Source organism: Chelonia mydas, chromosome 7 (assembly GCF_015237465.2).
Source record: "Chelonia mydas isolate rCheMyd1 chromosome 7, rCheMyd1.pri.v2, whole genome shotgun sequence".
NCBI classification, from domain to species: Eukaryota; Metazoa; Chordata; order Testudines; family Cheloniidae; genus Chelonia; species Chelonia mydas.
In genome coordinates, this window is record NC_057853.1 from 59302787 (window position 1) to 59374875 (window position 72089).

At 46.6% G+C, this 72089-nt stretch overlaps 1 long non-coding RNA gene across 1 annotated transcript; it reads right to left on the reverse strand.

The window, feature by feature from the left end:
* Positions 1-335: 335 nt before the first annotated feature.
* On the reverse strand, positions 336-29261 carry LOC122466604. Its single transcript, XR_006292247.1, has 3 exons — positions 28919-29261; positions 3260-3527; positions 336-1992 (listed from the first exon to the last, which is right to left on the reverse strand). It is a non-coding gene; the product is annotated as an uncharacterized LOC122466604 (long non-coding RNA).
* Positions 29262-72089: the final 42828 nt, after the last annotated feature.

The window sequence follows — 72089 nt, forward strand, 5'->3', positions numbered from 1 at the left end:
ATCTGTGATGACTGGTGTCCCTTTGCACACCCACGCCTGTATGTGGGCTGAACAAGGAGGAGGTGAGTTAAGCTAGCACCAAATGAATCATGTCATTTCACCAGCTTTTCACACTTTCTAGCAGAGCTGGTCAAAAATGGCAATTATTGTCCAGCAAAAATGCCAATGCCACTTTCATTTTATTTGACATTTTTCATGGATTTTTCATTTCAATAACGTTGTTTCTTTGGCTTAGTTACTAAATGAGAAGTGGCATTAGACTGGATTTGACTCATATTCAAATGTTTTCGGTTTTGGGCTTTATGTGGGGCTCTTCTCTGCTTTCTCTCTCCTTTGTCACTACCAAAAAAAGAACTTTTTTCTTTTTGAATCAAATCAAATTGCATAGAGAGTATTTTTAAAAAATGGAATGAAATTAGAATGAAAATTTTCCTTTTGACAAAAAAAATCAGAAAGTTTCAAATGCTCCTGATGTTTTTTTGGCAAACGTTGATATTGTTCGTCAAGCCGTTTTCTGTCAAAAGTCTTTTCAACCAAAACAATTTGACCAGCTGATGTAGGCTACACTTGAAAGCATTCAGTTGTGATTAAGTGCAGTGATTAGCACTGTGATTGTTATGACTATAAACACTAGACGGGGCTAGGTCAATATGTCACATTATTCTTATGTAGTGCTATTATGACCTCAAAGGTAACCTAACCAAACATAACCCTTCCATTCTGGCTAATTTGCAAGCTGCAATTCTATTGGTTGAAATGAGTTAATGGTGTGCAAGGGACTCTCTGCGTGACCACTCTCTGTTCCTTTTGGTGTATGACATGGCCCCAGCTGTCACTGCTCTCCGGGGTCCATGGCCGCATGCTGCTCCTGCAAACGGATGCTGCCCCATTGCTTTCTGTGTAATTTATCCAGGAGCTGCCGCTAGCCAGAGCGCTCCCTGAAAATCCACTGTGTGCAGTAGGCATTAATACACTTGAGAGCTTGTTTCACATCTGAGCACCTATTTTCAGTGTCTTAAATTACAGTGTCAGTGTCATTTCATTGTAGCCAGAAGGAACAAGTCAACATATGGTATTCCAGCCAGCTGACTTTCCAGGGACCTCACCACACCCCGTGAGCTAATGCTTGGTGTTTACTTTGTCTCTCTGTGTTGCTAAACAGAAGTGGCGGAATGCTGCTCTCCCCGTGAATGCCTGACCTATTCCCAAGCAAGGACGCTAGGCTAGCCTCACTTGTTAAACTCTTCTTCTGACAAATCGTTTTGGAGCTGGGCCTGACAAGCTGCCTGGGCTGTAAGTACTGCTGGATTGGTTCCCAAAGCCTTCTGGTGTAAATGGGAAACAGTGGCAGACATGCACACCAATCACTGCCTTTTACTTTATAAAGGATGGCTCCAGATCGTCTGCAGCTATCAGGGCTGACTTCCCAATATCAAAGCCATATGGGAATAGGAAACCGCTGGCAGCTGCTGTTTGCTCTCTGGCCTGCCACCTAGGGGACACAGGCTAACCTGCAGCAACAGCTCCTACCCGCAGGGTCTCTGGTTTCTCGGCTCTCGCTCCTCTTGGCCTAGGAATGTTTTTACCAACAGAGAATGGGAATGAATAATTCAAAGAGAGAAATGCAGCCAGCATGATACAAACAGTCTTGTAGGTTTGCTCTGCATTTGGAGAGCAGTGAACTCCAACCTCCAAGGGAATGATTCCCAACAGCTGTCCCCTTCCTCAGTGTCCAGGGGCTTGCATTTTACCAGGGTGGGGAGTATCTAGTGGCCAGTCTCTCGGACATGTCTTGCTGCTGGGGATCACCTCCCCACGTCCTCAGAGGAACCAGGCAGCTGGGGTGAGTTTGGCAGCTGTGTACATCCCTCATCTCAGACGTCACACTATGGCTGGCTGGGAATTTTTTGACAAAACTTCTATCAGTTGGAAATGACTGAGTCATTGAAACCAAAACTCTTTGCAGGAAACGGTCGCTATTGATACATGTCCCTGTCAAAAACAATTAGATAAAAAACAAGCTTTGAAATTGTTGAAATTTCCCAAACGGGTTCTGTTTTTTGTTTTGAAACAAATTTTCCCTTTGGAAACGTACGTTCTTAGTAAAAAAGAGAAGTAAAAATGAAGGTCAAAACTGAAACAAAATGTTTTTAAATGATCGAAATGAAACGTTTTAATTGACCTAATGTGATTTTTTATTTTTATTTATTTATTTTTGGATTGTCAGTTCATACTTTTCTCCCCATTTTGGGCAATTTGGGAACCACTTTCAAAATTTTAACAGTCTACATGGCCTGTGAAAAGAATTTCCCGCCCAACTTCTCATTACATGCAGGCTCTGGGTTGAGTGGGTCTGTGGTTTAATTCAAATGTTTTGCATAGCATCAGCTCTGATGGCAGCTGGGGAGCGAGCAGCAGAGTGCGTGAGACGCTGAGCAGCACAGACCCTGCAGGAAGCAAGCAGCCTGATGATGGTTAGTGACCAGTGCCGGCATTCAAACAAGCTGGATTCTCAGCCCAGCTCCCCCACTGATTCATGGTGTGATTGTCCCCTCTGTCTGCATCGCTTTCCCTTGTAAATGGGGATAAAACACTCATCTCCCTCACAGGGTTGCTATGAAGCTACGGTCATTACTGCTGAAAAAGCACGTTGGATGAATTAGTCTACGGAAGGGGGGGAATATTCTTGTTGTTGGAATGTCCCCAGCAATGAAATACAGAGAAGGACAAAAAGAATTTCTCGTTCAGAAAGGAATTATTTGGGGGGAGTTCTATGGCCTATATTATACTGGAGGTCAGACTAGATGACCACAGTGGGTCCTTTCTGGTCTTAACATCTATGAATCTACAAAAACTGAACCGCTGGGTCTGATTCAGAGACTCTTGATTCACGTGAGTCATCCATGGACCTTCAAAGGTATTTGGGCTCCTAATTTTCACTGAAATCGGATCCTTGAGGATCTGGGCCTGGACTACACCCATGTTTGGGCTCAGCCTGCAAACAGAGTATGTGCTGGGTTTTCCAGTGACAGGGTTTTAAACTTCAGACCTGAAAAAGAAAAAAAGCCAGCAGGAACGTTAAATGAGTCTGTTTTCTAGTGAGCGGAGTAAACAACCTTTTATGTCCAGCTCAGCCCTGTGGCAAACGGCCCCCCTTGTGTGCACCTTTGAACTTGGAGCTCAACAAGCGTGCAGCAATCCATGGACATATGGAATCTCCCCCCAAGGCCACGTTCCTGCCACTCTGCCAGACACTCACCACAACGTGTTGCAGCTTGGCCCATCGCCCTAGGTTGTATTGGGCATATGTGCACTTTCCACTAGAGGACCCCAAAGCAGCAGGACTTCCCTGGACAGCTTGGAGTTGCTCACCACGCATGGAAATGACCACTCAGGTGTACAGGGAAAGTGTGTTCCGGGCTGCCCCGAAGATCTGCACAAGAAGCATTGATGGAAGGGGCAGGGAAGGCCTGTCCCTCCACAGGCTGTCTCCAGTGTGCCCCAGCAGCTGAGTGATGGGTAGAGCTCTGTGAAAAGAAATTGTACTGATGGGAAAATATCCAGCATTTGCAGGTTGGCAGGGAGGGGGAAATGGACAGGCAGCTGGCTTTGAGCAAAGAGGAGCAGGCGCCGAGGGAGGGGTCTGACACCCTGGTCATGGAAAGTTGTGTTTGCAGCAACAAGGGAGATTTTCCCACCCGGAAAAACATCCAGCAAACTCCTTCACAGTGTCAGCACCAGGGCGGCATCTCCCCCCATTCCCCAAAGCTGTGTCTGCCTACGGGAGCTGCAGTGCCTTGGCCTGGCTAAAACAGATGAGGCTTTGTCACGTGAAAGGGATCCGTTTGCCTGGCTCTGCGCTGGGATTACTACAGGGTCTCCAGACCCAAATGTTCACAAGCTGCAAGTTGGACCCCAGAAAAATCATGGAGACGTTCTAAAATAATACTGTTTGAAAATGAGTGGTCTTCTGGATTTTGTGCCTTTGGGCTGCACTCAGGTTGTGATTTCAAGCTTTTCTATGAACGAGGACTCTTTCTTTCTAAAAAAATAAAGCCGCAACCCTCACGTAACAATATGACTCCAGGAGCTGGGGCTTTAAAACACCAAAGAGTGCAAGACCCACAATAAAATGGCAAGGGTTGGCAGCACGGGTACCAGCTTGGAGAGGGAAGCACTGGCCTCAGCATCCCAGGGCTGGTGCTAGACGGCGTCCCCTCAGCCAGCCCTGCACCTCCTCATAGCTGCCTTGGACTGGCAGGATAGGACACATCACCTCAGGAAAGTCCTCTCCTTAGAGAGCACTGCATGGCAGGCACTGGCCTAGGGCTGAACACTGGGAAAATTGAGAATCGTATTTGTGGTGGCTAGTGATTCAAGGCTGGAGGGCAGGCTTAGCCCCCCAGCAAAGTTCCAGCTGTGTCAGCCATTCCCTAGGTACTGTATCAGCGCCTGGTTGTCAATGGTGCTGTCCCAGTTCATCCCACCAGGGCAGCTGGCCCCACATGTGGTGTGTGCTTCCATCTGCTGCTGCCTAGGGACCCTGGTGGCATTGACCTACCAGTGTTTGGAGGTTCCAGTGGCTGTTATACCCCATACTGCCACATGGGGGTGCCCAGTGGCACTTAAAGCTGTTTGGAAACAATTGTTTTGTTTGTTCAAACTTTTGAGCTGGAAAATAATGGTTTTTTGTAGGAAATTTTCCCAGTGAAATGGGGCAAAGTTTCGGTTTCCTTTCAGTCCAAATAGAATTTTTTGTTTCGGAAATTTTGGAAATAAACATACATAAATAAACATTCAAATTTCAAACCCCCCGCCCCTTGCCCCTTCAGTTGATTTTTTGCCATGGGATGGACTAGAATGAACGGCTTCTAGGAGGGATTTCTTTCCTTTTTCTTGTTTCTCCTTTTGTTGCTCTGTGACTTTTCCAATGGGTGAGAAGTTACAAAGCATCAAAAGGAAAATGGAAACAAAGAAAAATCAAAAAATGGAAAATAAAAAAAACCTTTCCTTGTCCAGTCTGTCATGGTCAGGGAACAAAACGGAGACAGAGAGAAGGAGCATGCTGAGGGAGCCAATCAACTACGCCCAGTTCAGTCTAGCGCTTACCTCAGGCAGGGCCCTGTTTATTCTCCAACCCGCACAAAATGGAACGTGTAATCATAATAAAAAGCAACAGTTCAGTTTCCAGCCTAGATCGTGGGGTCCTGCGGCCTCTGTCAGGTTAATGATTAGGACCTTCCCAAGACCAGAGGAATCTGCGGAGTGGGTGGCTGCTGGGTAGGTAGATGTAGTCACAGGAGAGGGCACTCCCAGCCCTTTCCTGGTCCCAGGTCCCCTCAGAGCTGGGACCCTCCTTTATAACCCCCAGCTAGGACCCATCCAACCCAATCAGTAACTGCTGTCCCTCTGGGTCACATGATTCCCAGCTCCTGCCTGCCAGGCTCTTCCGCAGAAGGCCCACCTTGGCCTACCCAGGGCCCAGTGACAGATGGAAAAACTGCTGAAATTCTGACATTTCAAGCTTGGTTTTGGTTTTTGAAAACTGAAACTAAATTGTATTTTATGCTCTTTTTCCTTTGGTTTTGTTTCACTTCAACATTCTCCAAACTGCTTGGTGAAAGTGACATGTTTTCGAGGGAAATGTTTGAACATTTCTGACCAGCTGTCGTGGGGCTGTCCACAGCTGGCTCAAGTGCCTTGGCAGGAGTCATGGGCTGGGTGGTCTCCGCTGCTCTGGGTGACAGGGGAGGAGGGGGAGGTAGTTAAGGGCGGGGGAAGGGGGGAAAAAGACCCTGGCTAAATGCAAGGAGTTGCGACCTCCACTGAGACCCGAAAAAAGCATCGCTGAACTCAGAGTGGCTCGAAACACGGACAGAACGGTGCAAACAGAGGTTCCTAGGAAACGCTGCTCATGCCTCTGGGGGAAGTAATCCCATACACACATGCTCTGGGGGACGGAGGAGCCTGGGTAGTGGGCATAGCGAGAGACGAGGTGAGATGTGGGGCAGCAAGGGGGATGCGAGTTTGACGTGAAATCCAGCTGCACAAACGACCAGTGTGATTCCGGGCTGCGTGCTGTGACAGGCTCCCATATGGCCTGCTGGGCGCGGGTGGTCAACGGAGGAGGAGCTTTGCGGCCAGGTACAGGTAAGCGAGGTTCCAGGCAGAAAGCTGTGTTCTGAGGATGCAGAGTGTTGGTTCTATCCCTGTTGGTGGCAGTGTGGTCTGGTGTTTGCTGCACCCTGATTTGTCATGCTCAGGGGCAGGAGAATGGTGGAGCCCCCCTGGACTACGGCACAACATCCTGTCAACCTCCATGCCCTGGAGAAAGGTTAGAGCAGAGAAATGAGAAGTGGGGGCATCTGATCATAGGCAAGAGCAAGGGTTGGATTTCTGAAAGCACCTAGATGATTTAGGCACACAAGTACCACTGGAGGTCAGTGGGAACTGCAGGAAGTGGCATGGGGCCGCAGGGACCATTGACCAGGACCGGCAAACCGTGGCCACTGGGAGCTGCGGGCAGCCATGCCTGTAGACGGTCAATGTAAAGAAACTGTCTCACAGCCTGCCAGCAGATTACCCTGATGGGCCATGCGTGGCCCGCGGGCCGCAGGTTGCCCACCACTGCTCTACATAATGAAGGGCAGGCAAGAATCCCATGCATGGTGAGGAAGTGTTCAGGGCAGTGCCCAGGTCTAAAGCTTGGAGCCGTGATATCGAACTAAGCTTGGGCATTTGGGTCCAGTGTTGGGCAGCAGCTCCTGAGGGCTCAGGGTGTGAAACTGTGGGAGGCCTCTGCCCACAGGAGTGGGGCCACCCTCCCTAGCCTGCGGCATGTGCAACCAGACAGGACACAACCCTTGTGAGAGTGGAGGATGGAGCAATGCCCCCTGGCATGGGGGGGATACCCAGCCCAGCCACCCTCCCACCCCAGGCATGTGCTTTCTCCAACTTCTGGGGCACTGGGTGGCTTTTGTCACATGATGTCACTTCCTCCCTGGCTGACTTGTATCACACGATGTTGTGGTGGAGTTGGTTGGCTGCTGTCACATGACTTCACACTCTGGCAAGCCAAACACAGCCACAAAAGAAGCATCTGCTTCACCTAAACACCTAGCCCTTGACATCTGACTCTATGCCTGCATCTCTCATGGCCTATATGCACCTCTATGGCCTTTACTGAGATGACACACTCAACCCAGCCACGCAGGGAGACAGCATCCTACCCAGCACTCCCTCCAGCATTGGCCTGAGTTTGCTTTTGGACGAAAGCTGAGACGGTCTCTCCATGGAGCTGGGAACAGCCCCAGGCGGGTCTGAGGTAGAAATTGCTCAAACTACAGATCCAAACATTGCAACCACAAGGACCAGAAAAATAATGATGTGGGGACTCAATGTTTATAAAACAAGAAAATTACAGAGTAATGATCACCGAGCGGCTTAAATCGTGCGCAGACCTTCAAACTGCGTATTACAGCTGTTGTGCCAGTAACAGTGACGAGCATTCAGGCTGCTAAAACTTTCCATCATAACCACCAGTCAGCACATGCTCATCTCTTCTCAAACATTCCCAGCTGGGGTGAAATTCCCAAGCTTGGTCACTTCCCATAAGTAGCCTTTTTCTCCCTTAACTTTCAGCAAACTCCCACCAGCCACTTTTGAGCCACTAGAGGGAAAATACACATTTCCTAGCGGAAACAGCAGCTAAGCCCAGTTTTTAAAATCGAGACTACAGCAAAAATGTTCCCAGTGGAATAGCTAAGTCTTGAGAGGACACAGGCCACCCAGAGTAGCTGGGCCACTACTCCATTGGGGGAAAACAATGTATTTAGCTATGAGGATTTGAAAATAGCATCCTGTAAACACAGGTACGGACTGGAGAAGAGCTGGGCTGTACACGGGAGCCCAACTGAGCAGTGCCAAAGGGAGCGTCATCACCCCCTGTTCTGGCGCTGGCTCCAGGAACTGCCAGGAGGTACGGTCCTCCTGCCCAGATCTCACTGAGTCCTCACTGCTCTTGTAATGACCTTGCTCATAGTATTTCTGCACAGCCTGAAATTAAACAGGGTCTATATATGTGCAAGGGGCACTTTGTTAAATTCCTGCTCAGCTACACAGTTCCTCTCCGTGCCAAATATAAAACAACTAATTCCCCCAAGTGCCAGTCTCACAACCCCCGATCAGATTATGCATGTATTATGCACACCGCGCACTCCGTCACAACCCTCGCCTGCCACAAGAGCATGTCACCTGCCCGCCTGTTCCCATGCAGAACTTGTAACCTACGCCACCACACTCCTTCCTGGGGTGCACCCAGCATTTCAAAAGGCTGCTCTTTATTTCGTGGGCCATGAACATGGCAAGGATATAAACAAAGAGGACAGAGTGAGCCAGGCCATGGTGCAGGGCTCTCTCACCTCTTTTATTTGGGCCTTGGAAAAATCTTGTCTCCCTCTCCCTTTCCTCACTGAGCTACAATCTTTTTTAGGCTGCTCAGAACTTTTCTTGACTCATTTCCCAGTCTAACAAGCCAGGCACAAGCAGCCAAGTGACCCCATGGCTTGGGAACAGTGCCGGAGGCCAGCAGCTGCAGGAAGCCAGGCCAGCCGAGAGGAGTCAGGCTGGGCCTGCAGCAGGAGTTCAGGCCTCAGAAGATCCTGAGGAGGGGGCTCAGAGAGACCCCACCAACCTCGCAGCCTTTCAGAAGAGAGCTGGGAGCAAAACGGATTTTCCATTTCTCAAACCATTGTGAGATTTTGAATGTTTATTTATCCCAAATCGGGAGGAAAACAACAAAATTTGGAATTTTTTCAGAAAACAAAATTCCATTTTTCCCCATATGGGATCAATGGAAGTGTTGCATTTCCATTTTGACCATTTACATTGTTAAAATAGAAAATAAAGTAAATTTCAAAGTGAAAAATTGAAACTTTCCATTCTGAAAATGCCCATCTGCGTCATGCGGACATTTCTGAAACGCTGCGTGTGGAAGTCATGTCCCCTGGCCTTCCTCCCTGACTCTTGCAGGCCATGTTCTTTTCTTAAACTACACTGCCGGCTTGCTGGGGCAGGGATTGCTTCTCGGGGGTGTTTAAGCAGTGCCCAGCTCAATGGGGCGTGATCCTGATTGGGTGATCTGGGCACTGCCACAATAACAGTAATGAATCATCGGATCTGACTTTCCATGATGCTTCCAGGGCAAATACATTAAAACCAAACCACACACCCACAAACCTGAGACCTCACCTTGCCATCACCAGAATGCATCTCCTGCCCAGCTGGAGAGCGACTGAAACTTTCTTAGCATGTTCCGGAGGGGCTGGAGCCAGCTCCAGAGTCCAGGCTGACCCATATTGATTTGGTCCCCCACCCCACCCTCTGCAGTTATCACTTTCATGAAGGAGCTGTAGTTTTCAGTAGTTGTGGGATTGAATTTCCCCCAAAGAGTTCAGAGCTGCAGGGGTAGAAGCAATTGCTTTGCACTTACTCTGTGGTTTTCATGATGCCCAGTTCCTCATCTCTGAGGGTAGGTTTACGCCAGATCATGTAGTGGGTTGTGAGTGGATGAACCCCTGTGGGGTGTCACTGACTTCCAGGGATGCTTCCTGCATGCAGCAAAACTGCTGACTTTTGGAAATTCCTACATGTGCATTTGAATGCGCTGGGCCAGATCCCAGCCCCTGCCCCAGCTCTGACCCTTTGGTACCACTCTGCACAGGGCATGTGGAGTGACCTACAGCAGCTTAGGATTCCCCCTGATGCTCAGAACTGAAAAAAAATGTAATTTTTTCCAAAATTCTGAACGCCACCAACTCCAGAATTCTGCAGTCACAAATGGCAGCAGAGCATCCCAAGGCACTTCCGCAGGGCATTTCAGATTTCTTTACCAAGCCAGTGTTTTTGCAGCCGTGCCCTACATATCATAAATACATTGCTTTTGTGGGGGAAATGGTCCATTTTGGGAGTATAGGCCTTACAAAGAACGCAGAGCCTGCACTTCTGAAAACCATTTAGCAGTTCCTCTGCGCGCTCCTGTTCACCCTGGAATGATGGAGACCAGTAGCTCCTCCTGCAAAACACGGCAAAGCCAATGTCCGCTTCGTAACAGACTATTCCTCTGTGACCATTCAATTTTTCCCCCCCAATTTTTTTTTGTTCATATATGCCCTTTTCTAAGACAATTTTTAATAAAATTTTGTTGACAACGTATAGGAAAATATTATCCTGATCTTTATCCCCCTTCCAGTCTGATAATCTCCATGTTGATAACGACTGCAATAAAGCTTTTGATAAAAAAATATTAACAAAAGTCTTGATCAATTTTGAAAAAAAAGGAGCAATGAGTCTATTCTGACCTTTGTGTGATGGAAACAACTTGGAAACTTCCCACACGTCTCACCCAGCTTTTGACTGGTTATTTCAATAATTGCAGCAAGAGCTGGTCCATGCACTGAACCTTCAGACAGACATTGACCCCTGCCGGGAGAATAGACTCATGTCTGTGAATGGAATCTCCTTGGGGTAACAAGTCTATTCACACCTCTGCCATACTCCTCCCTGCACAGAAGCGCATACTCACTAGCATAGCGATTCCCGCTCCAACAGGTTTCTCTGAGATCTCCCAGGTGCTTCAGGGATGTGACACATACAAACCTGGAACATTTCAATCCAGCTGTGCCCCATCCTCCCACATGGGTCTGGATTCGGGCAAGTGCTGGGCCACAGTGAGACCAACGGGGCCAGTATCAGACACTGCATCTGATAACGTTGTACCAGACAGGCTCCGTGGCACAGTTCCACTAACACAACGTGGATTTGTCCCAGTCTTGATTGTCACAGCCACATCTTCCCATGAGCTTCAGGCCAGCTCCATATAGGCTGAGATCTGTGAGTGGAGCAAAGCCCTGGGTCACCCTCGGGCAGGTCTGTGAATGCGGCAGAGCCCTGGGGAGCCCTGCTGCAAAGGAGCGTCTGCTGCAAACGCTCTTCCATGCAGCTTTCTCGTTTGCTCTGTGGGACCATCCGGGACAGTCAGCTGTTAGCAGAAGTGCATACAAGATAGGCGTGAGCATGGCCAGTGCCTCAGACAGACAGTGCTTCCAGCATCCTGGCACGGTCCGTAAGTCACCGGGAACATGAAGATGCCGAATGCCTATTACCTGTGATCACAATGGTAACAGCCACCCTTCCAGAGTTGTTCCGTTCTGAGCGAGGCTCCCATGCCCAGCAGAATTCCCCAGGCTACAGTTCAGGAATAGCACAGGAAACAGGAGCACCCAGTCTAATGACCAGGTTATTCTGCTCCCTCACTCTCTGGACTGGCCAAGCCCTGATCTGAAAGCAGCATTTTGCCCTTTGTTCTTCTCATGAACACACTTCTCCCTCATGCAGATCAATAGCCAGAAATAGTTCACATTCAAACTTCCACGGGGAACCCCCCCCAACCCCCACCCCACCCTCCCAAGGGCTGGTATGGTTCCTTCTCTCTTTACAGCCTGCATTGAGGAGATTCCTGAAACGCTTTTTATTACCACAGCACAGACATAAGTAACGAGATGAAAGAGCTCCCCCTACAAAAGTCATCTGCTTGTTTCGCTTTGATTTCTATTGACCAGACTGCCTGTCTCCTGCCACAAACGGACTCACATTCCCCATCAGCTGGGGACCTTCTTTAATATCAATGAAAACAGACGCTTTCCTGAGACCTGACAGCACTGACACCCGCCCAGAACTTTACTGCCCTTTGTTCCCCCAGCCTGCACTGGCTGTGGTTTCTGCAGCTCAGCAAATTCTTTCACATGAAACTGATCCCATTAAATACTTGGAGAAGCATCCTCCTTGTCCCTTGGTCTGGCTTACTTTGCTATGACTCTTTCACTGGGCTCGGTCTGTGCTCCAGCCTCAGGCAGGACTCCCAGTCTGGATGCATTACATAAACTGCTTCCTTGGTTTCAATTCCCCTCTGTTAGAACACAGAGACATAAGAACGGCCATAATGGGTCAGACCAACGGTCCATCAAGCCCAGCATCCTGTCTTCCAAAAGTGGCCAATGCCAGGTGCTTCCAAGGGAATGAATAGAACAGGGCAATTATCAAGTGATCCATCCCATCGGCCACTCCCAGTGTTTCATAGTCAGAGGCCTAGGGACATGCAGAGCATAGGGTTGCATCCCTAACCATGTTGGCTAATAGCCATTGAGGGACTGATCCTCCATGAACTTATCAAATTCTTTTTTGAACCCAGTTATAGTTTTGGCCTTCACAACTTCCCCTGGCAATGAGTTCCACAGGTTGATTGTGCGTTGTGTGAAGAAGTACTTCCTTGTGTTTCTTTTAAACCTGCTCCCTATTAATTTCATTGGGTGACCCCCTGGTTCCTGTGTTATGTGTAGGGGTAAATAACACTTCTTTATTCTCTTTCTCCACACCAGTCATGATTTCATATCCTCCCCTTAGTCATCTCTTTTCCAAGCTGAACAGTCCCACTCCTTTTAATGTCACCTCATATGGAACCTGTTCCATACCCCTCATCATGGCTGTTGCCCTTCCCTGCACCTTTTCCATTTCTAATGTATCTTGGAGCAACCAGAGCTGCACGCAATATTCCAGGGCTCTTCAATCCAGGACAGAAAGGCAGATCAAGAACCAATGGCTGAAGCTGAAGCCAGACACATGCAAATTAGAAAGAAGCTCAAATGTTTACTAGTGAGGGTGATTAACCACTGGAATGAACGCCCTTGTAACTAGTGGATTCTCCATCTCTTGATGGCTTCAGATCCAGACTGGAGTCTTTCTGGAAGATGCTTTAGCCAAACACAAGTTATTGGGCTCAATACAGGGGGAACTGGGTGAAATCCTCTGACTTGTGTTATACCAGTGATCTAATGATACGGGGAGAGGGATAGCTCAGTGGTTTGAGCATCGGCCTGCTATAAACCCAGGGTTGTGAGTTCAATCCTTGAGGGGGCCATTTAGGGATCAGGGCAAAAATTGGGGATTGGCCCTGCTGTGAGCAGGGGGTTGGACTAGATGATCTCCTGAGGTCCCTTCCAACCGTGATTTCTATGATTCTACCCTCTGGCCTTATAGATTCAAAGAGTTAACTCCCTAGCTGTCTGGTTATAGACAGGTACCCTTGAGTCTGCCCCTCAATGAACTCTTGTTGGCCTAAAGTTCTGGAATGATCAGGAAGATGGGGCACCACTCCAGTGTCTCTTTCTTGAACCCTCATTCTGCCCTCACACCCTGATGTAAATCGGTCTAGTTAAAGTAGTGGGAACCCCCTCCCCACACAGAATGGACATAGTTGTAAGAGTGCTCTACACCGGGATAGCTATTACTGTACGGGAAGAGGGAAAGCTAAGCAATTTAAGGCACCTTTATCCCAGTATAATTGCATCCACACTAGGGGTTGTAAAAAGAACAGGAGTACTTGTGGCACCTTAGAGACTAACAAATTTATTAGAGCATAAGTTTTCGTGGGCTACAGCCCACTTAATCGGATGCATAGAATGGAACATATAGTAAGATATATATATATATATATATATATATATATATATATATATACACACACACACACACACACACACACACACACACACACACACACTCTATCTACACACACACACACACACAGATAAGTTGGAAGTTACCATACAAACTGTGAGAGGCTAATTAGTTAAGATGAGCGATTATCAGCTGGAGAAAAAAAAAAACTTTTGTAGTGATAATCAAGATGGCCCATTTAGACAGTTGACAAGAAGGTCTGAGGATACTTAACATGGGGAAATAGATTCAATATGTGTAATGACCCAGCCACTCCCAGTCTCTATTCAAACCCAAGTTAATGGTATCTAGTTTGCATATTAATTCAAGCTCAGCAGTTTCTCGCTGGAGTCTGTTTTTGAAGCTTTTCTGTTGCAAAATTGCCACCCTTAAATCTTTTACTGAGTGGCCAGAGAGGTTGAAGTGTTCTACTACCGGTTTTTGAATGTTATGATTCCTGATGTCAGATTTGTGTCCATTTATTCTTTTGCATAGAGACTATCCAGTTTGACCAATGTACATGGCAGAGGGGCATTGCTGGCACATGATGGCGTACATCCCATTGGTAGATGTGCAGGTGAACGAGCCCCTGATCGTGTGGCTAATGTGATTAGGTCCTATGATGGTGTCACTTGAATAAATATGTGGACAGAGTTGGCATCGGGCTTTGTTGCAAGGATAGGTTCCTGGGTTAGTGTTTTTGTTGTGTGGTTGCTAGTGAGTATTTGCTTCAGGTTGGGGGGCTGTCTGTAAGCGAGGACTGGTCTGTCTCCCAAGCTCTGTGGGAGTGAGGGATCATTTTTCAGGATAGGTTGTAAATCTTTGATGATGCGCTGGAGAGGTTTTAGTTGGGGGCTGAAGGTGATGGCTAGTGGCGTTCTGTTATTTTCTTTGTTGGGCCTGTCCTGTAGTAGGTGACTTCTGGGTATTCTGGGTACTTCTGGGGTTGTACTGGGTGTAACTACATAAAGCACAATATCACCCCCAGCATTGACTAGTTACCAAGCCTGTGCTTAGACCAGTTTTTTTAACCTTTCCTCATAGGTCAGGTTTTCTAAACCTTTCATCATTTTTGTTGCTCTCCTCTGGACTCTCTCCAATTTGTCCCATCTTTCTTAAAGTGTGGCACCCAGAATTGGACACAGTACTCCAGCTGAGTCCTCACAAAAGTACAACTGGACAATTACATATCATGACTTACATATCACATTCCTGCTCATACACCCCAGAATGATATTAGCCCTTTCTGCAACTGAATCACTCTTGACAGATATTCAGTCTGTGATGCACTATAGCCACCAGATCCTTTTCAGCAGTGCTACCACCTAGCCCATTATTCCCCATTTTGTAGCCGTGCATTTGATTTTTCTTTCCTACGTGAAATACTTTGCATTTGTCTTTACTGAATTTCATCTTGTTGATTTCAGACCAATTCTCCAATTTGTCAAGGTCGTTTTGAATTCTAATCCTGTCCTCCAAAATGCTTCAACCCCTCCCAGCTTGGTGTCATCTGCACATTTTATACATATACTCTCCACTCCATTATCCAAATTATTAGTGAAAATATTGAATAGTAGAGGACCCAGGACTGAACCCTGTGGGACCCCACTCAATACACCCTCCCAGTGTGACAGCGAACCACTGCTAACTACTCTGTGAGTATGGTCTTTCAGCCAGTTGCACCCCCACCTTATAGTAATTCCATTTAGACCACATTTCCTTAGTTTGCTTCCTCCTCCCAAGTAAGAGTCTAACTGTCAACCTGGAAACAACAGGAGCTGCAACAGCACCTTTCACAACCTGCATCTTTCATTTTTTTTCCCCACTTTTTGGTTTCCTGGCCAAGCACCCTACTCCAGGAGCTGCTGTATATTCTTATCACAACAGGCCCAAAATTATTTGCAGTTGAATATGAATGATCCCCCAGGAAAAGGCTGGCCTCAACACTCAAATCCTCCTTTGTCAGAGACAAGACAACTTTCTCAGCATAAGACTTAATAATTATTCTCCAGGAGCCATGCTGTTGGGCCCGGAGCCTGTAGGATAAGTCATTCACTGTAACTGTCTCCTATTTAAACTCTGTAACTCGTAGCCATTGTGTTCCACAGAATTGCTATGGCCCATCTGTCATTTTGAATTGCTGACATGGCAGAACCTGTCTGGGTCACAGAGTCACCAGGCACCAGAGGTAATAACTGGTTTTGTATGAAGCTGCGGCTGCGTATTATTGAAAGTAATGGAGCTGAAATACATACGGAATGATGACAGCTCAATCCGCCGGTGACAATTGAGCATGATTTGTACAGACCTTAGTGTGAGAGCAGAGGTGGGTAATTAAGAAACTGGTAAAGACACCGGAGACGCTTGATGACAGGCATCAGGTGAGCAGAACCCAGGCTGGGCAATGCTTCCACTTCTCTCCTGGGGAGTGGGAAGCTGGCCAGAGACGAGAAGAGGGTTTCCAGGGGATTCCAGCCTCCTACTGTTGGAAACCAAGGGAGATGAAATCAGGGCAGATGAGAAAGGTGCTTGCAAATTCTCTGTCCAGTTCCCAGGCAATGGGTTGATATCACCAGGTTTGCTCCAGTCACTCCTAGTGACTTTTGGCCCCATGCTGGGCTCCTGTCTCAGACTGCAGGGTTATTTTCAGAACAGCAGCAATTTCCCTGTTTCTCATGATCTGATGACATCAGGCTGCCCTAATGCTGGATGGTCTTCTTTCTTTCTGTTGGAATTATGCTTTCAGTTAGTTATCGTCCTTCTTCAGAAGCAAAGTGAAGAAACATTCTGATCTGCTTATCCCCCTTACGGGCCTCCGCTTGTGCTCAGGGGTGCAGCACTCGCGGGCAGCAGGGTGGGTACCAGGACGCCTGTTTAGAAAGCTGGCATCAAAGGCATGCAGCGACACAGGGAATGTTGTGTGTGCATCCTGTGGTCAATGCAACCAGGAGTCAGTGTCCTCCAGTAGATCTTGGATAGGCTGAAACCAAGTATGTTATGTATAACCAACTACATGTCACACTAAGCGCTCTTGGGATGATCAGAGCAGTGCAAAGAGGAGACAGCCCCTGCCTCCAGTAGCTTTCAGTCTGAATTACAGACACAGGGTCCCCAACTCTGCTCTCTGTCACACTGGTGTATGTCCAGAGCAACCCCTCTGACTTCAGTAGAGCTCCTGTGGCTTTACACCAGGAAAACAGAAAAATATTAGATTTGTGTAAAAAGACTAATGAATTGAAAAAAAAATGAAAACTGAAAAAGTTTGTCCAAAAACTGCCAAAACGTGAATATTTCTGGCCCCCGATGAAACATTTTCAGCCAAACATTCCCATTAAACCCCAAAAATGTTAGTTTTGCCTTCTCTGATGAAAAGTCAAAAGGAGAGACTTTAAACAATAAGTTTGGGGAATCAAAAACCCAGTTTTACATTTAAAAAAAAAGTTTTGAGAGAAGATTTTCGAGCATCCCTAATGCCCTCTATTCCGTCCTTCAGGCTTTACCTTTCAGTCTGCCCCTGCCCATCAGCTAGTGACTGATGCATATACTGAAGCATGGGAGTTAAGGGCAGCATGGGCAGTTTGCAAGCAGCTGGACAGGATAAAAGGAAATAAGGGAGAGAGTTCTGGCAGGGCTAGAGCTGAGCAGAGACATCTGGAACGGACGCAGATGAGTCCCCGGGGCACTCAAAGCATGATGTGTTCCTTGCAGGGGCCCAGGTGATGAGCCACAGGTCAATGGCATGATGATACGGGCAGCGGCATCAGTGCCTTGTATTCAGCACCCAAACCCAGATGACTTTTCCAAGGGTAGACCTGCTTTACCGGAGATTGTTACTGTATCATGATCAGTTTTGTTGCCACCGAGCATTTGGGCCCCAAGCCTGCACATACTCATCCTCATGTTGAATTTTTCCCACTGCACAGCCCCATTGGCTCCCTGTGTATAGTGCAGCATGTGGGGAAGTATTTGCGGGGTCAGAACCCAGCTCCACAACATCATTAACTTCACTGGTAGTTTGTAAAGAACAGATTCCTAGATCCCAAAGCCAGAAGGGATGACTGTGATCATCTAGTCTGACCTCCTGTGTAACACAGCCCAGAGACCTGCCCCACAAGAATTCCTAGAGCAGATATTTTAGGGAAAACATACACTCTTGATTTAAAATTTGCTAGTAATGGATAATCCACCACGACCTTTGGTCAGTTGTTCCAATGGTTAACGACCCTCGGTGTTAAAAGATGAGGTTCTTCACTTTGAAGGAGGTGCCAACCCACGTGCTGTGACTGGCCTCCACAGAACAAGAATAATCTTGACAGAGCTGAGCCCCCAGATCCCTGCTGACAGAGGTGAGAAAGGGACAGAGAAGGCATTGCGAGAATCTATAGCAGAATCATGACAGACTCTGGCACCAGCCAGGGTACCAAATCCACTATCAGCCTGGAGTGAGAGGTGCCTTAGAAAACTAGCCAAATACACATATGACTTGAATAAGCTAGGCCTGGCTGAGTGACTGTGGAAAGTGTTAGCCACCCACGTTATGCTATTGCCAAGTCAAAACTGTCTCCCTACAAAAATTAAAGTAGCTTAAAAGGTGGGGATGCAAAGAGAGCAATCAAGTGACTGCAAATGAGATGGTGTCATGCCTGTATGGAGATGATGTAATGTCACACTGACTTCAGTGGACTTAACCTGTGTTTACAGTTAGGAATGTGGTTAGGTGCTTTGCTGAACTGGGGGCTAAGCTGTCAAGTAACAAAACCAAAACAAGAAACAGGCAGAGTGGGGCGTTTTTATTTCTGATTTCTTGGTTTTCTCTCAGTGGAACCTGTGATTCATCAGGAGGATACTGGATCAAAGCAATGCCAAACAAGATGTCAGCAGCATCCACCCGTATCAAAAAAACCCTTAAGTCGCTGACGCTGGGACACTGGGATGGAATTGTAAAACCATATTATAATGTTCAGCCACTAGGTGGTGCCGTGAGTCACACACCTTGCCTGAGAGGGTAACAGCCATACCTGGCAGTGCATTGAAGTATCTTATAGAGCAGAGGTTCTCAAATTGTGGTCCGTGGACCAGCAGTGGTCCACGAGCTCCATTCAGGAGGTCTGCAGATAGTTTCCTCTAAGGGGCACACCTGGACGGCCGCACACGAGAGAATGAAGGGCCACCCACCTAATTAGCAGAGCTGCGCAGGCCTGGCTCCACTAATTAGGTGCCTGGACCCTGGAGAAGATGTACATGTAAGGTGAGGTGGTGGCCTTGGGGGGGAATAGGAGGTAGGGGGAAGTGGGGTGAGAAGAGAGGGTGGGGGGGAATTTGGGACATGCAGGGCTGCAGTGGCCAGAGAAAGAAAGAGGCGACTTTCCCCAGCTCCAGGGCTCTGGCTGCTGGGGAGAGACAGCCATTCTTCCCAGCCTCAGCTCTGGCTGCTGTGGCAGGAGAGAGATTCCCCACTTCCCAGTCCCAGCTCGGGGGCTGCTGCAGCGGGGGAGAGAGGGCACATCCATCGCATTAGAAAGGTAAGGCTACTGACATTAAAATATGAGTTGTGTGCTTTTATTTGTAGAACAAAAAAAGTTTATTATTACCACTTTTTTTTAATATAGCGCTTTTATCCAAAGCGCTTTACAATAGTTAGCTAACAGTACAAACAACATTTGGAAAGATCATTAAGTGGTCCGCCAAGACGCTCAGCAATTATCAAGTCATCCACGAAAAAAAGTTTGAGAACCACTGTTAGAGAGAGAGAGAGAGAGAGATCTCTCTCTCTCTCTCTCTCTCTCTGGTGGAAAATCTATAGCCAGTCCAAAGCTGGTACAAAAGCCTGACCTGCTAGTAGCAGCCCTGTGATGTACCATGTACAAGGAATATGTGACACGGTGTCAGAAGCAAAGGTAGCCTAACTGGTGCCAGAGGAGAGCAGAAACAGAAGGAAAACAGCAACACAAGTTGCAGGAGTGATCTCATCACCACCCCACTCTTCAATGCCCCAGGGAACTTCAGCTTTGACAGATCCTCAGAATCAGACTGGAAGCAGTACTTTGGTAGCAATGCAGAATCTTGCAAACTCCACCGGGAAGAGGAAGACATCCAGGTCTCAGATGTGATTGATACTCTGGGGAAGCAGGCAGAATGCATCTTTTAAATCCTTTGCCTTTACTGATGACAGTCACAATGATGACTACGAAAGGGTTCTGGCAATGTTTGATTTGTACTTTATATCTCAGAGAAATGTGGTTGGTGAAAACATGGCGTTTCATAAAAGAATTCAAGAACTAAGGGAATCTGTTGGATCTTTTATAAGAGCTTTTAATGCCTTAGCTGAAAACTGTGATTTTGGGGTCTCCAGTACAAGAAAAGATGAGAGACAGACAGGTTATTGGGTTAACAGACAAAAGCCTCTTACAGCAACTACAGTTAATGAGAGATTTAACGCTATAATACAGCTATCCAGAAAGCAAAGCAAACTGAACTAATGAAGTAGCAAAACAAAAGGTAGGAGCAACATGAAAAATCAGAAACTAGTATAGAAGCTGTCAAGAAATACACATGACTGCTAAAAGTAGTTATCATTTGATCCCTGAGGCAAAGAGGCACTAATCCTGGGCTAACTACAAAACCTTTCACACCAAATGCACAAAATTTGGAAAATTTCATAACCCAAAGATGTGTGTCCAGCCAAAGGTGTAAGATGTAGTAAGTGCACAAAATATGGACATTCTACAGCTGTTTGCCTCACAAAGAGGGTCAGGAAACTGATTACTACACAGTCAAGAGCCATTGTTTCTGGAATCTATCATGAGTGATGACTAAAAGCCTTTCTGGAGAGTGAAACTGAACATTCATGACAAGACTATTAACTTTAACATTGATTCAGAAGCAGATTGATAGTCATATCAGAAGGGACATATAATCACCTTCAACCCCTCCAGAGTTGAAAGTACCTGACGTAGCCCTAAAGGTACTCTGAACTGCATGGGCCATTCAGAGTATATGTGATCAAACAACAACCTTCTCAACTGCAGCAAAGAAGCTGTGATGGGCCTAGTGAGAAAGGTGGAAGAACTTGACAGAGTATTTGATGATACTGGAACTTTGATCTAGTACAAATAACTTTAAGAGATGATGCTGAACCATATAGTGTACAAACACCTCATAGGATTTCCATCCTGTTACTTCATGAAGTGGAAACTGAGTTAAAGGGAATGGAAGAGATTGGCATAATAGAGAAAATCTCTGAGCCAACAGCAGGGTGTACCCCAATGGTACTGGTTATAAAGAAAAATGGAAATATACAAATGTCTGGCTCTTAAAAGACTTAATGAAGCAGATGTGAGAAAAATATATACTCCCAACACTCGATGACCTCCTCCCAAAGTGAAAAAAGAAAAGGAGGACTTGTGGCACCTTAGAGTCTAACAAATTTATTTGAGCATAAGCTTTCATGAGCCATAGCTCACTTCATCGGATGCATTCAGTGGAAAATACAGTGTGGAGATTTATATACACAGAGAACATGAAACAATGGGTGTTGTTCCACCTTGGTTATCACTACAAAAGGTTCCCCGCCCCCCCTCTCCTGCTAGTAATAGCTCACCTTACCTGATCACTCTTGTTACAGTGTGTATGGTAACACCCATTGTTTCATGTTCTCTGTGTATATAAATCTCCCCACTGTATTTTCCACTGAATGCATCCAATGAAGTGAGCTGTAGTTCACGAAAGCTTATGCTCAAATAAATGTGTTAGTCTCTAAGGTGCCACAAGTCCTCCTTTTCTTTTTTTGTGGATACAGACTAACACGGCTGCTACTCTGAAACCTCCCAGAGTGAAAGGGGCTACATTATTCTTCAAGCTGGATGCCTCAAATGGATTCTGGCAAATTTCTTTAGCCAAAGAGAGTGCTAAACTGACTACATTTATCACATCATTTGAGAGTTTTGCATTTGATGATTACCTTTTGGGATTACCCGTGCACTTGAAATTTTCCAACGAAAGGTGGCAGAACTGTTAACCAACACAAATGGAGTTGTAGTTTTCATGGACAATATTTTCATACATGAGTCATTGATGGAAGAACACAACAAAATCCTCCATGAGGTTGTAAGCTTAATCAGTCAGTGTGGACTGAAGCTAAACAAGGAAAAATTAGGTTTTTGCCTACAAAAAATTGAGGTTTTGGGATAGACAATAAACAAAGATGGAATCAGTCCTAGCCCTGAAAAAAGTAAAAGCAATTTCATAATTGAATGCATATATATAGAAATAATGCCCTTGAAAGACATAACATATCAGAAGGTTATTGAGAAACATGAAGTGTACTTTTGCTACTTTCAGTATTCCAGACAACTAGTGACAGACAACAGACCACAATTTACTGCAGTGGAAGTTAAATCATTCTAAGCGAAATATGATTTTGATCATATAACTAGCAGCCCACATTACCCACAGGTGAATGGAGAGGCTGACAAAGGTGTGCAGACAACCGAGAAAATCCAACAGCAGGAAAATCCATTCCTTGCTCTTCTGAGCTACAGATCAACACTGATAGCAACTACTGGATATAGTCCAGCACAACTCCTGATTGAAAGACAACTCAGAAATAATCTCCAAAGTGGCCAGACATGAAGAAAGTAGCCAAATCAGATAAAAAGGCAAAAAGAAATTATGAACACTTTTACAATAGATTTCAGAGTAACAGCCGTGTTAGTCTGTATTCGCAAAAAGAAAAGGAGTACTTGTGGCACCTTAGAGACTAACCAATTTATTTGAGCATAAGCTCCTTTTCTTTTTACAATAGATGTCACTCAGATAAATGCTGGGTCTAGAACCTGGTGACTATGTTTGTGTCAAAATGGACAGAGAAAAAAAGATGGATGATTCCAGCAGTCATAAAGAAAAAGTATTCAGCACCCAGATGGTACGTGAACAAGACTGACAGTGGAGCATTCAACAGAAACTGTCAACATCTTCAGTTTGTTCCTCAGATGGAACACTCAGACCAAAATCAACCAACGGTGGACACAGAACAGAAAGAAGACTCAAAGATCCCAAACTGACCACAGCCAGTTGTTGCAATCAATGGGCAGCCAGATGACCAAGCTGCTACATGTTTGGGTTGTGTTATTAGAAAAGCACTACGATTCAGAGACACTTAACAGACTGATCCACACTGAACCTCAAAGACTGTGATAGTGTAAATGTTGTTAATGGTAGGAATGTAAAACTAAAAGGGGGGAGGTGATGGAATGCTAAAACTGTATTCTAATATTCAGCCATCTGGTGGCTTTTGAAGCCAGGTATGTGTGAAACACACCTTGTCTGAGCTGATAACAGCTATAGAGGGCAGTGTGTTAAAGTATCATAAAAAGAACTCATCTCTTGTATCTCTCCATGTTGGAAGCACTGTAGCCAGTCCAAATCTGCAACCTGCTGTGTGCAAGGCGTACATGACAGACAGCACCAGGAAAAACAGAGATATGAACAGAGACCCTGGAGTCAAATTACTGAGCCCTGTCTGATAGGTCACATTGTCTTGAGCCTGGAGAATGGGGAAGCACAGCCTGCCAGGAATGGTAACAAGCTAGAGTCCTTCTGGGGAGAAGGGAGGTGGTTTGAATCTCTTTTCTGGAAACTCTTCTCCTGTCAGTGTTGAAACTAAATGGAGCTGAGAGGTCAATACACTGTGTATTGAAAACTCCTGCCCCATCCCCTGAGGAATTCCAGTCTGAGAGCACCACGCTGCCTGCCCAGGAGAGGGCTGGGGAGCAGAACCTCCAGGCTGTGTACATTCTAAAGAGCACGTAGCGAATGTCCTGCATGCATCCTTTCACACACCTGTGCATGGGACACTGACAACCAGAGCCAGGCCCTTTAATGTTTGGAGGGATGGTGCAGTACCTCTCACTTCCACACAAGCCCCAAGCTTATTCTCACTGGTTTACTGGCAAATCTAGTTCACACTGAGCATGCTCAGATGCTTAGCACAGTCACTCCCATACTAGCAGGATGCAGAGTAACAGCCGTGTTAGTCTGTATTCGCAAAAAGAAAAGGAGGACTTGTGGCACCTTAGAGACTAACCAATTTATTTGAGCATGAGCTTTCGTGAGCTACAGCTCACTTCATCGGATGCATACTGTGGAAATTGCAGAAGACATTATATACACAGACACCATGAAACAATACCTCCTCCCACCCCACTCTCCTGCTGGTAATAGCTTATCTAAAGTGATCATCAAGTTGGGCCATTTCCAGCACAAATCCAGGTTTTCTCACCCTCCGCCCCCCCACAGACAAACTCACTCTCTTGCTGGTAATAGCCCATCCAAAGTGACCACTGTCTTCACAATGTGTATGATAATCAAGGTGGGCCATTTCCTGCAGAAATCCAGGTTCTCTCACCCCCTCACCCCCCTCCAAAAACCACACACACAAACTCACTCTCCTGCTGGTAATAGCCTATCCAAAGTGACCACTCTCCCCACACTGTGCATGACAATCAAGGTGGGCCACTTCCAGCATAAATCCAAGTTTAACCAGAACGTCCTGGGGGCGGGGGGGGGAAACAAGGGGAAATAGCCACTCCCAGTCTCTATTTAAGCCTAAATTAATAGTATCCAATTTGCAAATGAATTCCAATTCAGCAGTTTCTCGCTGGACTCTGGATTTGAAGTTTTTTTGTTGTAAGATAGCGACCTTCATGTCTCTGATTGCGTGACCAGAGAGATTGAAGTGTTCTCCGACTGATTTATGAATGTTATAATTCTTGACATCTGATTTGTGTCCATTTATTGTTTTACGTAGAGACTGTCCAGTTTGACCAATGTACACGGCAGAGGGGCATTGCTGGCACATGATGGCATATATCACATTGGTGGATGTGCAGGTGAACGAGCCTCTGATAGCATGGCTGATGTTATTAGGCCCTGTGATGGTGTCCCCTGAATAGATATGTGGGCACAGTTGGCAACGGGCTTTGTTGCAAGGATAGGTTCCTGGGTTAGTGGTTCTGTTGTGTGGTATGTGGTTGTTGGTGAGTATTCGCTTCAGGTTGGGGGGTTGTCTGTAGGCAAGGACTGGCCTGTCTCCCAAGATTTGTGAGAGTGTTGGGTCATCCTTCAGGATAGGTTGTAGATCCTTAATAATGCGTTGGAGGGGTTTTAGTTGGGGGCTGAAGGTGACGGCTAGTGGCGTTCTGTTATTTTCTTTGTTAGGCCTGTCCTGTAGTAGGTGACTTCTGGGAACTCTTCTGGCTCTATCAATCTGTTTCTTCACTTCCGCAGGTGGGTATTGTAGTTGTAAGAATGCTTGATAGAGATCTTGTAGGTGTTTGTCTCTGTCTGAGGGATTGGAGCAAATGCGGTTGTATCGCAGAGCTTGGCTGTAGACGATGGATCGTGTGGTGTGGTCAGGGTGAAAGCTGGAGGCATGTAGGTAGGAATAGCGGTCAGTAGGTTTCCGGTATAGGGTGGTGTTTATGTGACCATTGTTTATTAGCACCGTAGTGTCCAGGAAGTGGATCTCTTGTGTGGACTGGACCAGGCTGAGGTTGATGGTGGGATGGAAATTGTTGAAATCGTGGTGGAATTCCTCAAGGGCTTCTTTTCCATGGGTCCAGATGATGAAGATGTCATCAATATAGCGCAAGTAGAGTAGGGGCGTTAGGGGACGAGAGCTGAGGAAGCGTTGTTCTAAATCAGCCATAAAAATGTTGGCATACTGTGGGGCCATGCGGGTACCCATAGCAGTGCCGCTGATCTGAAGGTATACATTGTCCCCAAATGTAAAATAGTTATGGGTAAGGACAAAGTCACAAAGTTCAGCCACCAGGTTAGCCGTGACATTATCGGGGATAGTGTTCTTGACGGCTTGTAGTCCATGTTTGTGTGGACTGTTGGTGTAGAGGGCTTCTACATCCATTGTGGCCAGGATGGTGTTATCAGGAAGATCACCGATGGATTGTAGTTTCCTCAGGAAGTCAGTGGTATCTCGAAGGTAGCTGGGAGTGCTGGTAGCGTAGGGCCTGAGGAGGGAGTCTCCATAGCCAGACAATCCTGCTGTCAGGGTGCCAATGCCTGAGATGATGGGGCGCCCAGGATTTCCAGGTTTATGGATCTTGGGTAGTAGATAGAATATCCCAGGTCGGGGTTCCAGGGGTGTGTCTGTGCGGATTTGATCTTATGCTTTTTCAGGAAGTTTCTTGAGCAAATGCTGTAGTTGCTTTTGGTAACTCTCAGTGGGATCATAGGGTAATGGCTTGTAGAAAGTGGTGTTGGAGAGCTGCCGAGCAGCCTCTTGTTCATATTCCGACCTATTCATGATGACAACAGCACCTCCTTTGTCAGCCTTTTTGATTATGATGTCAGAGTTGTTTCTGAGGCTGTGGATGGCATTGTGTTCCGCACGGCTGAGGTTATGGGGCAAGTGATGCTGCTTTTCCACAATTTCAGCCCGTGCACGTCGGCGGAAGCACTCTACGTAGAAGTCCAGTCTGCTGTTTCGACCTTCAGGAGGAGTCCACCTAGAATCCTTCTTTTTGTAATGTTGGTCGGGAGGCCTCTGTGGATTAGTATGTTGTTCAGAGGTATTTTGGAAATATTCCTTGAGTCGGAGACGTCGAAAATAGGATTCTAGGTCACCACAGAACTGTATCATGTTCGTGGGGGTGGAGGGGCAGAAGGAGAGGCCCCGAGATAGGACAGCTGCTTCTGCTGGGCTGAGAGTATAGTTGGATAGGTTAACAATATTGCTGGGTGGGTTGAGGGAACCATTGCTGTGGCCCCTTGTAGCATGTAGTAGTTTAGAAAGTTTAGTGTCCTTTTTCTTTTGTAGAGAAGCAAAGTGTGTGTTGTAAATGGCTTGTCTAGTTTTAGTAAAATCCAGCCACGAGGAAGTTTGTGTGGAAGGTTGGTTTTTTATGAGAGTATCCAGTTTTGAGAGCTCATTCTTAATCTTTCCCTGTTTGCTGTTCCTTGGTATAACAATAGCTGTTGCCCTTCCAGGCATGCTGCAAAGCTCCCCCACCCCCTCTGGCTAGGCACTGTCACAGGGCTGAGGTGGCTGTGGGAGCATTTCTCTGGTGGGACAGTGTGCTAGGTTGGAAGCTGTGCTGGCCCATGACTGGTGATTGGAAGGTAGGCAGTAGTGGGGAGGGAGGAACTGCCACTGCTGTTTGGGTAAAGTTTTACCTTCTAACTCCCAATCTCTCATGTTTTTAAATTTCTGCCCAGGATGCTCAGAGCTTTGCCTGGAAGCCCTTAGGGGGAGTTTGTACAAGGCCAAAATTTAAATAAATAAAAGAGCCATCCCCACATACTAGCATCCCATCAACTCACTAGCACAGTCACACCCACAAAATAGCCATTCACCTTTTCATGAGCATAGTCACACACCCATAAAAGCATCACATCATCATTGTTAGCATAGTCATGCCCATGCTAGTAACAGATACCCTCTGGTCCTTGGGAAGGGGTTTGGGCCAGGACTCACTCCTCATCTCATCCAGTGACTTCAGATATTGAGGTATTGAGTCCACAGGACCATGTTAAGAGTCTGATCTTCTCACATTTCTGTCTCAGTGGGTCCAGCATTTTGTCCCATTGGATGAAGAAGTCACTCAACGTGTCATGAGAGCAGAATGGGCTATACCCCAACTGCAGGGTCATCAGCAAATCATCCAGCAGGAGAGAAAGGGGAATGTGCTCTGACAGCCAGAGGAGGAAGAATGCGCTAGCCTGCCAGAATCCACAGCATCAGGAAGCTGTGTGGCCCTGGGGCCCGCATGTCACGCTCCCCAAGTGAGTCCACAGCAGCCGCCTGCACACATGGGGATATCTGTCCTAAATAGTTCTGTGATTAGGGGTGTATGAATTCCAACCCACAACAACTGGATGCTTGTGCAGTCCCAGAGAGAGTCACAAAGAGTCGAGATTTCCTGTGAACATTTGTTTTGCAAATAGCTGGTGTAACCTTGCAGCGCAGCTCCAGAGAAATGAGCCTTTTCCATAGAATGTGAGGGTTGGTTTCTGTGCAGTCATTTCACAGAAGCCTTTGACCAGCCAGTAAGTGGTAGTAACAATAGCTGCACGGCTTGACTTGATGGTCTTGGTGCAGGCCCATCACCAGTAACAACTTTTCATCATGTCTAACCTGGGCTGTGTTTGAACCAGTGATCTAATGGGAACCTGCTTGCCCTGGAGTGGTTTGGGATCCAGCCCAGCTCAAAAAGTAACTGTCTCACTATGCAAAGCATTCAATTCCAGAGCTCCAGAATGGAGGCGGTAAGAGGTCCGACCCCTGGCTTGTCTATACAAGTTTGCACCAACTCTACCCGCGCTAGCCTGCCACGCACTACCCGTCCATATGGACTCTTCTGCCTCATGCTATATGTTCCCTGTTGCACTTTGAAAAGGGAGTACCTTAAAGCATGCTGGGGAACTTTTACTGTGCAGCACAGAGTCCACATGGACATGAAGGGTGTGTCTACACTTCAAGCTGGGGCTATGATTCCCAGCTCGAGGGGACATATTCATGCTAGCTCTGGTGGAGCAAGCCCGCCGAACGGAGAGTATGGATGTTGTGGTGTGAGTGGCGGGAAGGGCTAGCCACCTTGAACGCATGCTCATCTGAGATGCTGGGCGGCTTTTTGAGCAACTACTCCCCCACAACTGCTCACACCACAGGCTAGTGCAGGGTCGATTTACACCCCAGCTTGCTGCAAACTAAGTGCTAAGTCCTCACAGACACAGAGAGGAACTTTAAAAAAGCAGTTGCCTAGTGATGCACATAAAGAGCATTGGCAAAGGGGTTTGCATAGCCATCTCCGTAGGAGCTATTTGGAACACTTGGTCCCAGGGGGACCTGCATAGAATCATAGGGTCAGAAGGGACAACAAGGGTCATCTCATCTAACCCCCTGCCAAGATGCAGGATTTCTTGTGTCTCAACCATCCAAGACAGATGGCTCTCATGTAGCATATAGTGCTACAAATCTCAGATATAAGTTAATTATCCTATCTTACCTCCCCCATTTCTAAGAAAAAGCCCCAAATCAAAACAACAACCAGCTCAGTGTGAGTGGCTATGTGAGGGGTTTTCCTGGGTAAATTATGTTAGCGGGTTAGAGAATTGTACTTTGAATTCACAGCCCTTTCCCAGGGCACATAATGCACAGTGCAATCTAGCAGTACTTTTCTCAAGTCCAAGTGGACAAGCACAAAGCTGACGACCATGAAGGAAAAAGAAAGATGTTTATGGGCAGAAAAAGACACACAAAAAGAAACATCAAAGAAAAGGAAATGGGAAACTTAGACAGCTGTGCAAACATATTGGAATTCATCTGTTGGGAGGCCAAGGAGGGTCTTACCTGTTCAGTTCATGTCCACCTGCTCCATGTACTTCCCTATGAAAGAAACATGCACCCACCTATCCAGTCCCTTCAATCAAAATGTGTGCAAGGAACAAAAATGACACTTAAATGTCACAAACAAAAATTATCAGTGTAACTGTGGCGGGGTGGTCCCCCCACCATGCCTTGAAGGGCTTAAAACAGCCCTGGGAGAGGGAAAAAGCTGGGCTGTGTGGGAAAACAGCCACAGCTGTAGCCGATGTAATTAGGGTGCAGCTGGCCCTTATAAGAGGGCAGTGGGCCAGAAGGAGAGAGATATTCTCTCTAGCTACATGGAGAGAGGAGGACCTGGCTGCCGGGGAAGCTGAGGCGGGTACCAAGGGCAGGGGGAGCTCCAGCCTAGCAGAGCCCCAGGCCGAGGTAAAGGCCCACAAAAGGGTACTAAGGCTGCAGAGGAGCAGCCCAGACCTAGACAGAGGCAGCTGGTCCGACCCCCCCTTGCCAATGATGAGTAGTACAGACAACAGTCTGCCCCAGGGAGTGGGGGCTAGATGATGACTGACAGTAGCTACTGGGGCTAGGGGGTTCCCCTGGGGAGGGGAGACCTAGACTGAGGGGGTACTGCCAGGGGGCAGAACCCTAAGCTAGAAGGGCACCGGGGTCCAGGAAGGGCATGGGGCCAGAGGCAGGTGAGACACTGACTGGCAGAGGGTGCTCCTGGCTGAAAAGAGCTAATTCCCTGGACAACCAGCAGGCAGCAGTGAGTCGTTGCCCCACAACAGTAACGTTTCTAGGAAATGCCACCGTTAAGCATGGAAATGCTTGAGGCTATTGTAGCTGAAGATCAATGGCAACGTGGACACACAAGCATGCCCGCATGCACGCTAACACACATGGAGATGCACACACATCCTTTCACACATTAATAGGTTCACAGAGTTTAAGGCTGGAAGGGATACCTAGACCATCTAGTCTGACTTCCTGCATAGAACAGGCCAGAGAATTTTACCCAGTTACTCTTTTATGGAACCCAATAACTTGAGTTTGACTGAAGCATCTTCCAGGAGGGCATCCAGCCTGGATTTGAAAACATCCAGAGATGGAGAATCCACCACACCCATTGGGAGTTTGTTCCAGGGGTTAATCACCCTCACTGTTTAAAAAAAAAAAAAAAATGTGTCTTGTTTCTAATTTGAATGCGTCTGGCGTTGGCTTCAGCCATTGGCTCTAGTTCCGCCTTTCTCTGCTAGATTAAAGAGTTCTTTAGTTTACGCAGTATCTTTGTTCTCCCTGTAATGGTAGTTATGCCCAGATCCACAAAGGTATTTAGGCTCCTAATGTCCACTGAAATCAATCCACCTTTGTGGATCTGTGCCCCATACACCATAATCACAAGAACGAGGAGTCACCCAATGAAATTAATAGGGAGCAGGTTTAAAACAAACAAAAGGTAGTACTTCACCCAGCACACAGTCAGACTGGGGATGGTTTAAAGGCCAAAAGTATAACTGGGTTAAAAAAAGAATTAGATACATTCATGGAGGATAGGTCCATCAATGGCTATTAGCCAAGATGGTCAGGGGTATAATCCCATGCTCTGGTGTCCCTAAACCTCCAACTGCCAGAAACTGGAGACAGGTCCCTTGAAATTGTCCTGTTCTGTTCACTCTCTCTGAAGCCTCTAGCACTGACCACTGTCAGAGACAGGATACTGAGCTAGATAGACCAGTGCTCTGATCCATTCTTATATTCTTAATCAAGTCACCTCTCAATTTGCTTTTTGATATGCTAAACAGGTTGAGCTCTTTCAGTCTCTTGCTGTAAGGTATTTCCTCCAGCTGTTGAATTAGTTTCGTGGCTGTTCTGAGCTCCCTCTTCAATTATTCAACATCCTGTTTCCAGTATTGGTCTCACCATTGCCATGTGCAGAGGGAACATCACCTCCTTACTGTTTCAGAGTCACTGCTTTCCAGGTGACAATAACCATTCTGTGGTGACTGCGTTCCTTGCCCCTTGCATTTGGCTGTATTAAAACGCGTTTTGTTGGGGTGGCCCCAGCTCCCCAAGTGATCCAGATCGCTGTGTGGGATTGCCCTGTCCTCACGTGTATTTTCCACATTATTTTCTGCCAATCTTTGTGTCATCTACAAATGTTATCTGTAATGATTTTATATTTACTTCCAATGAAAGTGTTGAATAGCCACAGGTCTCGTATGGATCCCTGTGGAGCCCCTCTAGAAACACCCCCATTCAATAATGAGTCCCCACTGATGAGTACTTTTTGAGCTCTGTCATTCAGCCAGTTCTTAATCCATTTAACATGTGCTCTACTGATGTTAGTATCGCGTAACATTCTGATTGCAAAATTAGTGCTATATAAATCAAACACCTTATAGAAGTCTAAGTACATTACATCTGTGCAGTTACCTTTATCAACCAAACCTGTAATCTCATCAAAGAATGAATCAAATGAGTGTGACAAGACCTATTTTCCATGAAGCCATGCTGACTGGCATTAATTATATTCCCGTCTTTTAATTCTCGGTCAATTAAATCCCATATCAGGTTTATGTTCACTTGTTTCGCACAGGATTGATGTCAGGCTAACCGGCTTATACCTACCTGGGGCACCCAGCTTGCCCTTTTTAACTATTGTCACATGAGCAATTTCTCAGCCTTTTTTGAATTTCCCTGGTATTCCAAGATTTATTAGCAGTCAACAGCAGCAGGCCAGAGATCTCCTCCGCCAGTTCATTTAGCTCTCTTGGGTGCCAGTTATCTGAGCCGGCTGATTTAAAAATGTTTCGTCCCAGTAGATGTTGTCCAACATCCTCCTCAGTTAATAATGGATTGGAAAGTACTTCCTCATGCTCATGTGGTATGAATATAGCATCCTGCTTCTTTCCAAATTCAGGCCATATTTACTGAACACTTCTGCCTTTTCTGCATCATTGTTAACAATTTTACCATATCCATGTAGAAACTGCCCCATACATTGCTAAGATTTCTTTTGCTGCTCCCAGCCATGGCTATTCCCCTGATAGCTTTCTTATCTATTTTCTACGCTTCATCACTTTTCATTTACATTGATTGCTATCTACTTCCCCTTTTTGTCATGTATTCTATATTGGCCTTTTTTTTTTTTTTTGTCTAATTGCGGCCTTCATGTCCCCACTGAACTAGGAAGGGGTTTTCCCCAAAGTTGTCCACTTTTTTGGATAGAGGAACTGTGTCTTTTTGGCTTTCTAATAAACTAGTCTTAAACAACTCCCAATTTTCATTCAAAATTTTCTGCCAAATTTTCCTCCCCATCAATTTCACTCAATTTTTTTCAGCCTTGGGAAATTAGCCCTTTTGAAGAGCCAAATTTATGTAATTACAGATTAGGACAGTTCTTTAATTGCCCAGAATGAGTGTAATCATGCCAAAATCACTGTAACCACCACTGTCCAGCCCAATGATCAGTTCATTTTTATCCGGCACAATGAAGTCCAGTATAGGTTACCTCTGGGTGGGTGTAATACCGACAGTGTCAGAAAGTTACCTATAATATTTAGAAACTCTAATGATCTTTTACTTGCTCTCTGCAGCAGACCTCTGGCACACCTGCCAGAGCAACACGATTGTTCTTCCCACCAATCACAGACATTAATGTCCACCCTATACATGGACTCACACATACACACGTGAATTTACACATGCACCCTTACACATTGACACACACACACACGGACTTATTTAACCTTTGCAATACTATTCGCAAAAATTAAAGGTAGTTCTCAGGATGCACATACACACTGCCATTTCCTGGAGAGGTTTAGCTTGGAATGGCCCTTAGATAACACAAACTCTTAGCAGTTGGGCATTTTTGCAGCCTGGATTATATTTCTGGTCTTGCTGTTAAAAAAAATCCCCCTGCAAAGTTCTGATGACAGCTGTGCAGAGCTGGTTCACCCTGTACCGCGACCCAGCCCGCAGCTGTGCAGAGCTGGTGGGCCCCACACCGCGACCCAGCCTGCAGCTGTGCAGAGCTGGTGTGCCCTGTACTGTGAACCAACCCACAGCTGTGCAGAGCTAGTGTGCCCCACACAGCAAACCAGCCCACAGCTGTACAGAGCTGGTGTGCCCCACACAGCAAACCAGCCCACAGCTGGGCAGAGCTGGTGTGCCCCATACCAAGAACCAGCCAGCAGCTGTACAGAGAATACCCTGACACTGAACTTGAGGGGGAGGTTGTGTGATGGGGATGTATAAACCCGACGCTCATACTGAAGGGGTTAAAGAGCTCTCCTTCTAGCCCCCCTCTGCAGTAAGAAGGAATGGACCCTCCCCCCCTGCAACCACCAGGCCACACTTCCAACACATACCAACCTTCACAGGCAGGTTTCCCTCTCCCGCTGCCCCCTGGGAGTGGACAGCTGCCTGGCCACATGCTGCCCCTTTGCCCAGAGGGACTGTTCTGGGGAGAAGTCTGATTGGCCTCTTTCCAGGCAGGCAGTGGCTGTCACATGCAGCCAGCCCTGCCCGGCAAGTCCATGGCTGATCTGAGCTCCAAGGGCTGCGTGAGGTCTGGGAATTCCTGTGCACACGACCGCCCATGTCCATTGGCTATGCTCATGTTGCTCGGCACAGAATAAGGCTGCTCTTGGAAGGAGGCTTTGTTCAGGGAGCCCAGTAAATCTGCAAGCCAGCTCCAGCTCCCACAGGGGCTCACCCACACCCGGGCACCATCTACTGGCAGGGGGCTGTGAGCAGGCCGGGGGGCAGTTGATGTAAACCCTGCCTGAGCTATGGGACTGAGATGGCCAGGTCTGTCTGTGGCTTCGCGTATGGCTGCTCCATCACGCAGCTGAGAAAATGCAGCCCTTCACCAGAGAATGTTGTGCCTGGACCGCTCTCTCCCTGCATCTTGCTAGTCTTCAGACTCCCAGCTTTGGATTCTGGCTGTGGATTGGTGGGTGAGGAAATGGGATCTGACAGAGGACAGATCCCTCATGCAGGCCCCAGCCTGTCCCTGGGCTCTCAGGGAAGTCCTGATGTGTCTGGGGTCAGAGGCTGAATGTACAAGGCCGACACTATGGCACCAGGGTCTCTTGGAGAGAACAAACCCTACACAACAGTAACACAATGCCCAGTGTGGCCTGAGACATGGCGACCATTGCTTTAATGACTTGAGTGATGTCGGTTTAGCCCTCCCTCAATTCTCTGTGAGCAGCCAAAGAAATCCCTTGATTAGGTAACACTGAGCAGAGAGCAGCCAGCGCCGTGTTTGCGTCCTGTGGCTGTGCTAAGAAGCTGGGTTTCTTCCATTGATGGGAAGCTACCTTGTTCTTTGGCAGAACCAGGCACCAGCAGCCTATGAGTTGAATTTGATCTGACATTTTGAGGTTGAGCCTTGGTTTTATTGCTGGTTTTAATACCATTGGGTGGCCAGAGCAAATGAGCCTGGCCAGCACATATGGCTGGGCTGTGCCTGCTCCGAGCCCTGGAGTCAAAACATGCGAGCATTTGCTGAAGGTTTTGATGGGAGACTCCAGAGCCGTAACCGCAGCCGTGTTTGCTCACTTAGCAATGGATTGCCTTTGGAACTGCTCCACGGACTTGAGTAAATTTGACTGATGCTATTGTCCAGGTTTCCATTTGTGCAGTTTTCTGCACTGATTTATCTCTGATAACGTTGTGCTTTCATTGTGGGAAGCTGTTTCTAAGCAGCCAAAACATACCTAGCTGAGAATAGTAATTATACAGGAGCCTGCTCCTCAGCCGCGGAGAGCCAGGCATCTGGGCACAGCAGGGCGCTGCTTTGGGAGCCAGACTCTGGTAGTCTGCTTCCCAAATGCGACATCGGTGTGTGTCACCGCACCAGCAACCGGCTCTTGTGTGCAAACTGGACAGGAGAGCTTTGAATGGCTCTCTCTGAGGAATGCCAAATACAGTTTCGGGGAGAACTTCTAACTGGTGGATCCTTTACAGCCTGAAACTGACATTTATTTATGACCACATGCTGAAAGTGCTTGTCCTAGGGACTCTAGGTGCTTGTACAGAATGTATTAAAACTTACGACCTCAGGGAAATTCTCCAGTGCTTTTATAGATAAATCATTCTCTTACCCCAGAACAGACAGCTCCAGTGTATCACCATTTGCACACTAAACTACCAGCCCAAAGACAACAGGCTAAATCCACCCTATGCTGCAGCTCCAGGCAGAGCGTTCCTGGCAGGGGACGTTTGCCAGGGAGGAGACTGTAGCAGTAGGAAACAGCCAACAGCTCTGAATCGGTCTCTGGACAAGAAGGATCACCCCAGACATGTCCCCTGCATTTTGCCCCACCCCAGTCATATGCCCCACAGTGTGCACTGCCCCAGCCACATGCCTTGTGTTGTGCACTGCCTCAGCCATGTGCCCTGCATTGTGCACTGTCACAGCCACATCCCTTACATTTCACACTGCCTCTGCCACGTGGTTCTTCCAAGGTGAAGAGAAATGGAGAGTGTTCTTGCAATGGCCCCTTGAGCCTGTACTTGATCTTCTCTGAGCATGGCAGGTGCAGTGAAATTTCACTGGCACCAGATGCACCGCCGGGGTGAAGCAGTGGAATTCCTGGAACACCTCCACAGGGCAACTCTGCGAGCAGCACAAGTCCATCCAGAATTTCTGCCTGCAGGACTCCATGCCACCCCAGAGAGACAGCAGCCTGTGCTATACACCATGGACTGGCCCCTGGTGACCGTGGGGGTCTCTGCTGCCCCTGCTAATACAGAACCTTCCTGGCGTGGCAGCTCAGGAGGGAGGGGTGCCAGACATTGTATTTGTGTCTGCCTGGCACAGGCTACCCCCCTGCAGTGTTTATGCACTGTGGCCCCAGCAAGTGCCCTTCCATCAACCTGGCATTGTCTATGCCAGAGGTGAGGTTGGCATAGCTCCATCTCTCCGTGGTATGGATTTTTCACCCCCGTGAGAGATGTAGCTATGCAGATGTAAGTTCCCAGCGTAGACCAGCCCTCACTCTGATTCAAGGCCTTGATTCAAATAGCAAACCTCAACTGCCATAAAAATGAGCCATTGGTGAAGCTTTGTTTGGTGCTTTAATGACTGCTTTGTTCATATAATCCCTCCCATGAATGCCCAGTAGCACAGTCTGGCTTTTTATAGTCAGCCCAAAACAAGAGTTAAAAGGTTAGCTTGCAAAAGGAAGCAGATATAAAGGATGGTTTATATCAATTTGTAAACTTTCCTAAGTGTTATTCTAGTTAATAAAGTGCTAGATACTGCCAGAATATTTGCAGGGGCCCAGAAATTCCAGGGAACAGTGCTGCATTATGAACTTCAGTGTTCCGCAATAGCTTCTTAGAAGCTGCTTAGGAAAGATGATTTGACTCTATGATTTAAAACACCGCAACTGCTTTTGCATTCTCAAGCCATTGCACATTCCCGAGCCGCCACTGACACCAGAAGTGTACTCTGTGGAGCACCAAAGATCAATGAAAAGATGAAGGTTCCCTGCATGACATCAGTGCTATCAGATTCAAATTGCATGATTTTTATTTTCTAAATTAATGTCGTATCCTAGCAGTTGTCCTGGGTAAACACCAAATTTCGTTCACTTCAGCTGGATAATTTATGGGAGATAAAGTGAGAATGAGGCATACTTTCTCAAGCTCTTACCTCCCTTAAATAATGTTGGAAATTCCCTAGCTGTTTTAAGCACACAAACGTTTTATTCTCATGCCCACATATGGCTTTTATAACTCACAGCAACATACCACCACTTGTGGTTAGCAAAGAGTTTATACTATGGGATAGTCGCAACCCATCCATCTACTTTTTAAGGGACCCATCATCATTTACCCTTTTCCTCTGCTTGTCTTCAAAACAGAGTTCAGGTTAATAATTGGAAGTACCTGGGCTCATCTCAGCCTGGGCTGGGGAAGCTGCATTTCCTCACCAGTCTCTGATACTGGGTCATTTATGAATCGCACTAGAGGAATCAGAATCACAATGGATGTGATACCCTAGAACAGGTTAATTTGGAGCTTGTAGGGGCTGCCAAAAATCATCGTCTGGCAGTACAATCCGCCAAGGGGAGTGTGTCCTGCACGTGTAACGGGCCCCAGCTTGAGTGTCATCTCCAACTGGGCAGTGGTACGGGATCTCCGAGAATATTTTTCCCTAATGGGCCATTCATCTTTGTTTAAAGTCAGTTGTTTTTTGTATGACTCACTTCTAGACTCAGAGGGACACTGTAAACACGACATTTTCCTACTGAACAGGTTTCTTCTCTGAGGCATCTGCTTTCTTTTCTGAGGGCTGGTCTACACTTAAAAAGGTACAGTGGCACAGCTATAGCACTTCAGTGTAGATACTACTTATGCCAATGGGAGGGGTTCTTCTGTCGGCCTAGGTAATCCACCTCCCCATGAGGCAGTAGCTAGGTTGCCAGAATAATTCTTCTATCAACCTAGTACTGCCTACAAGAGCATTTAGGGCGGCTTAACTACATTGCTCAGGGGTGTGGCTTTTTCACACCTCTGACCCATATAGTTAAACTGACCTAAATTTCTAGTGTAGACCAGGCCTCAGAAAAATCTGTCTGCAGACTGCCAAGGTAATGCAGCTGTCAGAGAGGGAGAGGAGTTCTACTGTGGTAGATGCCCCAGCAGTGGAATCGAGACCTAAGGGCCAGTTGCAAAACCTTTTATGATAGGTGAAAATACCTAAGCCAGAAAGGACCCAGCTTGATTCTCAGAGCCCAGGGGCAGTTTACGGGACAGGAGGTAGAACAAACAGCTTGTCTTGTAACATGACCACCTTTGCTCTGGTCTCAGAGACATACTAACCACAGATCTCCCTGGACCATTTCCACAGACCCTATTCAAAGCAGAATGGCTCGTGGACTGAACCTCTGCAAGTCCTGAGGGCCCCTTTACTGTGTCCTGTCAGATTCATTTCTTCTCAGCCTGAGTTTAGACCCTTCTCTTTGCTCATTCACAGGTGATAGCCATTTAATGAGCAGAGTGATCTGCAATAGGAGATGCCTATCAAACTGAAAAGTAAGCTCCAGAAGACAGTAATTAGGCCAGCCCTTTTGCATAGCTCCAAATGCTAGACACTGAGGAAGAGACAGGAGCAGAACTTGAATACAGTGGAAAAGAAAATGTTAAGATGGGTACCTGGAGTTACAGGGAGGGCCCATGTTCGGAACAAATGAAGTAGGGGAATTGTGAAGGTGGCACCAATTATAAATAAGCGGAGGGAATCCAAGGTTAGATGGTTTGGGCACGTAAAAAGAAGATTGGAAGAATATACAGGAAACAGGATGTTAAACTTAGAAGTGGAGGGTGAGAGAAGGGTTGCAAGACCCAAAACTAGATGGATGGATGTCATACAAAACAGTTTAATTAGCTGTGGAGTTTCTGAGGAACGGCTTCAAGACAGGTTGGAATGGAGAAGAAGGTCTCCAAGAGCTGACCTCATATAGAAGAAGATGACAACGACGATGACAACAATAGCCTTTAGTATATTCCAGCACAGCATAAGCTCTGTAAGCACTCCATTTCCAGCCCTAGAGACCAAGGCCGGATACAGTCCCTAGAATGATGTACCTGCATATACACCAGTTCGAGCTCTGCACTTATTGTCTTTGTATCTTAAAGCAAGATGGAGAAACTGTGGCACCAAGCAGTGAAGTGACTAGCCAAAGGCACACAGCAAGTCAGGAGCAGAGCTGGAGCGAGAATCTGGGGAAGACATTCTGACCTCATTTAAGTCAATGGGAGTTTTACCACTGGAATTCACCCAGATCTCCCATTGGACCTTACTGCCCCTATGGCATGTCAGCACCACTTGGCTAGCTTCACCCTGCTCTCCTGCTCACCCCAGCGTAGCGTGCGTGACTGCAAGCTACTGCCCTGACACCAAGAGAATGGGAATGTCACGTGCAGGGAGCGATATCAGGCCGCTGCTGCACTACAGACAGAACCCTCTGAAACATGGCTGGGCTCTGACAGCCTCACCGGACATGGGTACAGGGTCAGCGTGTCCACACAGCAATTTTCCCAACCGAATTTTGTCAGCCACGATGGCTTGTCTACATTTATTGTGCTGCACAGTCATGTTTGTACTAGTGCATTGTGGGAAACCTGGCAGCTATCCCATGCTGCCTAAGCCACTGGTGGAGAATTGTGGATGTTTCTCCCATAGTGCAATGGATTGTGGGAATCCTGCACAGACACCTGGGCACTAGGACAGACTAAGCTGACATGCATAGAGGGGTCCCATCTAAGGAGAACCTGGATGGAACTTGGTTACAGCCTGACACTGAATAGATGGCACCCACCATGGGCAGATCCTCAGCTAGTGTACATTGGCATAGCACCATGGAGGCTGAGAGGAAGATTCTCTTTGCGTGGTGTAATACGGCCTCAGCACAGGCTTGGAGGGATTCGGTATGTTTAGGCTTGGCAGAATTCCATTTTGATGGATAATATCAAGGTTTATTTTTAACCATTTCTCAATTGTAATTGATTTACATTTTCACAGTGGTAGGAAATCACAGGCAGCCCAACAATAATTCTTTAAAGAGAGTAGACACTTGAGATTCAAAAAGTTATAAAGCTTTGCTGTCGCTAAAACACAAATTGTTACCATCAGATTCAAAATCTACTATGCAAATATCCTGGCATCCAACTGCAATAAGTTCTCAAGCTGGAGTTTCCATACTTTGCCTCTCTGTACATTTTGATTATTATCAATAGAAATTGTTTGTGTGTGTTCAGGGACACCAGCACTTACCAATACAAATCAAATCCTTCCAAGCCTAGGTGTATTTCATCCTGTCTGTATCAGCCTTGTTTTTCCCCATCCAGACTCGAGTTTCCACCCGCCCCTCTTCATCCAGTGCAGAGTGACAGGAAACCAGAAAGATCTGTGTGTGTGATGGGAGGAAGTGACTTTTTGGGAGCTAGTCGGTCTATCCTTCAGGCTATGGTGATGATTTGCCAGCTCCTTCACTCCTTATCCCCTGCAGGGGAGAGATGCTGTCCGTTAGCTTTGGAATTGGATGGGGACCATGAGTCTTCATGGTCGAATCAGGGTCCAGGATCTTGTTGTCTGGGAGCTGGGAAGGCTCTGACCTCTGGCTTAGTGAGACGATGCTCTGACCAGGACAGTGGCTGGGTTGTGATGTGCCTGATATTGACAGCTACTCTGAAGACAAGGTCCAGGATGTGACTAGCTGTGTAGTTTGGGCAAGAGATGACCTGGGAGAGTCCCAAAAAGCCAAGCAAGGAGATGCATCTGGGGCTCTTGTTTGTTAACATGAATGCTGATGAGAGGATTACAGGTCCGGAGCATTTCACCACCACAGCTGACAAGGAATCAGCAAGCTCCTTTATGAATCTATCTCCCCTTCACAGGAAAATCATTTATTCAGCTGTTCTTGAGGAAAATATTTTAAATTCATCTTCAAATAATTGACATTCCCTAGGCTCTGGAAGGGTAAATTTTTCCAGGAAAGGATTCTAGTATCATGTCAGAATGGCCTGTTTTATTATTCTTGTCTTCTTCACAATAATGAGTGGATTAAGTATGACTCAAACCTTCTGCTAACTATGCATAAGTGCCAGAATAGTGACCTCAAATCTGAAGCAGGGACTAAGATGAATATGCATTAATAATTCTGAAGCTGGTATTTTCACAACATCACCCAGAAGACAAGGAATAAATTACTGTAGTTGATAATGTGGTTATTTAGGAACACACAGAACAGTAGGACGAAAAGGGGTGTTGCTTGAATAGATCACTGATCTTGGAGCAGCTCTATTGCCAAGGAGGGAAGGATCTGTTGCCTGTCTATTGCATTTGTCAGGAGCCTATCACTGCGCTCTACAGACACCGAGAACTAGGGCTAGCACCTGAACTCCTCTTCCATTTGCAGGTTTCAGAGTAGCAGCCGTGTTAGTCTGTATCCGCAAAAAGAAAAGGAGTACTTGTGGCACCTTAGAGACTAACAAATTTATTTGAGCATAAGCTTTCGTGAGCTACAGCTCACTTCATTGGCTGCATGCAGTGGAAAATACAGTAGGGGGATTTTATATACACAGAGAACATGAAACAATGGGTGTTACCATACACATTGTGAGCTATGAAGTGAGCTGTAGCTCACGAAAGCTTATACTCAAATAAATTTGTTAGTCTCTAAGGTGCCACAAGTACTCCTTTTCTTCTTCCATTTGCGTGTATCACTGCACAGGGGATGGCCATTATCTGCTTAGCCACTATTTAGCAGTGGCCTAAGGCCGATTCTTCTCTGCCTCTTTGGGACAAATGTCCAGGAATCTCCACTTGACTTTCAGACAGGTCCGTCAAGAGGGTTCTGGATGTGCTTGAGGAATTTTGGGTGTGACCTATGAGTTGGACCCATGTCCATCTTGGCCAATAGAGTCCAGTGCGGTGCTGTGGGTTCCACTACTTGTGGGGGTGATCCATCTCTCCCTTCAGGAGAGCTGGATTCCAGCATCATCTGGGGATGGATCCAAAGCTGCTTGAATCTTCAACGTTGGCTTTGGTGACCTTTGGAGCAGGCTCCTAAAGAAGTGACTGCTAGTTCCCTGCTCCAGAGAATCTCTCCATTTTGACTATCTCTGCTGGGGGAAGGTCATGGGGGGCAGCCCTTCTGGCAGTAGCAGGAGTCCTGGGAAGATCCCTGAGTGGGTTTGGAGGGGGATGAGGTTGTACAGGTTCCATTGGAGTTGTTTGGGGAGGGACTTGATGATATCCTTAAATTCCTGGGTGAATTGTGGTGTTGAGTCGTCTTTGAGTTCTTTGAGGTGGAGTCAGAGAGTTGTCTGCTGACCTCGTTAACGTAGTCCTTGTGGTTGAGAACTACGATGACACTTCCTTTGTCTGCTGGTGTGGTCACTGTCTAGTGGTTGGATTTCAGCGACTATATAGCTGTCCTCTCGGTGGTGGACAGGTTGAGGTGGATGTGATGTTTGTTAAGGATTTCACAGTCCATTTTTCCCCCTGAAGCAATCAATGTAACGATCAAGTGTGTGGTTTCATCCACTGTGAAGTGTCCAGTCAGATGATTCTTTTCTCTTATGACTGTCGGGGGGAGCGTGGTAGTTATGGGGGGTGTCATCATTGTTGTGAAAGAATTCTTCAAGGCAGAGTCAATGAAAGAATTCTTCTAGCTCTCCACATGTTAGTATGGTGTTAGTTTCTGTGGTGAGGCAGAAGTTCAGTCCCTTGGTGAGTACAGATAATTCAGCTCTGGTTAGGGGTAGTCTTGATAAATTGATGGTGTTGTGTAGCATCCATGTGGTTGGCCTTGGTGCCATAGTTTCTCTCAGAGGTGATGTTCTGTGGGTTTGGAGGAGTTGTAGTTGGTTCCACTTTTGGGGTTTTTTTGTTATATATGTGTCATTTCTTGCAAGAAAGAGAACCTACATTCTGTCCCTCAACCGCCCCTAAACCTTTCTGTGTTCATGGTGTGAAATACAAGGTTCCCAGTCCAAACACACCAGGAAAGGGCATTCAGCCTTGTGCAAAGCCTAAATCATTTCTTCAAGCTGGGCAGTAATTCTGTGGTACAGTGGAGTGTCTGTGTAATTGTTGGGAATATTTTATCTGTGGCAAACCTCTGTCTGCCCACATGATTAACAACAGCCCTTTTCCAGCCACATTTTCCAAGGGAGCGCTGCATGCAAACCTCAAGCAGGCCTTGTTTGGACAGCATGCTGTCCCAGTTAGCATGATGGAAATCAGGCTCTGACATCTTCAGTGATGCTAGTCAGTGCCCACAGCTCTGATCAAGGTTGCAGTAGCGCTGAATTCTACCAAACTGCCTGCAGTCCCTACTCACCAGGGATTTCTCTGTGACAGCTGGGTGAAAGCCCTCCAGATGGGCTGTTTGCCCACTGTACAACTTGTCCCTCAGCTTGGTTTTAAAAAAGGAAGGTCATTTTGTACAAACACCCTGCAGAATTCCCGAAGCAATGGAAGCTTAAACCTGCCCTACAAGCATGTCCGGTAAGAGAGTTCCATAGATCTAGCAGTGCAGATTGCTGTCTTGAGGACTGACTTGAGCAGCTCCAGCACTGACAGCATACATCACTGCTTGAGCTGAAGATCCAGGCTCTGTAGCAGACTCTCATCCTCTGTGGGTCAGGCACAGAAGTAGCCACACAGCACTCACTTCCCAGTGGGCTACACATGCCCAGGCTGATGCACTGAGCATGTGTGTTCAGCTAGGTCAGGCTAGAGGCCTGGACTACAAAGGGATTTAGGTGTGATGCTAAGTGTCACCTTGCTTAACTTTTAGGTTCCTAGAAAAATCACAGGAACAACAATGTGATTCACATAGCCTGAGTTTTATGGGGAGAGATCAGTGCCTTAGAATGGGATCCATAATAGCCAGCAGGCTAGGCAGGGTGCCACCTAAGCTAGCCAATGGGAGATGCCAATGAGAGGAGTGCATGCTCTCTGGCAGGCAGCCTCTGAGCATGGTTCCTGGACTGCTCTGGGGCTTAGGTGAGAGATTTGATGTCTGGACACTCTGCGTAAGCTCAAAAGCTTGTCTCTCTCACCAACAGCAGTTGATCCAATAAAAGATATCCCCCCCCCCCACACCCACACACACCTAGTCTCTCTGGACGCTTAGAGGGAGGCAGCAGGGTGCATGCCTAGGGACAGAAACAGGCACCAAGAGAACTTCTACCCTGAAACTGTAGATGCTGAGCTAGTTTTGACACCTACAGAGTTCAGGAAAAGTTTTGTAGGTGCAGCGGAGCCTAAAACTGGGACTTAGGAGCCTAAACCCCAGACTTTGTGAATCCACCCATCATTTCTCTGCGCAAGCTTCTGAGAACTCTTGGATTTCAGTGCATTAAAAGGGGCTGTTTTTGGCTCATCTGGTCCCACAAGGCATGGAGCCATGGTGGCATGATTCTGGGCACATTGACTGATAAAGCAGATAGCAGGGGGTTCATTGGCAGGGAGGTAAATAATTAGAGGCTGGGGAAGACTATGACTAAGAGGCATTGACAAGATTGAGACAGTTTACCTTGGCAAAGAAACAACTAAGAGGGGATGCAATTAAAAGCTACAAGATAACAAGTAGTCTAGAGAAGGGAGATCGGGAGTTTCTGTTCCCCTGTCTCATAACACAAGGAAAAGGGGGCAATCAATGACATTAAAAGATGGGAAATTCAAAACCAAGTACAGGAAATAAACATTTTTTCACATAATGCACAAGAGACATGTGGGACTCTCTGCTACAGGATACCATTATAGCCCAAAGTTACCACGATATGACATTTCTGTGGGTTTTTGCACCTTTCCATGAAGCAGCCAGCACTGGTCAGCATCAGAGCCTAAACTAGATGGACCCTGGTCTGATGAGATCTGGCAGTGTCTCGATTAGAATTAGCTCCTGTGATTGGAACACTTGGTATTTAGTTAAACATTCCCCATGGTCGGTCTGCACAAGCTGGGCTTTCAATGGGTGTGACAGAGCTCTGGGAATGCCACGATGCCCTGACCCTCAGGAATCTGCATGCACTCTCTCTCCTTGCTTCAGAAAAAGGTGACACTTCAGTGTTCCTTCTGAGGTATGTGGCCTGGTGAACCTGTTCAGTCTCCTGCATCTCCTGAGCTTCAGCTGGACAGATGACTTTTGGCTTTAACTGACACTTTGTGGAAGGAAAAAAGCAAATGTAAATCGATGGCTCATTAGTAGCTAAGCACCTGCTCCCATTCAGTCTTGTACTCGCTCACAATAAAGAGTGATTCACCTTCATTCTGTTGGCATTCACCACGTCATTGCCAATACTGCCCATTGCCCTGGGGGATGAAGATTGTAGCTCTTTGCAAACTGTCAGATTTATTGTGGATTGTGCTTGTCGTGTTGAAGGTGTGTGTTGGGATGAGAGATGCTAAGATTTTAGTAGCATCCTTACATCACTAAATAGTCCATTGTGAGTCAGGATTATATGCCCACTGACCTCGGCCTGCTTTGCTCTAGAAAACACAGCACAAAGAAATCCAGGAACCCAAAGCAAAGCCACACGGGACACCGGCAACTGAAAATAAACATGGCTCTCCGGGTGCCCAGGACTGGGAGTCACCTTGTTACCCCCCTGTCTCCAGCGAGAGGAAGAATTGATTGTGCTTAACTGGGTGTAAGCTCCCTGACATCACCATCCTGGTGCCCACCCAAACAATTTCCTCTGAGGTGTGCCAGCCCTCACTATGCTTCACAGGTTAACAATAGGTGCACCTCAGTCCCCAAGCCCCCTTGAATCCTTTTCCTGTGATATCCGGCCCATCACCGGCTACTCACAGAAACACCAGGTTTGCTGCCCCACGGGGACAGTGTACACACCAACTTCTTTGATTCAACTGAGGATCAGCTCGTATATAACATCACAGCACTGAGACAGAATCATAGAATCACAGGACTGGAAGGGGCCTCGAGAAGTCTTCCAGTCCAGTCCCCTGCACTCATGGGAGGACTAAGTATTACCTAGACCATCCCTGACAGGTGTTTGTCCAACCTGCTCTTAAAAACCTCCAGTGATGGAGATTCCACAACCTCCCTAGGCAATTTATTCCAGTGCTTAACCATCCTGACAGTTACAAAGTTTTTCCTAATGTCCAGCATAAACCTCCCTTGCTGCAATTTAAGCCCATTGCTTCTTGTCCTATCCTCAGAGGTTAACAAGAACAATTTTTCTCCCTCCTCCTTGTAACAACCTTTTATGTACTTGAAAACTGTTATCACGTCCCCTCTCAGTCGTCTCTTCCCCACACTAAACAAACCCAATTTTTCACAATCTTTCATCACAGCTCATCTTTTTCTAGACCTTTAATCAGTTTTGTTGCTCTTCTCTGGACTTTCTCCAATTTGTCCACATCTTTCCTGAAATGTGGCACCCAGAACTGGACACAATACTCTAGTTGAGCGCAGAAGAATCACTTCTGGTCTCTTGCTTACAACACTTCTGCTAATACATTCCAGAATGATATTCGCTTTTTTTGCAACAGTGTTACACTGTTGACTCATATTTAGCTTGTGATCCACTATGACCCCCATATCCCTTTCCGCAGTACTCCTTCCTAGGCAGTCATTTCCCATTTTCTATGTGTGCAACTGATTGTTCCTTCCTAAGTGAAGTACTTTGCATTTGTCCTTACTGAATTTCATCCTGTTTACTTCAGACCATTTCTCCAGTTTGTCCAGATCATTTTGAATTTTAATCCTATCCTCCAAAGCACTTGCAACCCCTCCCAGCCTGCTTTCATCCACAAACTTTGAAAGTGTACTCTCTGTGCCATTATCTAAATCATTGATGAAGATACTGAACAAACCAGACCCAGAACTGATATCTGTGGGATCCGACTCGATATACCCTTCCAGCTTGACTGTGTACCACTGATAAGTACTCTCTGGGAATGGTTTTCCAGCCAGTTATGTATCCACCTTATCATGGCTCCATCTAGGTTGCATTTCCCTAGTTTGTTTACGAGAAGATCATGCAAGACAGTTTCAGAAGCCTTACTGAAGGCAAGATATATTACGTCTACCACTTCACCCATCCACAAGGCTTGTTACTCTGTCAAAGAAACCTTATTAGGTTGGTTTGAAACAATTTGTTCTTGACAAATCCATGCTGACTGTTACTTATCATCTTATCTTCTAGGTGTCTGCAAATTATTTGCTCCATTATCTTTCTGCGTACTGAAGTTAAGTTGACTAGTCTGTAATTCCCTGGGTTGTCCTTATTCCCCTTTTAATGGATTGGCTCTGTATTTGCTCTTTTCCAGTCCTCTAGAATCTCTCCCATCTTCCATGACTTTTAGAAGATAATCGCTAATGGCTGAGATATCTCACATTCTTGCTTCTGCACAGAAGTCGTGGCATAGGAGGATGGAAGAGAGGGGAGGACAGGCAGCTCTGTCCCTGTGCCCTGCTAACTGCCTCCCAGCTGCTGCACAGATGGTATAGGTGGCTCTGTGATGGGCAGGTGCACTTTGATTTTTGGTCTCCATCTTACTTCCCCTGCCATGGGTTAGCACCTGGACAACATTTCTGGTTCCTGTTACAAATCCTTCTCTCTGCTTAGGCAGGGCTGCTTGCTCTGCTTACGCCCAGTGTCCCAAAGATACCTCCACCTGGAAAACAGCACCTCTAAATACATCCCAGAGGGGTGTAGCCAGCCATCCCTGTTCCCACAGTTGGCCAATCAAGTATGAGTTCCATGTCCCAAACTCAGACTTTTCTTTTCGTGTTTCCAAGAGCTGTCAGCTGCTAAAAGTCATTGGATGTCACCTCACTAGTTCTCCTGGCTTAGACAAATTTGGGCTTATTTTTACAAACATTCTTCCTTGACCATGACTTTGGCCGATAGTGACCTTTTGCCACCTTTTACCTGCTTAATTTTAGCAAAGCCCCAGATCAGACTGTCGGCCTGGATCCAATAGGATCCGTGTCAGATCCCAGCTCTTTGGGGTTTCTTCATGTCACGAGGGATCTGGGCTCCATGGAATTCAAAGCAGTTTGAACATTTGGAACTTCTGATTTGTGCATTCCCCCAGCAGCTCTGGCCCTGTACTTGCCGTTCCCTAGGTCCACTGTGGAGTTGGCGCTTTGTGCCCCCCTTGGTTCTGCTCAGGCTAGAGCCAGGCTGTGAAACCGGGGTGGTGGTGGGGGGGGGGGGGGGCTCAGAGCCTTGGCTCCAGCCTGTGCAGAATGTCTACAGAGTTATTTTTAGCCTCATAGCGCAACCCCCAAAAGCCCAAGTCAGTTCATCCGGGCTCGAAGACTTGCTGCCATAGGTTTGGGGTTTTTTCCTACAGTGTAGACTTAACCTATAGGGCTAGAATGACACCTCTGCCTAGACTATCCCAACCCTTGCTCCACTGCTCTCATGCTGTGGCACCATCAGGGGCAAGGAGAGACCTGCAGCTTTAATTTCTTTATGCCTGAGTTCCTCATGGAGGTAATAACCCTTCTACACCACTTGGAAAGTGCATCCACACAATAAAAAGAGTGTTGAAAAACCAGAGAAGGCTCAGAGAAGAGCCACAAGAACAATCTGAGGTCTGGGAAACCAGCCTCAGAATGAGGAACTTCTGGAGCTCTATTTATGTAGCTTATCAAAGAGTTAAGAACTGACTACCATAGTCTATGAGTCTTCTCCTTCCCCAGGATGAGATTTCTGATAGTAGAGGGTTTGTTAACCTAGCAAAGGCAGAACAAGATTCAGTGGCTAGATGCTGAAATTAGAGACACAAACAGACTAGAAATAAGACACACATTTTAACAGCAAGAGGAATTAAGCATTGGAACAGCTGACCCAGGGACCTGGTATCTTCATCACTTGAAGCCTTTAAATCAAGATTGGACATCTCTTTGCAAAATATATGCTCTAGCTCAGCCATAGATTATGTGCTTGTTGCAGGAATCACTGGATGAGGCTCTCTGGCCTGTGACATGCAGGGTCAGACTAGATTGTCACAAGGGTCCTTTCTGACCTCAACATCTGTGAATCTGTAATGTTGCTTAGGAGCCATATGGGCAAATTCTGATCTCAACTACATTAGTGTAAATCTGGCGTCACTTCACCGAGTTCAGTGGAGTTTCTCCAGATTTGCACCTCAGTAATAGAGGTGCATTCTGTTGCTCTTAGCTGATACTGTGTGCATTTTTATTTGTTACAAAAAAAAAAAAAACTTCCTGTCTTTTCAGCTCATGCCCTTTGATGATTTAAGTTACAATTTGTGGTTTTATACCCAGCCATTAACATGTCACCAGGACCCATAAAACATGCTGTTTTTCCATGAGCAGCAATGGAATGTGCTCACCTTCTCCTGATTTACAGGAGGCCCTGATCATGATGGATTATGTAAAAGCCTCAAGCCAAGCCAGTGGCTCTGCATTTGCAGTGAGCCAGGACTCTGCCAAACTGTATAAAGTCATATTCTAATCTTCTTCCAAAGGGTCCCTCCCCCATGACTGGGGCTGCCAGCAGATGTGGTTTCAGAGAGGCTGTGTGAATGAAAAGCAAAGGGTGTTGTCGCCTGGTGCTAGACTGGGGGCGATAGGGTGCTATGGCGTGGGGGTGCTGGCCACATTGGGTTTTTAAAACCATATGGCCTGATGGTCTTCATTCAGCCACTACTGATGCTAGAGTGTTATTATTTATGTCTGTTACAGTAGCGCTCAGAGCTAGGACCAGGACTTATTGTGCTAGGTACTGCACAACTGAGAGAACTCAGCACGGCCTACCGAAGTGTTCGTCCCAGCAGGGCCTATGGCTTCCCTGGGTTACACTGCAACATGGTCCCGGCTTTCTGATCTAAACAGCAAGAGGAAATTATACTCTATTTTGCCATCCATGGCTTGATGAAGAGAGGGAAACTGTCACTCTGAGCAATGAGTGTGGGTTAGTCCCCCTGCTTTGTCAGGGCTCTGGGTATGCAAGGAATTTCAGACCAATGAACCACATACTTTTGGCTTTTGCACATGCATGTTTGCTTTGGATTGTCTCAACCCAGTTTGGATCAGACATGCAAAGCCTGGGGAGCAAGCCATTTGGTTGGTTTTACAGCTTTTAGAGTTTCAAATTGGTCTGACTGGGAAAACATTTGTATTGTCCAATTGGCATGACGAGACTGGTGTATATCCTGCTCCTGACCCATGCTCATTTGTGGGGCCTGTTAGGAATTTTAATGCAGTCATGCATCTTGGAGCTGTAGGACTCTTAGGCAGACCACTGCACATAGCTAAAAAACCTCATCTGCTCAGCACATTGTCTTCCTTTGCAAAGCACATGCCCTTGTGCCAGGGGAGCTGGGCTGGGGCAGCTAGCACAAAAGGAACCATTGGGTTTCTGTTCACCTGTTGGACATGCCAGGGCTGGGCTGTAGGTGCTTCCTGCAGACCAAGTTCTTAATGGACATGAGAGGGAATCCTGCTGGTTGACACACAAATGAGTCAGGGAGGGAGCAGTCTGGTCTCCTGCCTCGAGACTCCCCTGAACTCCTCTAGCCAAATGTGGTGGGGAGCCACCAAAGGGTCAGTGTGAGTGACTGGGAGGGAGCTGAGATGGGAGGGAGAGAGAGAGTTGGGGAGAGACAGAGGGATCCAACATGATCTTGGAGGAGAGTGAGATTAGGATGGATGCTTAGTAGCAAGGGAGGGAGTAAACATGGCAGCAGTCAGGGTGTAAGGCTGGGACATGGGAATGGGGCCCAGCAATCGGGGGCCACAATCAGCTCCTCTGGTCAATGCTAGCAAGAGCGGCTAGGCTGGTCAAACAGCAGACCCAGCAACGTTATTCAACAGACAGTGTTATGTTGCAGCTGAATAGCAGCCCAGGAGCTGCAGGGCTGTTCACATAGTGGGGAAAGCATTTATCAAATAATGGTTCACCACAAACCTGGAGAATCCCCCTAGGAATATGTTAATTGACCAGTGCCCACCCAGCCCTGCTGTTGCTCTGTTCTGCAGCGCACCTCCTGCAGGTGTAGGTCTGGTGTACCGCTGCTAACAGGCTGAGGAGTTGGGGGTGGGCCTGTGATTTCAGAGTACACCCATCCTGGGCATGTCATAGAGCATTCCTTGCCACCAGCACATCCTTTTAAGCTCCACAATTCTAGACTCACACCAGGAAGCCCCATGTATTATTTGTTCCCCATAGAATCTTTGGGTCTGATTTTTACTTCATTCACACCATTGGGGTTGAATGTATTTGTTACCTGCACACATTAGGGCACCCCACCTTTTCTGAATTCGTAGGGCTCCAGGTGAAAAGCACATACCCTTACCTAATTCGTAGGGCTCAGGGCCACCCGTACCCGATTTGTAGGTCTCAGGGTGTAACTAACCTGGTCAATTTAAGTACCCACACCCTTTCCCAATATGTAGCGCTCCAGGTATATGCTACTTCTGCAGGACTTTTTATCAGTGAAAGAGCCTTACACAGTAATATACAACATAACCTCTATTTATTATCACCAAAAAACAGACTGCACACACTACACATACAGAGCTCATCACTCCCAATAAGACAGTGGAACTTTTCTTGATGGCCAGTCAGGATCAGGTCCTCTGGAGGACTCCAGTTTCTGCCTGGTGTCATTGGCAGAGTGTTGAGGTCTGGCAGCTCTTATCTTTGGGGTTGTGTCCTGGAGCTGGTTCCCAAAGAACTTCCTTTTGGACCCCAATTTATATGGTAAAAATTGAGTCCTTTTTAGCTATACCTTAACCAGTCATTTTACTAAAATGTTACTAACCAATCCTAACCTAGTGTAACAAAATTCTTTAACTAATCCTACCCCACCACAGTAATCAATTTACACCTAGCAAAATTAATTATGTAACCGACAAACAATTAAAGAACCAGACAGAGACCAAACGGATAAGCAATAGGGAAATGGGGACCAAAATGACAAAACAATAAAGAAATGAGGATTTCACAGACACAACTGTTAGCATTCCTGTCTGGCAAGAAATAACTTAAGTTTTCTTTAGCCATCTTAAGATCTGTTTCTTTATCTGGTGACAGTGGGTGCCATTAGGACGGGATCTCCTTTTTAACAGCCTGGTATTATATTGTTTTGCTGTAATTTAGCTGGAATGTGAGGCTGTGACTCCCTGCTTCTCAGCTAATGGCTGCTGCTTTGCTGCTCTTTTAATCTGGCTGCAGACGAAGGCCTTAGGCTTTAGGCCTTACAATATGTTTGCAAACAAAGGCCTTATTCTTACATATTCATCCAGTATGGAGCAGGGCACGAAGGATGGTCTAGCAGCTAGCGTTGGACATAAAGACCTGGATTCAATTCCGTCAGGTACTAGCTTCTTGTGGGACCTTGAACAAGTCCCTTTATCTCCCTTGTCCCCATCTGTAAAATACGGGTAAATACTTCTCAGCCCGCCAGGGTCCTGAGGCCACTAAGTCTGTACGAGCCATTGCTGGAGGCAATCTTCTTCACTTGGTTGCCTGGGGATCATTGCGGGTATTAGCTATGTGACAGGACAAGCTGGAGCTTGGTTGGTGGTTCAGGTACATAGTTTAAAGCAGCCACTGCAGAAGCCGCTTAGCAATTTTCCGCTAACGTTGTAAGAAATCCCCAGAAATACAAGACAACAACTGCTCTGTCTGCATGGGCATTTCTACAACATTCCTCACTAATGCGTCTGAATCGAATGTCCACTCCCACACGGAATCCTTTCCCCAGTCCTCAGGGAAGCCCACAGCAGAACCATTGCAGGCTCCTTTTTCAAGAGCTCCTACATCAGAATGAATCAGTAGCTATTAATGCTGAAGCAACAAGGCCTTCATATGCTAACTTGGGGTGGCCAACCTGAGCCTGCGAAGGAGCCAGAATTTATCAATTGTACATTGCCAAAGAGCCACAGTAATATGTCAGCAGCCCCCCATCAGCTCCCCACACCGCTCCCAGCATCTCCTGCCCACTGGGAGCCCCGATCAGCACCTCCCCCTCCTTCTCCACATCTCCTGATCAGCTGTTTATGGCATGCAGGAGGCTCTGGGGTGGGGAGAGGGAGGAGCAAGGGCATAGCAGGCTCAGGGGAGGGGGTGGATTGGGGGCAGGGCCTGTGGCAGAGCCAGGGGTTGAGCAGTGAGCTTAGCCTGGCACATTGGAAGTTGGCACCTGTAGCTCCACCCCTGGAGTCGGTGCCTATACAAGGCGCCAACTATTAAACTTCTCCAGAGCCACAGGTTGGCCACCCCTGTGCTAACTGCTGAGTCAGTACAGAGCAGGCATGGCCTGGGGCCAGAGAGCCCTGAGGGGAGCCACCAGAGCAAAGCGGATTAAAAAAATGCAATTTCCATCTATCTGTCAATATTTAGGGCTTGGTGGGGGAAGGCACACATAGGGTTGGCACCAGCACAGCTACACCGATAGCTAAAATCCCCAGAGGAGACAGGACCTCATGTCTGGCCAGCACCAGAGTATGGGGGCACCTCTAGAGCCAGACTTTGGCAAAGGCAGGGATTATGCTGGCAGGACAATGTTAATTTAAAATCCACCTGGGATTATTCACAAGCAACCTGAATTCTAACCCGTCAGCCGTTGTTATGAATGAACTCTAGCGTGAGATCAGCTTCCCTCATGAGATTTATGCCATTGGTTAGTCTCTAAGGTGCCACAAGTACTCCTTTTCTTTTTGCGAATACAGACTAACACGGCTGCTACTCTGAAATCTGGAATAGTGGCAGTGTTGCAAGATCAGGTCCCTTCTGGTTTTAGGCCCACCCCAGACACCAGACTAGAGAATGAGATTCAAACCCAAAGAACTCCCCGCCTGGATCCAGAAGGAGCCCAGTATACTGCCCATGCCCTGTTCTGTGTGCAAGATCACTGTTTGACAAGTTCCCGCACTTTTTCCTAACCTCTGACAGACTCTGAGCCCCCTCAGTCCTGAAGTGAAGAGATTGGGCTGTTGTCTGTGAGGCAAACTGGAACATGAACCCCTCACTGATTCCTTCGGATAAACAGGGACCAAGCTGTGGAAGTGGCTACAGTGACACTTTCCCAGTTACTCTGCCGAGTTGGCTGTTGAAGTTGGTTTTCTGTTTTAAATAGGTCATATGGCTATAATCAGAATTATGCAAATTGCATTTTTCACGGCCTACCCAGGGGGTTAAATGCTGCAATTAATAAATGTATTTTTAATGCTTTCAGCAACATGCCTTTCAGCAACAATACTCCAAACTATTCCTCCATAAAGTACAGGAACTAATTTTCCTTTCACTCAGCTGAGCTATTTGTGCGAGAACTCGGGTCCTGCATCACATGGATTTATTATCTGCCAGATAACTCCAGGCATTCTGGTAAACAAAGTAACCTTGTAGTGAGAATCAGGCCATGTTCCCCTTAGGGGGTTAGAGCATCATTTCAGCTAATTTCTTCCTCATGTACTTCCCCGATTCCTAGAGGACTTAAGTTTTTCTCTCATTAAAATAAACAGACAAAAGAAAATACTACAGGCCCAGCCCTGGTTCCATGGAACTTGCTGGGAGTTGCGGATTTCAGCAGGCCTGGGATCTGGCTGGGGGGTTGGCTCTTGCCTGCTGTTTGCCTTCCAGAGCAGTGTGTGGGGAGCCTATCAGGGCAGCAGGAGGATATTGGGGTCAAGATGCATTGGGCAGATCCAAGAGGAGACAGGAGCCCCCAGGGCTACAAACAGGGCCATTCAAAGAGGGAGGGTCCATTTCATTTTCCCATTTTGTTGCCAAGTTTCCTCTCTGTCTGCACTGGGAACCAAAACACCTGACACTTTCTTGGTTCATTCTCTGTGCACCTCCCCCCCCCACAACCCAAGCTCTCCAACCCATCCCCAGCACACACTCTTTTCCCAGTCTCCTCCCTTTTAGTTGAAGGAGCTGCCCGTGGTGTGTTTCACTCAGGGACAGCACCCTCAGCCATGCAGCACATTTGCACCCCTGGGGCTCACTGAGGACCTGGTGGGGTTTGTGCCCTACTGGGAGAGGCACCATCTCGTCTAGCGCCAGAGTCACGCTCAGGGCAGGGGATGGAATCTGGCAGAGTTGTGGCGAGGGCGTGAGAGTCTGGTAGGCTGAGGGAGCTGGGCACAGGAGGGTTGAAGCAGCTGGGGTGTAAGGAGTGAGAATAAAAATGTGCCAACTCCTTCCTGTCACTCACCTGGCAAAGCCAAGCCCTTCTTCCTACTCTGCCCCCATGTGGACGGGTCATGCGTGGGGGTGGGAGAAGGAAAGCGGTTTCAGGATTCTGCCTGAGAAGCTCCATGGGGGAGTGAGGAGCCAGGGTACACACACACACTCTGGCTTCCAGAGACTCAGGGTCCCTGTTTCACAGCCACAACCCCCATGCCCACCATGCCACCAAAAGTGCTCCTTCTATGGTGCAGCCTGGCCTGTGCCCCGGAGCTCAGCAGGTTTGCTATCCGCTTGAGCTAGCAAGGCAGACACCCTGGTCAGCTTCCAAGAAGGATTAGATGCCTGCGAAAGAGAATGCATGTACACAGACAACACCTTTGCTCCAAGAGTTTCTCTCATTGTGCTAAATGCTGGATTTTCCCACCTCCTTCAGTGGTCCCTGTTAGGCAACCACTCTCTTATAAATCTCCCCTTAAAAACAAACAGAGCAGAACTTTAAGCAATAATAATCAAAGTGAAGCCTTATTTTTTCAATAACTCCTGAGGAGAGCAGGGGAGGGAGCTGCACGATTCAGACGTATACAGATCAGCTGCTCTGAGCCACATGCATCCTTAGGCATTAATGGGATTTGCTAATGAACGTACTGTACTACTCAGAAATATCATGATAATTAAACCCTGGACAAGTGCTAAAAGGTTGGAAGAAAGGGTGCTGTTTTCAAAAAAGGAAGATTGGAAATCCCTGTTCCTAATTCTGTCCCAAGGAAGCAGGGCCATCCTTAGGATTGATGGGCCCTACGCAGTATTATTAAACTGGTGCCCCTATGCTGAGCAACTGGTGCCCTATGCCAGCACATTCAGCTCTGTGAATACAGTCCCTGCCTTCTGCCTAGTAAGGAGACTGCAGTGCACACTGGGAGTGCAGGAGCGACCCACTCTTGCCTGCTGTTCTGGTCTAGGTATGGACTCTGTGGGTGGGTGCTGCGGGGCTGGAGCACCCACAAGGAAAATTTAGTGGTGCAGACCGAACTCCCCTCCTCTTTCCCCCCCCCCCCCGCGCCTCTCGCGTGTCGGCAGCCCTGCGCTTACCAACTCCTCCCCCTCCCTTCCAGCGCTTCTGGAGGGCCGCAAACAGCTGATTCATGGCGTTCATTTCTGGGAGGGAAGGGAGGATGGGGACAGGGTGCGTTCAGGGAGGAGACAGGGAAAGGCTGGTCAGGTGGAAAGAGCCAGGGTGGGGGCGGAGCTTGGGGGAATGGGTCAAGCACCCCCTGGCAAGATGAGAAGTCGGTGCCTGTAGTCCGGTATGCCTCAAATTTTCAGGTGTCCTACGCAGCCACATATGCTTAAGGACAGCCCTGCAAGGAAACAAAACGTTCAGACTTTAAGACCAGAAGGGGCCATCCTGACCATCTAGTCTGACCTGCACATTGCAAGCCACAGAACCTCGCCCACTCACTCCTGTAATAGACCCCTAACCCCTGGCTGAAGTCTTGATTTAAAAAGACTTACCTAAAGCTAAATTACCTAGAAAGTACCTTTTAAAGAGGTCAAATCTCTCCTTGAGTAGTCTTTCCCTGTTCTGTTCATAGCTTTCCATGCGTTTAATTTCTTACTGTAGCCTGTAAACATGCTAATACGTAATGAAACAATGGCATAAAATCATTAATGCACAAAAAATGGAAGTGCCTCAAGCTCTAAATACTTTTAACTCTTGTTTTTTAAAAATGACCATGAAATCCTCATTGATCAAGTAAAGGGATTTTCACAATTCTTTCCTCAAATTCAATAATGCTATTGTGTTTCATGGTTAAATGATGATGGACAAATAGGCTCCCAGGTTGAAGTATGATTTTAGAATGGTTTGTTTCTTAAAGCTTTTGCCATTAGTCCTTTAAAATTTCCCATAACAATCATTGTTTTGTCATTGTTCATTGTTTTGTCTTAAGTCATTTACAATGCATACTTCAGGGACTTATATTGCAAAACACTGACACTAATAAAACAAAGCTAAACGAAATGACTTTTGCCATTTTTCCAGTTTGACCTAAATAACGTGGTAACACAAAGTTAGGAAAGCCAAAAGGAATGATGTATGTTATGGGTTCCCACCAACATCTTGACTTCACTGTTTGATCTTAATTAATGAGACAACCATGTTTTGGGCATAGTTTTTTCCTCATGTCCTAGAAACCTAATTCTGTACCAAATCAGGATACAACCAACAGATTTTATGGTGCTTCTCTTCTGCTTTACCTCATAACACACTCATATGGAGAGAACTTACTTCAGCATGATTTGGAGAGGAAACAAGTGCTGAGATCCCCTCTTATCCCTCCCTCATCAAAACCAGATTGTTCCACCTTAGTCCCAGCCAGCACTTAAAACAAGAGCCACATTCACACATTCAAAGATCAGAAGTGGGGCTTACAGCCCAGAGCCTTGCAGGGATTCAGGTACCTATTGACGTCTATGGGTTAGGCACCCTAGGGATCAGGGCCTAAAGCTCCATTCAGCAAAGCACTCATGCCAGATCCACAAAAGCCCTTAAGTGCCAACTGCCACAGTAGGGTGCCCAAGTCAAACACTGGCCACCACTGAGATCCGCAAAACCCTTGCTCAGCTGCTACCTACTTCTGTAGGTGCCCAAAATCCCTCAGTGTCTAAATTTCTGCCATTTGAGTCCCCTGAATGCCTACGTTTCTACCAATGGGCATTCAATGCCTCAGTCCTCATGGCCAGCGCTCATCTAAGCCCTGGTGGGATCCTCAGACTAGGTATTTCCCCGTCTATCTTGCCTGCAGGGCCTGGTCTGGCAGCATTCTCAAGCACACCTAGCTCCACAAAAGGGCTGGAGGTAAGATTAACCCAGGCATAGCATTTACCCAGAAGGTGGGAAGATCCCAGTTCAATTCTTGCCTCTGCCTGCTGTGGAGAAGGAATTTGAGCTTGGGTTCCCCACATCTCAGAAGAAAGTGCCCTTCCCCTGTATTATGGGATATTCTAGTGAGGGTCTGTCTCCTGTTGAAGCTGTTCCACTGTGTATCACTAGATAACCATGCATTGGGCCAAACAAAGAGTGAAAACGACCCTGGAGTGTCATGTGGGTTTAGGTGTATGCTCCAGGGCTGCTCTAAGTTTGCATAAGGCCACCTGCCAGGCCAGGCCCAATAAAAGGAGTAGTTTGCTTGGGTTCTTTCATTTTTAAAACTGTGCCCGTGCCCTTCAAGCCACTCCCTCTAGTGGGCCAGCAGCAGCACGGGCAGGGCCAGGAATGTGACACAGGGAAGAGGGAAAAAGGAGGAGTGAGGTGCAGAGAGAGAATCCCCTTTCTGGCTAACTGTTGGATAGACAGAGAAGCCTCATCCGGGGGGGGGGGGGGGAGGGGGGGTGTTGATTTGTCATGGGAAATTTAAAAAAGAAAATTTTAATCAAGATTTTCCACGCCCCTGCCCCCAGTTTTTAAATGAAGAAACTGAACCTCCCCAAACTGAAAGTTGTTTTTCAAAAAAGGATCTAGGAAAATAAAAAAATAAAAAAAAAACCTGAAAACAGAAATCTTCACCAAAGCCAAAAAATTTCGTCAAAAAAAATTCAGGTTCTGTTTCCCCTGTTTTTTGAAAAGCTGGAAAACTTCTCTTTTTTTTCCCAAAGTTCCACAAAGACATTTGTTCTCACTGAAATAACACAGTGTTGAAAAAATTGAGCAGTGCCAAGCACCTCCTGGGAAGAGGCAGCAGTTTTACTGACTGTTTTATTTACTGACCAGTTTATTTACTGGCAATGACGGTTGCAGTGAAATTGCAATTAGATTGTAAGACGCTTCCTGAATGTGTGTTTCGGCGTGCCTCCATTCCCCTGCCTGCCATGAATTAAACAGTCTGACCACCTGCCTACGAACAACATCAACAACAAAATTCCAGTGGGCCTTCAAAGCAAAGCAGAAATACTCGTGTGGAAAGGTACAGCATAAGGGAAACGAAACAAATGCTGATAACAGAGTTCTGATTACACCCTTCACTATGGATATGGCTTCACTTTGAGGTGGGGGTGTAATCCCCAGCTCAAGAGACATACCCACACCAGCATGCTAAGCACATATGTGATATCTGCCATCATTTGTCAGCAATGCCCCTCTGCCATGTACATTGGCCAAACCAGACAGTCTCTACGCAAAAGAATCATATGGTTGGAAGGGACCTTGGGAGGTCATCTAGTCCAACCCCCTGCTCAAAGCAGGACCAATCCCCAATTTTTGCCCCTGATCCCTAAATGGCCCCCTCAAGATTGAACTCACAACCCTGGGTTTAGCATCCAATGCTCAAACCACTGAGCTATATGAATGAATGGACACAAATTAGACGTCAAGAATTATAACATTCGAAACCAGTCGGAGAACACTTCAAACTCCCTGGACACTCAGATTCAAAAGTGGCAATTCTTCAACCAAAAAAAACTTCAAAAAGACTGATGAGAAACTGCAGAAGTGGAATTAATTTGCAAACTGGACACGATCAAATTAGGCCTGAATAAAGACTGGGATGGATGGGTCATTACACAAACTAAAAACTATTCCTGCATGCTATTTTTCCCCCTACTACTCATCTACCTTCTTGTCAACTGTTTGAACTGGGCCACCCTGATTACCACTACAAAAGTGATTTTTCCTCCTGCTGATAATAGCCCACTTTAAATGAATTGTCTCGTTAGAATTGGTAAGGCAACCCCATCTTTTCCTATACTCTGTATATATCTTCCTACTGTATTTTCCACTCCATGCATCTGATGAAGTGGGTTTTAGCCCACAAAAGCTTCTGCCCAAATAAATTTGTTAGTCTCTAAGGTGCCACAAGTACTCCTAATTGTTTAAGCACTGAGTGTGGCTGTAGCTGTGTGAGTGGCTGGCTGCTCTGAGTACATAGAGTCTGATAGGGACATATTCAGGGCCCCTCCTGCTGCCATGTGTACATGTCTAGTTTTAGCTACTAGCTCGATCGCTTGGCAAGGGGGTGCCTCCTCAAACTGGAAATTTCATCCCCAGCTCACAGTGTGGGCATAGCCTATAGAGCTACTGCAGCATCTGTGACTTAGAAACAGCATGAGCACCTTGCCTCGCACTTTGCCAAAAACCCCACTTGTGTGCCCATCTGCTCCAAAGCCTTTGTTTTAAGCAAGCACCACCACCGGATCCCTGCACACCTGCAACACTCCTGCTACAGCTCCAAAAGCACAGGCCAAAGGCAAATCTGAGTGTCATTGACCATTTAATTTCCCTCAGCTGCTGCCACCCAGCAGAGGGCATGCAGCTCCTAGCTATACCTGACCAGGCCCCTGTGGGGAACGTTGTTACACGGCCATATCAATTGCTGCAAAATTACGTTGGGTGGGGTGGGGAGGGAAATTCTCTGGTCCCTCAGGGCTGCTATACAAACCTGGCCCAAGAAGGAGGGAAAGATGACATCACCCCCTCCCCTGTCCTAAAACACCAATGGCCTCAAACTCCCCGGGGTACCAAGAGTCCTAATTGCCCCCTCCCCTGCTGCCTTTTACTCAAGAGTTTGAGACGCAGCTGCACAGTGCCACACTGTCACTAACACAAGGGTTATGGTCGGCCGTGCAGTGAGGGGAAAAAGCCGTAGGAGGCAGTACAGCATAATCTGCCAGCCTTGCCACACCGTTTAGGTCTAGTGTGCTGTATAGGCCACAGGGCCTTGACTATAACCCTTACGCTCAGAGACAGCAATCATTAATAACTTCACTTTATTATGGCCTACTTTCTTCAGAGTGTTCCCGGAGAGTTTGCCATATGGAAGGGTTAATAAGGCAGTAAATAAGCTGGTTTGGGGTTGGAAGGACTCAAAGAAGCCAAGATGTCAAACTAGGCTCATTTAACGTAACTCAAAAACCAGTTGAACAACTTCCTTCAAGATTTGCAGAAAAATTCTTTTCTTTCAGAGTGAATGGGTCAATTTTCAGGTCAAACCAATTTGGTTAATTATAGCATGGGGAGGGAGAGGGCCTAAAAATTGGGCTTATTAAAACCTGGTTTATTTTAACTGTGAAAAGACAGTCACGGCTCCCTATTACTGGGCCAGGTCTCCAGCTAGTGTAATGGGCCTTGCCCCATCGAAGGCAATGGGGCCAGAACCCAGATGGTGTAAATCAGCCAAGTGGGCCAAGATCCCCAAACTGCCATAAATCAGCACACGCCATTGGAGTCAATGGGCTGGATCCCCAGCTGGTGTCAATCAGTGTTGTTTCATTGCAAGATCTGGCCCACTGCCATTTCATTGTCACTAGGAAAGTGCACAGTGGAAGCAAGTGCTTTGCATGCTACTCCCTGAGGAATGGCCAAGCAGCTCTCTGGAATGACAGCCATTTCCAGGAAAATTAAACACTACATTTTCCTAGACAAACAAGGGCTGGACCCCTGTGGTGGGCTGTACATTTCTCAGTCACTTGTAGAAAGTTTAGAAGCAGGAACCATTCAGTCCCTACCAAACCCAGATCATATTTAGTTGCTACCTAACTAGAGTTGTTCATATTACATATTATAAAATGTTGGTGAGCAGAGCCAACATAATGGGAGATAGTACACAAGGCAAATTCCTGGACTCCATCCTATGTAACTGACTGGCTTACCAGTGAAATATTGAAGTTGGACTATGCTTTTCACACACAGGGAAGAGTTGAGATCAGAAAACTCACAGAAGAGCTTTTCTTTGATGGACAAGGAGGATGTCTAACACAACACAAAGCATTTCCTGAGCTGCAAATGCTTTGTGCTGTGTTAGACACTGATTTCATTAGGCATTGGAGAGAAATTGTGGTCTAGTGGTTAGAACACAAGCCTGTATGAGCCAGAAGATCTATGAGAACCACAGATTCTGTTGCATGACTTAGACAAGTCATTTCCTTTTCTGGTGTGACAAAGTCAGGCCACATGAGTGCAAGAGGGTAGTCCTATTGAAATTCCAGGGGAAGTGGGCGGCGTAAGCTCACTCATGGCTAAAGGACCAGCCCCCAGCCTTTGGGGAGGATCACTGAGCCCAGGAGCTCAACTGATTTTGGGGACAACAGAATGAACAGGCATTGTGCTCCATGAAGGAGCAGCCAACCGATATCCCTTGCGGGTCGTTGGCGCAAGAGGGTAGTGGAAGACAGATATGTTAGACCTAGAATGTTGCAGGCCCTTTTTCCTACAAACTGAGATGGAGTTACCTGAGGTTAATTGGAGACACCTGAACCCAGTTAAGGGCTGCCTTTTAAACTCCCCCCCTTCCCCCCGTGAAAGAAAGTGTGGAGGGAGAGATACCAGCTGTTACAAGGCTAGTAGCAGCAGGGAAGTAGCTTCTCCAGGAGAAAAGGCTTCCATAGGGGAAGCAGACAAGCCCGAGTGCTGGCTAGGAGAAGGACTGACATCCCAGAACAAAGAACAGGATGACACCCTGTCCCAGCAAGGAGGCAGAGAAAGGTATCACCCTTTGTTTGGGTCTATGGGACTATTTCCCCTTTTTGAGTGGGGAAGGAGCACCCCTTAGGTTTACCATCAGGCCTACCTGAAGACACAACCAAGGGAGCACTGAAGGGGGAAGGCAAACCCTGCCTGACTGGGATTAATTTCTCCTGGCCCACCATCACCAGAGGGGAGAAATGCTAAGGCTGGCGAGAGAAAGGAAAAAAAAAAAAAAAAAGAGGTATCTTGCCACACGGGGACTTTCACCCTGTGCAAAATGGAGCTAACAACTTCTGCCAGCCTTGCCGTGGGGCCAGGCGGCTCCTTCGCTGACATGAAGCTCTTTGGAGTGTGAAGTACTACCAGAGAGGGGCCAATGTAGCAGAGCTGGATCTAAACCTCTGCCACCTTTGGTGGCTCCCACTCTGGTGTTCAGGTCTGAGCCCACTTCCCTTATTATCTAAGCACCCCAATAGGCTCCAGCATGGCCAGCTAGCACAGCTTCAGGCATATTGCTCTCCATCACAGTGGGGCTTGTCAGCCATGTTATGCTGTCTGGATTGAGCTAACATGGTGGAGAAACACACCACAGTAGTTATGGAAAGGAGGTTAGCTGCCCATTTACTTGAGATCAGGTGGGGTCTGAGTAGAAAAGGAGAAACAATGTGTCTCCCCCTGTAGGAAAGGGCTGGAAGTGAGCTCCAGCTAGACCACGACGGGATGGAGGTCTCATAACACAGACCTAGAAAAGTCCTTTTCCCTAGGGATAACATGTCCATCTGGAGAGAGCAGACAGCTGAAAGAGGGATGCAGAGCCACTCGAATGTTGTTCGTTTACAAGGATATACATTTCTGATTGCCATGGAGAACCAGGAGCGGTTATAAAAGGGATTCACCCTATCCCAGGGATAGGGCTTCTTCACCTCTAAAGTTTCACTGATTGGTTGCAGATCAGAAGGCAGCATCCAAGTAAATCTGAAAGGATTTTTCTATGGGACTGGGGGATAAGTGGTATAAAGCACTTCACCAATATGCAGATATCCCACAGCTCCTGCTCATCTGGAATTCTAGAAAATGTAAAATTGCAGGCAAGTCTGACTGGATTCCCCCAGTCTAGTTACTGCTCATGGCTCCATTACCTGTGGGGCCCTAATCCTGCCATTGATCTTGTGACAGAATTGGACCTAGATCTGTTTCTCTTCCTCTGTAGCATGGGGCATGGCTCACTTGCTGGCCTGAACTAGACTGAATGATGGTAAGGAGATTGAAGTCCAGGGCCTCCGTGGTAGCATTTGCTGAAATGCTTCCAGTTCCATGAACAGGGGCAGTTAGACAGGCAAAACTGTAGGATCTCTATGTGTGGATGAGATGGAGTAGGGATTTAGGTTTATTAGGAACTAGGGAACCTTTGGGAAAGGAGGAGACTATACAGGAAGGATGGGTTCTACCTAAACCAAAATGGAAGCAGATCGCTAGCAGGTAAAATTAAAAATCATAGAGAAGTTTTTAAACTAAGACCTGGCAGAAAGCTGACAATGCGGTGGAGCGCACAGTTTAGACAGACACATTCCTTAAGGGAGGATTTATTAAAGAGGTTACTCTATATCCTAGATAAGGAGAGAATAGAAGTTGATATAATAAAATAAGAACTGAAGAGAGTCAAACAAAAAAGTGTCCCATTCAGTTTCATCACATGAAGGCAGACAACTAAATATTGACAATTTTTAAGTGCTTGTATACAAATGCAAAAAAAGTCTAAATACTAAGATGGTAAAACCTGAGTGTCTGGTATTAAAAGAGGATATTGATATAATGGGTGTCACAGAAACTTGATGGAATGATGACAAGCAATGGGATAGGGTAATGCCAGGATATAGAATATACAGGCATGACAGAGTAGGTCACACTGATGGGCCACTATATGGGAAAAGCAAGCACAGAATCAAATATAGTAAAAATCCTAAAAGAATCAAACTGTACCATAGAATCTGTATGGATATAAATCCCATGCTTGAATAAAAAGATCCTAGCAATAGGAATCCACTACCAACCACCTGACCAGGATGGTAATAGTGATTGTGAAATGCTCAGGGAGATTAGAGAGGCTGTCAAACAGAAAATCCAATAATGGGGGATTTCAGCTATGCCCATATTGATTGGGAACATGTCACCTCAGGATGGGATGAAGAGAAAATTTCTAGACACCATTAATGACTGCTAGTTGGAGTCCTGGAACCCATGAGGGGAGAGCCAATTCCTGTTTCAGTCCCAAGTGGAGCACAGGCTCTGGTCCAAGAGACTACAGCTGAACTACTTGGTAATAGCAACCATAACATAATTACATTTATCATTTTAGGGGGAAGTTTCAAAGAAACCCACCACAGTAGCATTTAACTTCAAACTGGGGAACTAAACAAAAATGAGAAGGCTAGTTAAATGGAAATTAAATGGAACAGTCACAAGAGTGAAATGCCTGCAAGCTGAACAGAAACTTTTGAACAATGCCATAACAGAGGCTCAACTACATGTATAACCCAAATAAAAAAATAATAAAAATAAGTGGACTTAAAAACCCCCACCATAGCTAAACAGAGTAAAAGAGGCAATTAGAGGCAAAAAGACATTTAAAAATTGGAAATCAAATCCACTGAGGAAAATAGAAAGGAACAAACTCTGGCAAGTGAAGTATAATTAGACAGATCAAAAGAATTTGAAGATCCACTAGCAAAAGACACCAAAACTTAAAACAAAAGAAAAAATAATTCAGTACCTCAGAAGGCAGAAGCTTGGCAAACAATCAGTGGGGCCACAGAATGATCAACATGCTAAAAGAATGCTCAAGGAAAACAAGACCACAGTGGAGAAGCTAAATGAACTATTCTCGTGCATCAGTCTTCACTGCATAAGATACGAGAGAGATTCCCAAACCTGAGCCATTCTTTTTCGGGGACAAACCTGAGGAACTGTCCCATGCTGAGGTGTCCGACATCTTTGGAACAAATTGATAAATTAAGCAGTAATAAGTCACCAGGACCAGATGGTAGTCACCCAAGAGTTCTGAAGGAACTCAAATATGAAATTTCAGAACTACTTACTGTGATGTGTAACCTATTGCTTAAATCAGCCTCTGTACCAGATGACTGGAGGATAGCTAATGTGACACGGATTTTTTAAAAAAGGATCAGAGGCAATCCCGGCAATTACAGGCCGGTAAGCCTAACTTCAGTACCAGGCAAATTCACGGAAACAGATACATACATGAACATGATATGTTGGAGCCAAAGCAACACGGCTTTTGTAAAGGAAAATTATGCCTCACCAATACACTAGAATTCTTTGAGGATGACTACAAAAATGTGGACAAGAGTGATCCACTTGATAAAGTGTACTTGGACTTTCAGAAAGCCATTGACAAGGTCCCTCAAAGGCTTTTAAGCAAACTAAACAGTCATGGGATAAGAGAGAAGGTCCTGTCATGGATCAGTAACTGGTTAAAAGAGGAAACAGAGTAGGAATAAATGGTCAGTTTCACAGTGGTGAGAGTTATATTGCAGTGTCCACCAAGAGTCTATACTGGGACCAGTGCTATTCAACATATTCATAAATGATTTAGAAAAGGGGGTAAATAGTGCAGTGGCAAAGTTTGCAGAGGATACAAAATTACTGAATATAGTCCAAAGCAGACTGTGAAGAGTTAGAGAGATCTCACAAAACTGGGTGACTGGGAAACAAATGGCAGATGAAATTCAGTGTTGATAAATGCAAAGTAATGCACATTGGAAAACATAATTCCAACTATACATACCAATTAATGGGTTCTAAATTAGCTCTTACCTCTCAAGATAGATCTGAGTCATTGTGGATAGTTCTCTGAAAACAGCTCAATGTGCAGCAGCAACCTCAAAAAGCGAACAGAATGTTTGGAATCATTAGGAAAGGGATAGCTAAGACAGAAAATATTATAATGCCACTGTATAAATCCATGGTACGCCCACACCTTGAATACTGCGTGAAGTTCTGGTCACCCCATCTCACAAAAGATATATCAGAATTAGAAAAAGTGCAGAGAAGAGCAACAAAAAATGAGGGGTATGGAACAGCTTCCATATAAGGAGAGATGAAAAGACTGGGACTGTTCAGCTTGGAAAAGAGACATCTGAGGGGGATAGCAGAGAGGTCTATAAAATCATGGCTGGTATGGAGAAAGTGAATAAGGAAGTGTTATTTACCATCTTCACATAACATATACCAGGAGGTCGCCCAATGAAATTAATAGGCAGCAGGTTTTAAACAACCAACAAGAAGTACTTCTTCCACAACAACACCAGTCAACCTGTGGGACTCGTTTCCAGGGGAGGTTGTGAAGGTCAAAAGTATAACTGAATTAAAAAAAGAACTAGATAAATTCATGGAGGATTGGTCCAACAATGGCTAGTAGCCAAGATGGTCAAGGATGCAAGACCATGCTCTGGGTATCCCTAAACCTCCGACTGCCAGATGCTGGGAATGGATCACTTGATAAATTGCCCTGTTCTGTTCACTCCCTTTGAAGCATCTGGAATTGGTCTCTCCCAGCAGACAGGATACTGGGCTAGATGGGCCGTTGGTCTGACCCAATATGGACGTTATGATCCACATTATGCACAAGCAGCACATGAATGTTTAACACAGTGGTTTGTGAGGAGCAATGCAGTCTTTGAGAGTGGCACAAATTTATCATTTTACTCCTATAAAATAAATTGATTTTTAAAAATTGGTTAGAAAAATTTCATCTTGGAATGGGACGTCTGAACAGAGAGTTTCAGCACAAAAGGGAAACTTACCCAGGTCACAACTCATTTTGCTATGGCGATGCTGGCCCTGTCCTCTCTCCTCACATGACACTAACAGGACAGACTTCATCCAGCCATATATTTGCATGGCTCCTACCATTGTAGCATCTGAGAACCTCACAATCATTAACTGACATCACCCCCCCCCCCCCACAGGTAGGGAACTGTGGACATAGAATATCAGGGTTGGAAGGGACCTCAGGAGATCATCTAGTCCAACCCCCTGCTCAAAGCAGGACCAATCCCCAATTTTTGCCCCAGATCCCTAAACGGCCCCCCTCAAGGATTGAGCTCACAACCCTGGGTTTAGCAGGCCAATGCTCAAACCACAGACCTATCCCTCCCTCATATCGAGCCACCTGCCCCAGGTCACACAGTGAGCCTGGGGCTGAGCCAGGCATTGACCCAGTGTCTCCTATGGCTCCGGACAGCTCCCTATGCATTAAACCTGCCTTTCTAGCTTTGCCAATACTTTCTTCTAGGATATTTCTCCCTAGGTTAGATCAGATTATTAAATCCTGCATGACTAGTTCCCAAACCCCCCAGTAACATGCTGTATCTCCACAATGTGTTCACAGAAATATTCATAATGATCATTCTAGACCCTAGTTCGGCAAAACACTTAAGCACATGCCTAACCCGAAATATGCATTTCAGTCACGTTGACTTCAGTTTAAGTACTTCCCTGAAACAGGGCCCTAAAGCAGGTTCAAAAGGCTACCACCAAACCCTGTGACATACAACGGACTAAGCTGGCATCTTTCTGGTACCCCCCCAGTTTATTACCTCCTCTGCCCCTTAATATCAGAATTTTAGGATATTTAGCAAGCATCTCAGAACAGAACTAACCTGACTGCAGAAGCTATGTTTGTTTGGTAGATGATTCCTTGCTCACCCGCACAGTAAGGTGTCTAGGATGTAACAGTTTGTGTCAATATCCCCTGGTAAGTATTTTAGCCTGGAATACTGGGAAGTCACTGGAAAAAAAAAGCAGAGATTCACCCAAAGTGACAGACACCTTTTTCAGACAAAAGGCCAATTTCTGCCTTTTAAACTCTATGGATCTTTGACTATATCAGAACACATACAACAGCGCTTTGCAATGAAAATCGCTTGAGGTCTGTAGGGACCCCTGCATGAGGGGACATTGAGAGGGGCATGATGGAATTATAGGCAATAAGGAAAGGTCTAGAGTGGCAGATCGGGCTCTTCGCTCCCTCTTGTCACAAAAATACAAAAAGCATGAGGAGGAAGAGGAGAACAGCAACCACGTGCGACAGTTGAATGTGAAAACTGAGCCCAAAGCTGAAAAACCAAGACCTCAGAGAGAAGCCCAAACCGATCAAACAAAACCCAGAGTACACACAGCTGCACGTGTTGATTATTATTTGTCACATTTTCAAAAAACTGAAATTTCATTTTTAAAACCACTCAGTTTTGTAAAACTGTCTTATTGAAAAAGCCACACTTTAGAAGGGGAACGTTTGTGCTGGAAATTCTGAGCAGCTTCACTAACACGCTGGCTTCCTGCTCTGAGCTTCGGGGCGTTTGTCCTGTAGGTGCTCAGATCCTCAGGTGCTGAGCGTGGTATGAATGTGTCCCGAGACGGAGACCCTGCCCTTGCTCTGCGTACACATTGCCTGTGCTGTCACCGCAGGCTGAGGGCAGAACATGGTCACGTGAGGAGTGGGTTTGGAATAGGCAGGCCATTTGTTCGCTTTTAAGCCAGACAGACCTCTTTTCTGTGGTTTTGTCCCATCTGGTACTGGTTTGTCTGCTATCACAGATGGGGATGCCATTTTGAAGAGTGTACTGCTCCACTCCTGCTGGTGTGATCTCCCAGGCACCGTGCGAGGTCACACTGACAGGTGTGGGCCAGTGTACTCTTCAAAAATGGCCTCCTCTGTGTGGCATGACCTCACAGTCACAGTGTATGCGAGGTCATGCCAGCAGAGATGGGTCACAGGGCAGAGAAGGGCAGGCTCGTGCTGTTTCCAGAAGTACCATAATATCCAGTATTCTGGGGATGCAGCAATGGCCACACTCCTGTGAAACTGCCCCATCCTAGGAGTGAGCTCAGGGAGAGGCCAGGCCTGCGACAATCATTTTGCCCATCCCCTGGCATGCAGCCTGCCCTGTCTCTCTGGATAGTGGGCCTCCTTAGGAGCTGGAGGGCAGGGGGGCTGAGCCATGCCCCTTGGGAGGAGTTTGTCCCCCAAGGCTGGTAGGAGGAAGCAGTTCCTCTGTTCTCCAGACTCAGAGGACTGAGATTGGGCCTGGCCTTTGTGTGCCGGATGCTCACCATGCTCTTGCTGCCCTCTGCACTGCTGCACAATGTGGTCCTCAACAGGGAGAGCAGCGCTGGCAAGTATTTAGAGCAATGGGTGGGAGGCAGGTTCCAGGGTTCTAATCCAGCTCTGCCACATGAGCTGCAGAAATCCCTCTGTGCAATGGATCTGACAGTGCCTGCTTTACGGGGGGCTGGTAGGCTGCAGCAAAATCAAGATTAATGCTTGTTGGATACTTTGAGCTCCTCAGACAATATCAAAGAATGCTTAGGGCAGAGTGCTGCTTGCACCCAAACTGTGCTATAGGACGTTCAGCTCTGCCAGAGCAACTGACCGGTATCCCTCATACAATTGCTTCTTGGCTTTCTTAGTTCACGCAAAGCAGGCACTCCCTGAAACTGGAGCATCTAAGAAATTACTGCACAGAAAAGCAAATGCTTTCACTTAAAATGGCTTTTAAAGGCACTAATTGAATGGTCGTCAGTCTCTAATAGTCTGTTTAAAAGTTTGCTAGACTAGGGGCAGTTTATAAATCTCAGCTCATAAAGCTTGAATCTCTGTGGATCGACCATGTCTTCCGTGGTTCAAATTTAATCTATGGCTGGGATTTAGCTTCAATTTCTACTTGTACACTCAATCTGAAACTGAAACAAAATGCACTTAAAATAGAGAGTTCTTGAAGTTCTTTCTCAACGTGCATTATTCTTTGGCACATTATCCTGTCAAATGAAATCAATGCCGTGTAGTAAATCCACTGCTGAAACTGCTTTTGACTGAGTTTCAACTGGAAATATTTATGACATTTGGGCTTTTCTCCTTTTTATTTCTAGTTCTAATTTATTAACTGCTCTTTCCACCTAATTTCAAGTGAACACCCCTTAAAAAAAAAAAAATCACAGCGCTAACACAGCAAGGGCAAAAGTTTCATGTTAGGCTCCAGACAGTCCCAATAAATTCTTGTAGGATCAATTCCAAAGCTAGTTAGGAGCAAACTATGGTCAGAAATCCAAGCCAGACAGATCACATGTGGGGAAAAGGCTCTTAACTGAAAGAGTTTTAATGTTTTCAACTAAATTTCTAATGCGCAATATGTAAACATCTCAGACCCAGCTGCAAAGTCCATTGCACAGGAAAGCTGTGCTCCAAAGGATGTACCCATCAGGCGTCTGGAAGGAAATTATTCTCTACAGAGTAATATCTGGAATTTCCCAGGGCTCATGATCTGTGACCAATGTTAAATGAGATGGGGACAAGGTAGATTGTGACAGGGTTCCAAATCGCACTGCACTCAGTCTGGTGTAACACTGCTCTCATCCTTTGCTTGACTTGATTATAAGGAGTAGAATTCCTGCTGCTCCCCTGCCACTGCCAGGCCAACCCAGAGGAGGCAGCAGTGCTGGATGCCAGGTCTGTCTAACAAACAATTCACCTAAACAGAAGAAGAACTGAACATCTGTCTGCAGGGAACAAGATCAGCTACAGCGAGTGGAAAGCTAATGAAATGAGTGGCTCCAGCACAGGGGCTCAGAGAGCCCCAAAGTCCTTAGTCTTCTTCCTATTTGACTAACCCTAGGGTGTGGCTTTCATGGGATGACGGTTTTACATTCATTTTAAATCCTTTTGTTTGTTCTAAGGTTTCCCTGGGAGCTAGGGAGCTAGCTCCTCTGAATCAGCACTCAGCCTGCTAGTCCCCTTTCAGGCCTCCTGGACCCAGGGCCAATACCAGCCATTACTGCTAAGGGCACATGCACCTACCTCTCCCTTCTCTTGCTCTTCACAGACCTGCTAAGTGCCACTGGCACAGGGGAAGAGGCACTTGGTTGGGAAACAGACAGACTTGGAGTCTAATCTCCCTCTTCTACTGCACAATCTGAGTATTTCGCTGGAGTAGACAATCTTTATTACTGACAAAGGCTGTGTCCTATCCCAGGAGGAAACGAGCATCACACCTCCTCCCCATCTACAAACCAGGTTCTAGGTCACTTCCGGTGGAGCTCGAACCCAGGTTTCACAGAGCCGAGTCTCAGCCACAAGGCCTCTTGGAATGAGCATGCCAGAGCCGTGAGCTTGGCAATGGTGCCTGTAATTACTGCTCTAATCACCAGGCTGCTCTGCTTCCAGAGCTAGTCATAGAACTCAGGAATCTTGACAGCCTACATCCCAGTGCTATCACCCACACATACTTGTGTCACTCACTGGCAAAGCGTGAGTTGGGTCCCCTTCTAGGGGCTGATGATCAAAGAACCATAGGGTTAGAAGGGACTGCAACGGTCATCTAGTCTAACCCCTGCCAAGATGCAGGATTTGTTGGTCTAAGTAATCAAGACCGATGGCTAACCAGCCTCCCTTTGAAAACCTCCAGTGAAGGAGCATTCACAACCTCCCTAGGCGGGCTGTTCCATTGTCCTACTGTTCTTACCTTACTTCAAATTCTGCTGAACACCCATGTAGGATAAAACCGTATATGATCTGATAATTAAAGACTGCATCATTCCCAGACAACAACTGCATTAAGCTAGAGTTAAGGTGGAGGGCATAGCAGTCATTCTGGGTGACATACATGGTAGAGATGGTGTATTATCCCCCAAACAAACATTATAAACCCAGGGAATTCAGATTTAAGGCTGAATTTACAAGAAATCCAATCTTGGGACTTCTGAACAACCTTAATTCTGCCAGTCGTGACACTACGTGATAGCTATACAGTTACGACCAAGGTATTTTAGTTTGTGGTCCCAGACCAGGTTAAACTGCTTACGGGCAGTCACTGAAAATTTGCACGCTTTTTGTGCTTTGTTTGGCCTCATTTCATGAAACTTCAACCTAACCACACATCTTCGGGAAAAAGAGCAAAACTAACAACAGCAATGACGTGCATTTGCCTTTTGCAGCATTTGCTTTTTGTGGTTTAACCTCAGTTTATCTACATTCTGGAATTC